The sequence below is a fragment of the Coptis chinensis genome, chromosome 9 (genome assembly GCF_015680905.1).
Source record: "Coptis chinensis isolate HL-2020 chromosome 9, ASM1568090v1, whole genome shotgun sequence".
Classification (NCBI taxonomy): Eukaryota; Viridiplantae; Streptophyta; class Magnoliopsida; order Ranunculales; family Ranunculaceae; genus Coptis; species Coptis chinensis.
The window spans coordinates 37,797,764-37,869,852 of record NC_141464.1 but is presented as its reverse complement, the minus strand read 5'-3'; the positions used below and the strand labels follow the sequence as shown (position 1 = coordinate 37,869,852).

At 37.8% G+C, this 72,089-nt stretch overlaps 1 protein-coding gene and 1 long non-coding RNA gene across 2 annotated transcripts; both read left to right on the top strand.

The window, feature by feature from the left end:
- Positions 1–30,471: 30,471 nt before the first annotated feature.
- On the top strand, positions 30,472–32,974 carry LOC147475862 (uncharacterized). The gene is made up of 3 exons (XR_015209531.1): positions 30,472–30,587; positions 31,754–31,873; positions 32,679–32,974. It is a non-coding gene; the product is annotated as an uncharacterized LOC147475862 (long non-coding RNA).
- A 19,880-nt stretch (positions 32,975–52,854) lies between these two features.
- Positions 52,855–62,899, top strand: LOC147475861 (protein STRUBBELIG-RECEPTOR FAMILY 3-like). The gene is made up of 16 exons (XM_086582654.1): positions 52,855–52,989; positions 53,192–53,337; positions 53,446–53,575; positions 53,667–53,738; positions 53,854–53,919; positions 54,088–54,159; positions 54,306–54,377; positions 54,457–54,522; positions 54,690–54,755; positions 55,594–55,976; positions 56,636–57,033; positions 57,740–58,008; positions 58,832–58,970; positions 60,623–60,756; positions 60,841–60,997; positions 62,404–62,899. Exons 2-16 carry the CDS (start codon positions 53,244–53,246, stop codon positions 62,488–62,490), a joined length of 2,205 nt encoding a protein of 734 aa, XP_086438780.1. The 5' UTR covers positions 52,855–52,989; positions 53,192–53,243; the 3' UTR covers positions 62,491–62,899.
- The last annotated feature ends 9,190 nt before the right edge of the window (positions 62,900–72,089 follow it).

Below are 72,089 nucleotides of genomic sequence, written 5' to 3'. Positions count from 1 at the left end.
TGGTGTGGTTATTGTGGTTTCTATAGTTGTTTTGATATGTTGATTAGGGATTAGAATTATTTAGTCCCTTCAGGTTGATTTACTTGCTTTTCACTGTTTATTAGGTCATATGACTTCCAGTATGGACTCTATGGTTTGATCGTCGTTGGACAACATGTATGCGAGGAAGTTCAGTAAGAACTCACTAGTACAATCTGATTTTCTTATAGTCCTTTTTCTATTGGTTCATCGTATATGTATGCATCACATCTTAGAAGATATAAAGAAACTTAGGTGACTAGCTTAAATGCATCTTGGCCAGTTTAAATAAAACTGATGAACCAAAAGAAAAGTAATGAACCAACACAAAAAGGACTTGCGTAAAAGTAAAATGAAAGAGAAAATTAGACTATAATAGTGCACCCTATATTGTTAATGGTCGTCAGGGAAGAATTGTTTATTGTCTTTTAGGTAATGGGCATCGATCCCATCAGAATATGTTGTTGCTAGTATTCTTTAAGCATATAAAAGATATTTTGAAAGGAATAGCATTAGATTATACGTAGCAGTAATGGTAGTTAAAGGTTTTTTAAAGTTGGAACCTAAGCAACAAAACTGAATTAGTTCTTCCTTTAGTTTAGGTTTTCAACGATTCAAGTTGCATAGATTAGCAAGCAACAGGAAGGTTAAGTTTCAGGTTCAAATGCACCAAGCACTACATCTGACCCATTGTAAGAGCAAGTGATAAACTAGGCATATAACATTTACAAAAGAAAATTACCAAATAACAAAAGCAACGCAAAAAACTTATTTGATGATAGAAATTCAGGACGTAGTTTTGTGTCGGTACTTCTCCGTGTTGTTAAGTATCGAATAATATAAATTGGAGAGTGTAACTGTAGGAATATGGAATACCAGGTTGGCTCTATATTGGAATGCTCGACTGTTATGATCTTTGATTTAATTGATTAGAACATTTACTTTTATTTCTTTTCATCGTTTCAATTTATTGCTAGTGTCTTTTTGGACATCTTGGACATACGTCTTCTAGGTCCCTTGACTATAGGTCCTTAGTGTGGAGGAGAGTAGGTTGCCTGAGTACAAGTCGTTGGTGTGTAGGTTGCATAAGTGTGTTAGGGGAGATCTGTGGATGATGACACATGTTGTGTGGGATTGGTAATTGGTATTATCTCCTTACAATTATGAAATCAATATTATCAAGCAATTTAAATTTGTATTAGAATTTCAGTTCATTACTAATATGGCCTACGGATAGTATGGATATTGGAATCAATGATTCAAATATGTCCTAAAATCAGTCGCTTATATAGTAACTTAACAAAATAACAGTGTAGTTGGGGTACATTGACGCCCCTCGCGGGCAATGCCGGACTTGACCTTGCTTTGAAATGAACAGTTGACTCAAGCGTTTAACCTCTTGAAGAGTTGTTATATAGCTACGTTTTAGCTTTACTTAAAAAAGTAAAGGACATTTATTAGCTAAATGTGTCGTGCTTTAAACACTAGACATATCATTCCTTTTATGTTGTTAAAATATGGTGATGTCTGAGTTTATTTGGCTAATCATTGTGTCAAATTTTGAGAGTTATGGTACTAATGTGGTTCCCTATATAAGGTTATATACCACTTGTTGACCAAGAAAATGTGTGTCATTCTACAAGCCTTCTAAAAGAAAGAGAGTTACTCGAGTAGAGCTAAACAGGAGAATTAGACTCAAAGAAAAGCTGAAGACAGAAACAGAAGCAAAGAAGATAGAAAAACTATATAAAGAGATCGACAGGTACCATTGTTCGAATCTCGAAAGATAAAGCTTTGTTTGAAAATTGTACTTATGTTTCTCTTGATGTTATTCTTATAGCTTACCAGATATCTTAGAAGAAATAGCCAAGGATGACGAGGAGAAGTAAAAAAGACATGTCAGACGTGCTATAACTAAGCAAGGAAAGCTTAAATCCGGTCCACCTCGCTTGGGGAGACAAAAGTAATTATCGTTTAACTTTTCTAAATTCCCCATATTTTGGTTGCCTTATTTTTTTGCTTGTGTTGACTGTACTTAGTTTATCTATGTGAATATCTAGATGAGAAGAACTATTGGGATATGGAGAGGAAAAACCATTTTCAAGTCTTACAAAAAATGTTCAGTTAATCATTCAACTCTTGCATGTTTGTGTTATTTGCCGTGTTGATAACTATTCTTAGTTTTTTTTTTTTTTTTTTTTTTTGACTTATGGAGCCAATACACTGGAAATAATAATGGGGCACTAGAGCACAGACGTAATGAACTTTTGCCTAAGGCAAATTAGATATATACAAATTCAGTTATGCATTTTCTTTTCATTGTACAATAATGATAGTCCTCTATGTATTTTCAAATTCCAAAAAAAAATGTATTTGTTCTAGAACTAAATGTATCAAAAGAGAGCATGTCAGCTACCTCAGAACCCCTGCATGGTTAAGCAGCAGTTTCATTATATCAATGCCATTTTTGAAGGTGGGAAGGGTTGTGCAAGATATTTTGGTGAAGAAGAATGACAATCAATGATAAGCACCCAAAACTGTAATATTAAACCCCGAGAGACATAACATTTTAGTCGATTATGTGTTTAATAATCATGTAATAATTATATTTTCGCATTACTTTGCAGGGATTCCGCAATTAAAATAAATATAGTGATAAAACATGCATCGAAAGCGGGAATCTGGGGAATAATTGAAGTTTCCCACTCGACCCCCGTGAAACCCAACAAAGCCTGACTAAAGCCAAAGTTTCCAAAAGAATAGAACCAGTGCGGAACGGGCCCACATATAAAGAAGCGACAGAAACTTTGAAGCTCAAATCGGATAAATCTAGATGCCGACGTTGGCTAGTGAAGCTCGCCAATCTGTGAATACGGGAATATTTGGAATTCCCCTCAATCCCCCGCGGAAGCCCAACAAAGCCCGACTAGAGCCGGGTTTCTAAAAGAACAAAAACCGCGTAACGGGCCCACATATAAAGAAGCGAGTAAAACTTAGAAGCTCAAATCGGATAAATCTAGGTGCCGGCGTTGGCTAGTTCTGCCATATAGCGACGGCTTAATTTTAACTCTAAAAAAGGCAAAAAAAGTCGTTTCAATGGGACACTTAAGTGGACACACTCTCGCGGGCCCGAAAGGCATGATGAGTCAAGATAGGCGGGTGGCAAAGGATGGTTTCAAATTGATACCACCTAGCAAGAGAGAAGATATCGCAATAATTCAAATTGGTTTGGTTTGAATTGACATAAGCTAAAACAAAACCTTAAATCAACAAAAGGACAAAAATTAAAACAATTGAAAACAAAGTTTTGTTTCGAACCATTCAATTAGCATAAAAACAAAATCTTAAATATTCACGGATCACTCTTATATCAGCCTATATATATGAAGGGGTCGCCTTCATTAGAACGCCTTCAGCATATTAATGTTTTAGCTACGCTTAGTTTTTTTTCTTCAGTACTTACATTCCGCCATTTCCATTTCAACAGCTTAAATATTGTAAGTTATTTTACCCTTAATAACAGTCATTTCTTTTCTAGTTTAATTTCGTCCCGCATGATTTATTTACTTAATGTATACAACAAGTTTTATTATTCCTTCTATGATGATGAGCTAATCCCGTGGGGAGGGTTATCTTCTAGTGTGAAAATCCGGATTGATTTCGTTAATATTCTAGAATCACTACTTAGGAATTAGGCATAGAATTAACATCCGGTCCCAAAATGATCGGAGACCGCATAAAGACAATCGGCCGATGCTCGGATGATTCTCGGTAGCGACTTCTGCAGTGTCGACCGACTCTCCAATTTCGGTGATGTGAAATCGAGCGAGGAGCTGAAATAATATACCGGAGATGAGGTATTATTGAAACTCCTTATGCTAGTGAAATCACCTAGAGATGTGGGCATGCACTAGGGATCAATACTTCCGACGCGTCTCAAACGGAGACTAACTAGAGATGTAGTGATTTGGTATTAAAAACTGTTGAAAAATGATTCTTGCATGAGCATGATTAACTCTCTCCCTGTTTCTCTAATTTTGTTTACCTACATTTAATAGTAATTTACATTACCGATTAATTTAATTAAAACCAACTAAAAAGAAACCTAAAACCCTACTCACTAAAAAGTTAAAATTCGGTTGTGAACCTATCCGAGCCCTAAGGTTTGGACGATCCCTTACTCGACCTATCCTACCAATCCTATGTGAGTAAGGTAACTTGACTAAAACGTCATGACTATATGGATGTTGGAGTTTGGACTTTGGACTTGGGTCTTTGGACTTAGGACTTTGGATTTGTGACCTCGGACTTAAGAAAATAAGTGGCGAAAACCAAATAAGCGTGTGTAAAGAGCATTTATCAAATCAGCAGAAGGACTGGACTTAACGTAATAACCGGAATACATCCATAAAACCCCTCCCTTTACCTCCTCATCTTTTTAATTTTCATTGCACAATATTAACGAAGTTACGGAATAGTTTACCTCAACTTTTTCTACTAACAAAAATATCGCGGAACCAAGTTTGTTTATTTTCATTAGCACGATCTAAGTACTCGGTAGGAATTTGAAATCTTGAATGCATAAAAGAGTCTCGGATTCAGACTGAATTAGTAGCATCTTGATAAACCCGAGTATCAACACTCCGGTTTCGTGTCTGTGCCAACTCTTTTGGGCTCTTTGGTCCTTTTACTAGTAAGCATAAGCTTCGGGAGTAGTCGATCGCTATCACGAGGAATCGCGGGACGCCGTGTTTCAAACTCTTAAACTCCTCAAACTTTGTCGAGGATATTATTTGCTATAACCTTTTTTTACCTCGATATTTATATGTTGGCATGAGAACTCGTGCATGTAAAGGTGGTTCGTCATCACATATTCACGTAACACAATTAATATGATTGAATATATTTTGATATACGCGTGGCGTCAAACCACCGCTTAGAATATTTTTGTATGTGTATGTTACATCAATTCACGCATTACGGTATTCAATTGCATGAGTTCGTTCTCGACATCCCCTAGCTCACGTTATAACTTACAAATAGTTGCAAGCATTATAAGTAATATAGATTTGCATGGGTAGACTTTTCACAGTAAACTAGTATATGTTAGTTAGTTTCTATTTTGGCATCTATCATTTTTAATTGCATATTTCTCGTAATCACGTCTCCATAATACACTAATTAATCATTAGATTAAAATAATAAAAAATAATAAAAAATAAAAAATAAAAATCATAGTAATTAAAAATTTCATCTAAATCATCTTAATAACACCCCATAATACACCATCATAAATCATCATCCTATTCCATCGATTGCCTAGAAACTTGAAAAAAAAATTGAGGTTGCCTAATTAAGGAACGTGCTAGCATAACAACCTCCCTCAATTCTCTCGGTGACACGCTCTTTGGAATATTCACATATTATCCTAGCTTCCCCGCCGAAAGTTAGCAAACATTTCGAGGAAGGCGTTGCTTCAACTCCCCTCCTTCCTAAATTCTAAAACCTCCGGTCATTATTCATTCCTTATGAGCCTTAAATTAAAATTTATATTTGTATGAGACTACGGTCCGGTAAACATAAGGAATTAGAACTTACATATCATCGCCGAAAATACAAGAAACAACTGTTTTATGTTATCTCCTAGACATAGTCCCTCCTCCGTAAATCAACCTCGTCCAAACATCTGCGCCATTATCTCCTTTAAATATGGCTAAGGAAAATCTCACATCGAGAAACCCCTTTCGATTTCTATATTGCATTTTACAGGAAGGACACGCTTCCTCGCATTAAACTCGACGCGATTGTAGGTGATTTTAAGTATTCGCCAAACATTTTCGGTTTGTTACCCATTTTACCATGGGTTAGACCATGAAAAACCGCATAATCATCTTCGCCGGATGCAACAAGTAGTCACCACTTTCCGCCATCCCGACCGCTACCAACGAACAAGTCTTGCTTAGGTTGTTTCCCCTTCACCTTTAGCCGATAAAAGCGGTTTGGCTTCGCCCGGACAAGCGCCGCAATCCATTGACACATGGGCCAAACTTGTTCAAGCATTCATGATAAAGTTTTATACTCGTAAGAAAACTACGAAATGCTTCAAAAGATTCAATTTTCGCCGGGACCCCCGGTGAATCCTTTTCGTAAACGTGGGAGCGGATTTATCGATCTACTTTCGAATGTCCCCATCATCAACTCGACACCGGCCAGATTAGTCCGTTTCATTCTTTAATGGTCTCTCCGACCATCAAAAGAAAACATTAGATATCATGAACGGCGGTTGTTTCATGGACAAGGGCTTGCCATCGAAGCATACACTTTTTGAGAAACAGCCTCATGAAGCACCCATTGGGGGAAACACCGATTCTTCTAGATCTTCTAAAGACACTCCTACCAAAGTTAGGTCTATGTTCGAGGTCAAACCCGATCAGGAATTAAAACTCTAATCGAGTCCCTAAACAAAAAGGTTGATGCTCTTTCGGTACAAGTAAATGAACAAAACCCAAACGGTCATGGCCGCCAACGTTTCCCCCATGCCCTCTTTGTTTAAGTCCCCGAAGCACGATTCTTATTGTCCTTTGGTATACGAGTATCCTCCCCAACCTTCTGAAGAGGCTTGTGCTTTCAACTTCCCTAATGCACCTTGGCGACAACATTCGAATTTAGCTTGGGCACCCCCTGTCCAACAACAAGCTCCTTCAGGTGGCAACAACGTTCCTATACGACCACCCGCGAACTACAATTCCTATCGTCAAGGAAATCCTCCACAATTTCAGCAAGAGCAAAGTAATTTTCCCAACAACGCAAATATGGGGTACCAAAACAACCGCAACCTTGTTCCCAGTAACCAAGGATATGGCTACCAAAATCAACCCGTGAATAATAACCGTGAACTAGTTCCTGCTGCTCATTTGGTACAATCCACAACCGATAAAACGGCTGAAGCTTTCCTGACATACATGAATCAACAGAATCAAATCCTAGCTTCTATCCAGTCTCTTCAAATTGTTAGCTCGGGATAAAAGTCAAAAGGGCGTGTTCCCTGGCCAAGCAGTTCCAAACCCTAAGCCTACAAACACTGCCTTTGAACTCAACAATGCACCAGGACCTAGTAATCCAAGCCAGGGTGAGGTAAATGCCATCACCACTCTTCGTTCTGGCCGAACCATCGACAATAATATACGTATGCCAGACGAGGAATCGACGGAAGTCACGACTGACGTCCTTCCAACTCCTACCTCACAACCTATAACGAACGAAGTTGTACCTTCAAAATCTACACCTACTGACCAACCTCTTTTTGTGTGTCAGATGTGGTATGGTCGTTGAACAAAAGAGAAGCGTATCAAAACCTAATTATCCCTCAATAAGTAAAGGATGAGTAGGGTATCGTTCCACTTTTAAGTGTATGCTATGTGAAGAACAGGACTAAAAAGGGGGTTTGAGGGATTAAAAACTAATATTGTAGAGATTGTAGATTCTAATGCTAAACTAAGCTAAATTAACTAAACTATTGAGAATTTATAAGAGAGAGAATTCAAGAGATTAGAATCCACCAATACTTTTAATCTATGACCTTCTACTTCATGGTTGTTCTTACAAGTAGACTACAATTAGGCAATCGAGCGAGTGCCGATGCCCTTTTGGATGAAACATCGTTAACAATTAACTCTACTTAAGGTTGTTCTTATGTTTATGCTATTAATATATTCTTTCTTTTTATGTAAGCTCAGGCAGCCATTCAATGTATTACCAAGAGCAACATCAAGGAGTACTTCCTAATAGGGCAGCCATTCAATGAATCACCACTTAAGGCAAACACAAAGAATACTTCCAAGGCACCACTCTCTGCGAGCTACCCTTCTAAGGCAACACAAAGAATACTTCCCTAACTCTAAAGAATTACACTACTAGAAGAAAAGTAAAGAACACTAGCATGATATTAATATTGCAAAACATAAACCCTATTCTATACTTCCATCCCCTGGTGTGGGCAATGGAACTAATAACTACAAACATAAAGAACTAACCTCGATTGAAGAACACCATGAACCGGAAGAATCATTAAACCTTAAGATCGGCTTCATCTTCTCCCTTGAAGGAGAAGATTAGCCTTCCATAAAGAAGGAAGAACAAGAAGAAGAAGAGTTGAAGAACATAAGACTAGAAAGACTAATTTATTAAGACTCAGCTAGTTAAAACCGATCTTTTATTATTAATCTCTCTCTGCCTCAAGTTCTGGAGACAAGAATATAAGTGAATTGGCCAATTACATGAGGCACTTAGGTCCTCTATTTATAGGGGTTACAATGAGTTCTAGAAGCATTCCAAACCGTCATTTGTTTCCTAATACAAATAGGTTTCTTTTTTCGAGTCCGACTTCGCCTTCAAACCCGGAGAAGGAATTGGCTACAAGAAGTTGATTCATGCGTCCCGACGCATTATCAATGCGCCCCGTGACTTAATCAATGCGTCTCGACGCTCGACCTCTATCCCAGACGCAGTCAATGCATCCGGAAGCTCGATCCATGCGTCCTGCATTTATAAGCTTCCATTTTCTCTCTTCGCTTCTATCCTTCTATCCTCTTTGCGGGCTTTGGTCCAAGCAACGAATCCTTTGGCCTTGGGCTTCCAAATAGACTTTAAAATAGGTCCAAGTCGATATTTAATAGCTCCAATTCTTTGACCTTCTCCATGATTGTCCACGGACCTCCCATGTGATCATTAATGCTCAATTGCTTCGCTTTTACCCCATTTTCTCTAATATTCTACAAAACTCTCTTTTTCACTGTAGAATCTTAAAACACAACTTATAAATACTATTAGTCCACTAAGATGGCTAAACAAGAGGCATAATCGAGGGTTAAATAGCACTTTTGAGCACTTATCACAACTCCCAACTAGCCTTTTTTGCTAGTTTCTTAGCAAATAAGATAAAAATAGATAAGTGATCAAAATCATATCCTAATAACAAAAAATAAAATCTTAACTCACGCTTTTCCATATACCAAGTTTTATAGGCTTGACATCCCTATGGGTGTTTTGAATCTTTCTCAGATGCCCATAGTGCATCTTGGAGTCTAAGACCGATCTTTCCTAGATGGATTCTTTGTTTTCCGAATACTCTTGATTTCCCTATTCAAACTTCGCTTGACCATTAGTCCGAGGATGATATGGTAAAGCTAGCTTGTGAATTACTCCATACTTTGCCATAAGATTCCCAAATACACGGTTCTGAAGTGAGAACCGTTATCACCGATGATGGCTCTCGGTGTTCCAAATCTTGGTAGAATGTTTTTCTTCGAAAGTCCACGGCGACTTTATGATCGGGCGGTCTTCGTAGGGAACTGCTTCAATCCATTTTGAAACATAGTCCACAACAAGTAGAATGTAGGTGTAACCAAAAGAAGGAGGAAATGGTCCCATGAAATCTATACCCCATACATCAAAGATTTCGAGATAAGGATCGGTTGTTGAGGCCACTCGAACCTTTTCGAGGTTTTACCTTAAAATTGGCATCTCGGACATGCTTTGCAATAAATATTTGCATCTTTAAAAAGAGTAGGCCAATAGAATCCAGCTTGTAATACCTCGCCTCTGCAATACGCGGGCCAAAGTGTCCTCCATGAAATTTGATCATGACGTAGAATGATAGAATGGATTCTCGTTCCAATTCTGATGCATCTTGAATAATTTGATCGAACACTTCTTGAATAAGTATGGATCATCCCAAAAATAATATCGGCCTTTGAGTAGAATAAATCTTTTTCTTGCTTGCTCCAATGTGATGGTACCTTGTCGGTCACAAGATAATTTGCAATGTGGCTGTACCATGGCACTTCGATATATCGGAACAACCTGTTCATCGGGAAAAGTCTCACGATTTGTAAATTGTCTTCCGTATTCTCCACTAGCAATCTAGAAAGGTGATCAGAATGACATTCTCGTTCCTTTCTTATCAATTATCTCCAAATCAAATTCTTGTAAAAGTAGTATCCATCGGATCAATCTTATTTGGCATCCCGCTTAGCGAGTAAATGACGCATAAAGGCAAAGATGGTCGATATAGACAATCACCTTTGAACCTATCGGATATTTAGCCGAATTTGTCAAGAGAATAGGCGGCGGCTAAGAGTTCCTTCTCAGTGGTAGAATAATTAATCTGAGCTCCATTTAGAGTCTTGCTAGCATAGTAGATTGCATATGGCACTTTCTTGTCTCTTTGTCCTAGAACGGCTCCTATTGCATAATCAGATGCATCACACATGATTTCAAATGGCTGGCTCCAATCGGGCGCACGAATGATTGGTGCTGAAGTTAGTGCTTCCTTTAACTTCATAAAAGCTTCAACACATGATGTATCAAAATCAAAGACAATATCTTTCCCTAACGGATGTGGATAACCGGTCTTGCAATTCTGTTGAAATCTTTGATAAATTGACGGTAGAATCCCGCGTGACCTAGGAAGGCACGGATATCTTTGACAGTTCTTGGTTTGGGTAGATCCTTTATAATATCAATCTTCGCTCGATCTACTAGAATTCCTTCCTTTGAAACTTGGTGACCTAGCACTATCCCTTCCTTTACCATGAAGTGACACTTTTCCCGGTTCAGAACTAAGTTGGTATCACAACAACGTTTAAGGACTAAGGAGAGATGGTGTAGGCAATCCTCAAAAGATGATCCAAAACTGAAAAATCGTCCATAAAAACTTCCATGTATTTCTCCACCATGTCGCCAAAAATACTCATCATGCATCACTGAAAAGTGGTAGGTGCATTGCATAGACTAAAAAGGCATACGACGGTAGGCTTAATGTTCGAATGGACATGTGAATGTGGTCTTCTCTTGGTCCTCGGGGTGAATATGGATTTGAAAATATCCCGAGTAACCATCAAGGAAGCAGTAGTAAGCTTGTCCAAATTAATCTTTCTAACATCCGATCGATAAATGGCAATGGAAAATGGTCTTTCCTCGATCGCTATTCACTTCACATGTAATCGATGCAAACTCTCCATCCGGTCGAATCACGGTTGGAATCAACTCATTGTTCTCGTTCTCGATCACGTGGTTTCGGACTTCTTTGGCACAACTTGAACTGGACTAACCCATTGACTATCGAAATAGGGTAGATAATCGGCGTCAAGGAGTTTAACGACCTCTTCTCTAACTACTTCCTTCATTTTGGATTAAGCCTCCTCGTGGTTGCTTAGAAGTCTTGGAATCCTCTCCGGATGAATCCTATGTTGAACTATCATAGGGTGATCCCCTTGATATCATCAATTGTCCAACCTATAGCTGACTTGTGTTCCTTTAAAAGTGTTACTAACACGGATTCTGCTCCCGCATTAAAATCGATGCAATGACTCTTGGGTAGGTTCCCAAATCTCCCAAGAAAACATACTTGAGTGTAGGCGGTAAAGGCTTCAATTCTAGCTTAGGTGGCTCCTTCTTAAGCTCTTTGGGGTGGTCCATCAAGCATAGGTGATCCAAGCTTTTCTTTGAACTTGATGTCATCCATGACGGTGATGAATCAAAATCGCATTGATTGACTCAACACTAAGTTCCTCACAATCTGAGTCCGTCGAGCTTTCAATAACTCATCGCAGGGGATATGAATGAGTCGATAATCCCGTCTAACGCTTCAATCATGCATACCTCTCGTTCACGCGACATACTTCCGTGGTTCTTCGTAACATATGGAAAACATTGGTCTCGACTTTCATATTACCAAAGGATAACGTCATATTACCGCGTTCGACGGTTGATGAGTGCATTTGCGGTGGCCAAGAATGGTGCGCCTAGAATGATTGGTATCCGCCTACCGGATGTAGGTTACGTGGTCGAAAGTATTATGAAATCAACCGGATAATAGAAGTCTTCGATCTTGACTATGACGTCTTCAATTAGTCCTCTAGGTATCTTCATCGATCTATCCGCCAACCGTAAAGTAACATCGGTCGGTTTTAGATCTTTCAAGCCCAACTTCATATAGGCGAAATATGGTAGAAGAAGATTCATCGCGGCACCCAAATCTAGTAAAGCTTGTTCCTCCAAAGAATCTCCACCTCGCATGTAGCAGTTGGACTTCCGGGATCTTTCCGGTTTCCACAACCGATAGATTACGTAGGTGCGATGAACATCTTTGAGTGATAAAAGCTTCTTTTCGAATGTTGGTCTTCTTCTTTACTAGATCTTTCAAGAACTTGGCATACGAGGGAACTTGCTTGATGGCGGTCAGAAATGGGATATTAATCTGTAAATTCTGAAATACATCGCAAATCTCCTTATACTGGTCATCTCTTCTGGTATTCACTAGTTTGAAGGAAACGGTACGGATTGATTCTTGATATTGGTTCTCTTTCTTTCGGCTTTGATTGGCTTGGTAACAAATAGTGGAGGAGGTGGAGTCACTCGTGATGGCTTCTTCTTACTTACTTCCACAGTAGTTCCTTGACTTCTCTCAACAAGTACATTTTAGTGGGTGGTACAACACTAGATATATCCGGGATGTTAGAACTGGGTGGGATGGTGGGGACATGAGTTACCTTAGGCTCCTCCTGAATCTTTTTCTGGTTCATAGACAATCTTGTTATCAACTTTCTTGCCCGACCTCGGGGGTGGTGACAAAGATTAACTTGTTCATGAGTAATCTCGGGTTGTCCACCTTTCAGGACACCTCTTCCTTTTTTGGATTTGGCTCTACCGGGCTTGGTAATGCTCCTTTTGATCTCTCTGTCAAGGGCAAACGATCGCCTATCGGCCTTGAATGACACTAAAGTTATTCTCCAACTTTCGGTTCTTTGATTTGTCCGTTTTATTTCATTGACGATGGTGGTGATAGCTTCTTCCGGTGTGGGATAACCGCTTTGCTTTTTCGGGCGTAGGGGCAATATATCCACTCATAAGATCTGGTACTAACTCTGTTTTGTGTTGGCTTGGTATTTGCCGGTTCGGTATTTGTTGATTTACGTATGGTTCTTTGGCGGGTTTGGAACCGATAATCGGGTTATTCGAACCGATTTGGTGATTTTGGAATCACGGAGGAAAATTCCTCGATTTGTATTTTGTGGCTTCCAATAATTCGTCCCTCGATTGAACTAGTTATTTCTTCCTAAAGAGTTGATACTACATGCTTCTCTCGCAGATTAGTATCCAGATAATCTGAACACTCTTGATTGGTGTGGCCTTCATCGGAACATAGCTCACAAATGGTATAACAAGGCTTGGATGGCCGAGGTTTAGCTTGGAAATTGTTTGGTTTTGGAGGATTCATGGAGAACCGATCAAACTTCTTGTTCAGATTTTCAAGTCCCTGTTGATAGGTTTTGCCATAATTGATAGCATTGCTTGATTTGGGTCTTCTTGAATTTGGTTGCCAAATTTCTTGGCACCCCTCCACTCTAGCTACGCCCCCGTTGCTAGTACTCCATTGTTGAAGTGTCTTCACTAAATTCTCGAGAAAGTTGTAAGCTTCCTCTCCATCCAATGATGTAAACTTACCTTGATGCATTGATTGTATCATCCGCTTGTTCATAGTAGAAAGTCCTCGAAAGAAAAAATGAGCCGGTGTGCTTTTATCATAACCATGATGTGGACATGAGACTAGCAGATTATTGAATTTCTCCCGGCTTTGATGATATTCTTGACCACCTTCCCTTTGAAATTGCGATGATGGCTTGCTGCGTGACAGATGCATCTTCGGGGTGGGTAGAACTTGTTCATAAACTTTGTTCCTAACTTCTCAGGTTGTTGATTGAATTGATCGTATTTGTGCGCTTAACCATTCGGATGCTTTACCTTCGAGGGAGAGTGGAAAAAGAATTAACTTGATACTCTCATCCTTGATATTACGGTTCTTGAAAGTTCGAGGATCGATAGAAATTTGTTCATGTGAACATAAAATGAACAACATTATGCGAACCATTGAACTTTGGAAGCATAGAGATTACCGATGCTCTAAGTTCAAATTGATTAGCTTCGTCTCGGAAAAACAATATTCTTTGGGTGGGTCTCCAATAATTGGCTTAATAGAAATCGCCATTTCTTCTTCTTCCTCTGTTGTGCTTGCATGGGTGGGATAGCTTCGGATTATTGGTGTCCAAAACACCTCCATCATTCAAGCTATGCGGCCATTGTATTAATCTCGTCTAGTATTCTTGTGAGTCGGTTGTTAAACCTTGTCCTTTGTTGTGTTCTTACTAGACGATGATATGGACGACGGGCATACACTAGAAAATTCTACGAAAAAATAACAAAAACTATCCTACTATGCAACTATTCTAAATTATACTAGAATGTAAAACTACTTTTCTTCAACTGGGTTGGGCTTTGCGTAGCTAGTATCTCGCTCGTTGTCTAAAGTCGTCTCTTCTAGGGTTATGGTGAATCACTTGGATTGCTTAAGTACCAACGCCCACGCACGATAGTCCGTTTGTCAAGATTCAGACAAGAAACACTAGAGTCTGATATTTCGCTGTGTTGGCTTACAACTTCAATTGTTGAAAAGATCCTAAATGCAATTATACTAGAAAGCAATAAAACTAAATTATGATGTAACTATACTAAGAAAGCAATAAAAAGAATGAAGATTTGACTAACCTGGATGGTAGATCTTGTCTTCGAGATGTCCTTCAAGCTTCTTTCTTTCTTAAAAGGATGGATGATGCGGCTAAAATTACCTCAATATCCAAAATTCTAATCTTGAAAGAAAACGTTAAACATAAACAACTTAAAACGGCAGCGACGCCATTTGACCAACCTCTTTTTGTGTGTCAGATGTGGTATGGTCGTTGAACAAAAGAGAAGCGTATCAAAACCTAATTATCCCTCAATAAGTAAAGGATGAGTAGGGTATCGTTCCACTTTTAAGTGTATGCTATGTGAAGAACAGGACTGGAAAGGGGGTTTGAGGGATTAAAAACTAATATTGTAGAAATTGTAGATTCTAATGCTAAACTAAGCTAAATTAACTAAACTATTGAGAATTTATAAGAGAGAGAATTCAAGAGATTAGAATCCACCAATACTTTTAATCTATGACCTTCTACTTCATGGTTGTTCTTACAAGTAGACTACAATTAGGCAATCGAGCGAGTGCCGATGCCCTTTTGGATGAAACATCGTTAACAATTAACTATACTTAAGGTTGTTCTTATGTTTATGCTATTAATATCTTCTTTCCTTTTATGTAAGCTCAGGCAGCCATTCAATGTATTACCAAGAGCAACATCAAGGAGTACTTCCTAATAGGGCAGCCATTCAATGAATCACCACTTAAGGCAAACACAAAGAATACTTCCCCTAGGCACCCACTCACCCCCGAGCTACCCCTTCTAAGGCAACACAAAGAATACTTCCCTAACTCTAAAGAATTACACTACTAGAAGAAAAGTAAAGAACACTAGCATGATATTAATATTGCAAAACATAAACCCTATTCTATACTTCCATCCCCTGGTGTGGGCAATGGAACTAATAACTACAAACATAAAGAACTAACCCGATCAAGAAGAACACCATGAACCAGAAGAATCATTAAACCTAAGCATCGGCTTCATCTTCTCCCTTTGAAGGAGAAGATTAGCCTTCCATAAAGAAGGAAGAACAAGAAGAAGAAGAGTTGAAGAACATAAGACTAGAAAGACTAATTTATTAAGACTTCGCCTAGTTAAAACCGATCTTTTATTATTAATCTCTCTGCCTCAAGTTAAGGAGACAAGAATATAAGTGAATTGGCCAATTACATGAGGCACTTAGGTCCTCTATTTATAGGGGTTACAATGAGTTCTAGAAGCATTCCAAACCGTCATTTGTTTCCTAATACAAATAGGTTTTTTTCGTGAGTCCGACTTCGTCTTCAAACCGAGAAGGAATTGGCTACATTAATCGATTCATGCGTCCAACGCATTATCCATCGTCCCCAGACTTAATCAATGCGCCGGGACTTTCGACCCATCGTCCCGTGACGCAATCAATGCGTCGGACGCTCGATCCATCGCGCCGGGCACGATAAGCCGATTTTCTCTTCTTCGCTTCTATCCTTCTATCCTCTTTTGCGGGCTTTGGTCCAAGCAACGAATCCTTTGGCCTTGGGCTTCCAAATAGACTTTAAAATAGGTCCAAGTCGCATATTTAATAGCTCCAATTCCTTGGCCTTCTCCATGATTGTCCACGGACCTCCCATGTGATCATTAATGCTCCGAATTGCTTCGTTTTACCCCATTTTCTCTAATATTCTACAAAACTCTCTTTTTTCAACCAGAATCTTAAAACACAACTTATAAACACTATTAGTCCACTAAGATGGCTAAACAAGAGGCATAATCGAGGTTTAAATAGCACTTTTTGAGCACTTATCACCTACGTCCCTAGGAAAAGATACCACTGATCCTTATACGCGATTCCGTCCAAAAGCTCCGTTCCCTGCCCATTTGGTAAAGAACAAACATGACGAACATTTTGATGAGATCCGTGAAACCTTCAAAAATTTGACCATAAACTTACCTTTCCTAGATACGCTAAAGCATTTGCCCAAGCATGCCAAGTTTTTGAAGGACATGTGCACCACCAAACGACGCATTTAATGTACCTCAAAAAGCGTTCCTCATCGAAAGCGGTTTCCCTCGATTACCACTACCAATGGTGTGGTAAAGTACAAGGACCCGTGTCGATAACTGTACCATGCGTTGGGCGACAAATTATACCGCTATCGCACTTTTAGACCTAGGTGCCATTGTTAACCTACTTCCCTACTACTTATTTAAGCAGTTAGGTCTTCATGAATTGAAACCTACTAATATGACTCTGCAACTCGCGGATCGCTCCATCAAGTACCCAAAAGGCATAGTAGAGAACGTTATAGTAAAGGTCCAAGATTTTACTACCGGTTGACTTTGTCATTCTAGATCTTTGAAGTAGCTCGTGACTCCATCCCTATCATCTTGGGACGTCCTTTTCTTGCAACTGCCAACGCTCTCATAAATTGTCGGGACGGTTCAATGACATTGTCTTTCGGAAACCTTTCTGTCGAACTCAACGTGTTCAAATTAATGAAACAGTTTCCAGATCCTATAATGGAGGGCGAGATTAGCTTGGTTGATAGTCTGGAACATGATTATTTCACAAACTCTTTTCCCCCAGATGAGATACACCAATTTCTTTCTTTTGATAATCCGGAGTTTGACGATGACTCGTACATAAGGGATGCCCATGCATTATTAGAGTCGCATACCACTATTGACCCTAATGCTTCGTGCAAACTAATTCAGAAAAACCGGATTCGCTCTTTTCCATTGAAGAGATGATCCCTCACGAATCCTTGATCCCCAATCCCCCAACTCCGGATTTAAAACCTCTACCCCTTGATTTGAAGTACGTGCATCTCGATCCCGATGGTAGTCACCCTATAATAATTTCTGCTCACTTGACTACAGACGAAAAGACACGTTTGATTCATGTCATTCGTGAACACCGCTCCGCTATCGGATGGTCCTTGGATAATATCAAGGGGATAGACCCTAGCATATGCACGCATCGTATACATCTTGATGACGGCACAAAGACATCGCGAGAACCACAACGCCGCCTTAATCCCGCCATGAAGGAAGTAGTGAGAGAGGAAGTTTTACATTTACTTGATGTGGGTATCATATACCCTATCTCAGATAGTGACTGGGTTAGTCCTGTCCATGTTGTTCCCAAAAAGTCCGGCATTCAAGTTGTACAAAATGAAAATGGTGAGTGCATCTCCACTCGCATTCCTTTGAAATGGAGAATTTGCATTGACTATCGCAAACTTAATGCCAGAACCTGTAAAGATCACTTCCCTCTCCCATTTATTGACCAGATGCTAGAACGTTTAGCCAGTCATGCTTACTACTGTTTTCTTGATGGCTATTCCGGATACTTCCAAAATTGTCATCGATCCCGCCGATCAAGAAAAGACAACTTTCACATGTCCCTTTGGAACCTTTGCATACGCATCGAATGCCTTTTGGTCTTTGTAATGCCCCGTGCACTTTCCAATATTGCATGCTTCACATTTTTAGTGATATGGTGGAGCGTTATATGGAAGTCTTCATGGACGACTTTTCCATTTACGGAAATTCCTTTAACGATTGTTTATCCAACCTTTCTAAAGTATTAGCGCGTTGCGAAGAGAAAAATCTGGTACTCAATTGGGAGAAGTGTCATTTCATGGTTACCAAAGGACTTGTTCTAGGTCATATTGTTTCAAAAGACGGGATAGAGGTCGATAAAGCTAAAATTGTTAAAATTTCTTCGCTACCTTTCCCACGCACGGTTCATTGATATCCGTGCCTTTTAGGCCACCGGGTTTTGAGGAGATTCATTCAGGATTTTTCTAAAGTTGTTCGACCCTTAACCAATCTCCTACTTAAGGATGCGGTATTCGACTTCAATTTCAATTGCAAACAAGCTTTTGATACTCTAAAAACCGCTCTGACTACCGCTCCTATCATTCAACCCCCTGATTGGTCTCAACCATTTGAACTGATGTGTGACGCTAGCGACTTTGCTATTGGTGCCGTGCTAGGCCAACGACGCGGACGACAAACCCGTTGTCATTTTACGCTTAGTAAAACTCTTAACGACGCTCAACGTAATTATACCACAACTGAGAAAGAGTTCCTAGCTGTTGTCTATGCTTTGGATAAGTTTCGCTCATACCTAGTTGGAACATCGACCATCGTATATACTGACCATGCCGCAATTCGGTACTTACTCGCGAAAAAGGACGCAAAACAACGATTGTTCCGCTAGATCCTTCTCTTACAAGAATTCACCCTGGAAATCAAAGACAAGAAAGGAACCGAAAATGTCGTAGCCGACCATTTATCAAAAATTTGGTTGGTGACATCGATAGTGATTCGGAAGCTATCGGTGATTCCTTCCTGCATCGAATACTTGTACTCTATTTTCTCATCTCCATGGTAATGCGGATATCGTTAACTACCTAGATTCTCGAGGAAGTCCCCTCCTTTTGGTCACGCCCCGATCATAAAAGTTCTTATCCACTGTAAAATATTATTTCTGGGATGAACCCTACCTCTTTAAGTATTGTTCCGACCAACTCATTCGTCGCTGCATTCCCGACTTGGAACATACCGACTTATTATCCTTTTGCCATGAACAATCTTGCGGAGGTCATTTCAATGGAAAGAAAACTGCGGCCAAGGTGTTACAATGTGGTTTTTACTGGCCTACCCTTTTTCGCGATGCACACGAACATTGCGTAGCTTGCATTCGTTGTCAACACCTAGGTCGAATTACCAAACGAAATATGATGCCCCTAAATCCTATCTTAATTGTGGAAATTTTTTATGTTTGGGGCATTGATTTTATGGGACCCTTCTCTATTTCTCAAGGTTTTCTATACATTTTAGTCATTTTGTAGACTATGTGTCCAAATGGATTGAGGCACTTTCGATGTCGCTCAAATGACCATAAGACTGGCCGTGAGATTTGTAAAAGAAAACATTTTTCTCGTTTTTTGGTGTTCCCAAAGCTATCATCGATGATGGGGTACACATTTTGTAACAAAATTTTTGGGTTTTAATGAAGAAATATGGAGTTACTCACAAGATTGCTACTCCATACCACCCACAAACAAAGTGGCCAAGTGGAAGTCTCCAACAGGAGATAAAGTCTATTATGGAGAAAACTGTCAACCCTCAAGGAAGGATGGTCTCTCAAAACTTATCGGATGCCTTGTGGGCATACCGAACAAACATTTAAGATACCTATAGGGATGTCTCCTTACCGCATTGTTTTGGAAAACCTTGTCATCTGCTAGTTGAACTTGAGCATCGTGCCTTTTGGGCCATCAAAAGCCTCAATTAAAATATCATCGAGGCAGGCGAGAAGCGAAAAATGTAATTAAATGAGTGGAGGAGATTCGAGTGATGCTTATGATCTCGAAATCCTACAAAGCTAATATGAAAAGAGTGCACGACAAGCATTTTGCGTAAGGATTTCAAAATTGGCCAAAAAGTTTTCTTGTACAACTCCGTGATTACACATCTTTCCCCGGTAAATTGAAAACACGATGGTCCGGTCCTTTCATTGTGTCGGTGTGGAAACATTATGGGGCAATCTTTTGCTTAATCCAAAAGATAACAAATGAATTTCAAGTCAATGGACAACGCCTAAAAACATTACTACCTAATTACGCTCACCGGATGTTGAGCGGACTCTTTCTTGAATCCAAGATATACGCACTAGATGTTTCATTTGGCGTACTCAATCTTGTTTCTATAGAGGGTACGCCATTTTGGTAGCCGGGCCATCTTCTATCTTATGATCTCCAAAGTTCTTTTGAAGTGTGTGGTTGCAAGCCGGAACCTTAGTCCACTAAAACTCTTTTACGAGGCGAGTATAAATGTCTTCTACAACACGAGCAAACGTGCTTTTCGGTAAACGATGGGTACCTAAAACTTCACCTCCTTCCTTCTCTTCCCTTTTCTACTCTCTACCTCGCGAACTTCAGCTAATCATTTGGTATAAGTCTCACTCATCACGAATAGGAAATGGTCGTAGTTCTTTTGCTTGTAAACGACGTGCGCGAAGGATGGGCTGGTGTATGCATTGCCAAACACCCTTCTGTCTAGGCCCGGAATTCCTATCCGATACTAGCCGGTTTAAGGTATACTTTTGTCTAACACTACCGCTTGCGGGATAATCTTCGCCGCCGTTTTTCTCCCACGGGTTGGGGGATTCGCCTTGAGAATCGACGTTAAAAGACTTCGATTCGTCTTAAGAATCGGCGTTAAAAACTTCGATTCATCTTGAGGATCGGCGTTAAAAGACTCACCTTGTAAATATGTTTATATTGTTGCCTTTTCCCTTTGCATTAAGTTTTGCACATGGGATTCGTGTCAAACCCTCGGATGTTGCATACTTGGAACACAAACGGGCAATGGATTCCACTAGACCAACCCTAGAATTGGTTACTTTGAGTCCCTTGGGGTGGTTTGAGGATAGCCGTATGTAATAAGGGGGCAATTTTATTAGGATCAGAAGCGACGGACGGTCCGGGATGGTACCGTCCCCGCCCTAACCCCATAATACATAGAGGTGAAGCCGCGGTCCGGCTGGATTGGGTTAAAGCCCCCGGATCCGACATGACAGTTGTCTATGATTTAAGATGGTGACTCCCCTGGACATCCAGTGTTTTTCACGTATATCTCCCTTGTATGTAAATAAAACCTTTACACTCTCCTTTTCTAGTAAAAAAAAAAAAAAAAAAATTGTGACTTTCAAGAATGACTCAAACAATTGGATAAAATTTTTCGTGCCGATCGTTTCGATATCTCATTCGTCCAATTCGGAGTCCAAACGAGTCATGGGTACGCATTTAGATTTTTAGGTTTAAATCAGGTTTTAGGCTTGATTTGGGCTTCGAGAAAATTTTTGGCCCAACCAAAATATCGATTTCTCGGTCCATTTAAACCCAAAAAACCCGATAACACGCGTCACAAATACACGATTCGTCTTCCTAAAAAACCGGATCTTGCCCCCTCTCAAATTAGTCTCGCACGAGACAGGCCCACACTAAAACCAGGTCTTGCGCGAGACCCTCACAGCTCCGATCAAGATTTCCTTCCGTCAGATCATCACAATTCTCCCTTTCATCAGTAATCAATAGCCATCCCTCTCTACTAACTGAAGCAATGGCCGGAAAAAGCAGCGGATTTGTGTTGAAATTTTTTTGGGAATTTGTTTGAAAAGCGGGATGTTTGCTCCATTCTTTGATCACGAAATTCACTCTAGAGGATGGGAGAGTTTGTTATATGCCAATGGAGGGCTTTATTCTAAGGATTTGGTGATGAAATTCTACGACAATGGAAGCTTTAATGGCGACCATTTTTGGGTCACCGTCGAGGGTGTGCGCCCACAAAGTCACACCGGTGTTGCTTTCTCGGGATCACGGGCATTCCATCGGGTCGACCGTCGCATCGACTTCGAAGAAGCAGTCCATGTACCCCACGGACTTACGACCTAATGCTCAACACGCTTAATCGGGGGAGAGTACAACATCGACGGAAATGCGCGCCATATCGGCGCTCGGTCGCGACGGAACTAGCTAGCGATGACTCAATGGTCGGACCGAAGCGTCATTGGCACCTCGAAGCCTTCCGACATCAACAAGACCTTCCTCCACCTTCTCTCCGGATCCTCCAGAGGCGAAAAGGGTAACTTCTGCATCGTTACCTTTCTTTTTGATATTATCACACATGCCACTCTTAGGTCAGCCCCTTTGTCGCCGTTCTAGTAACGCAAGTCATGATTAATCTGGGATTTCTCATGCGCCACCCCACTACTCCCTATACCACAATATGAGAATATTTGGTCTTTAAAAAATGCATACAAGACCCTTGGGAACCCACAAACACCTAGGGCTGCCGAAAGCACGCTTAGCGTAGGATCCTCTCACCCACCATACTTTGATGAGATCGCCATGAGTAAGATCACCCAACCCATAGAGGCCATATGTGCTGTGAGCGAATGGTCCGAGAGACATGTACACTTTCGGTGTATCGATGAGACGTACCTTTGGGCGAAGTTAAGGACAAATATGACCACTTTCGCCACGAAGTCGATGATGACGGCATGGGCGAATTCCAGCAGGAAATGAGAGCCTCCTCCATGACTGCATTTTCAGATTAATATGCTTACTCTTTCCGAACCGGGCCATTGAATGTTCATGGCGAGCCAAAGATCGATTCAGCTCGGTGATGGATACTCTTGGTGATATCCAGAGCGGTTAGCCTCCACGGGGAGCTCGTCTGCGCGCGACGTCGCCGCAAGACTCCCGGTTCTTCTTCAAGAGCCCCCGAGGATTCTCTACAGCACGAGGAGGATCATCAAGAGCTAGATTTATTTTTTCGGTCTTGTATAATATTTATATCGATATTTTATTTACGTGTTTGCATTTTCTAGCTTAATAGTAGATGGTTCCTAAATATTTCTATCTTGATATATTAGCTATATCTAATATTATAGTATATAGGTAGGAACATATATTGGTAATAATAAATTATATACATATATATAAATATATTTCACATGTCATACTTAAACAACAAACTTTAACGTAAGTAACACGTTCAGAAACCGATAATGAAAACGCATCAAAAACGGTCAGAAAACGGCAATTTTCTTTCTATAAATAAGTTCAACTCTTCCTCCATATTCACTCATTTCATATTCTTCCCTCTACACTTCTTATTCTAAAAACCGTTTTTGGATCACTCCAAGCTCAAGATTCATGGATGCACTAGAAAAGTTTGAGCAGCAGCAGATTGAATATGCTACTCAAGTCTTCATGCTCGGTTGTTTTATTATAGTCATGTTGTTCATGTGGCATATAGTTCTATCTAACATTTAGGTTTGTATTTAAGTCATTGTATTATTATGTTGTGTTTTCATACTGTTGTACGTTCTTACATCTTATTGTAATCATATATCTACAGTTTCCTTGTCTTTCTACTTACGTTAAAAAAAAAAAAAAAAAAAGGGGGCACTTGTGTCACATGCCCCAATCTTCTCATCCATACTACACCCACTTTTGCGCATATCTTAGAAGATACACGTGGCCTAACTACCCTGTGACACCTCGAAACGTATATTTTACACTTTCGGATGGGTGCCTATTTATAACAAGGATAGACACCTCAAAAATTTAACTTCCCTTTTTCCAAAATAATTTTTCACCACTCCATCTTTAATGGCCCTCACTAGAAGTTTCGTGCCTGAGCAAAATTTTATGGAAAATTTCCAAAATGGTCTTTTTCATCCTTTTTTTGACACTGAAATATTACGTCGAGGATGGTACCCTCTTTTATACCATAAGCAAACATTTTATTCCAGAGAATTGGTCTTGTTATTTTATAAAAGCGGTTATTTCCAAAACGGACAATTCTTTGTCCGTGCTAACGGATGTGAGCATGAATTGACTATGGAAATCATCTCTGAGGTACTTCAAATTCCTATTACAAACCAAGGAGTACACCTTCAGGATTCACCTTTCGATAATATCCGGCATCTGATGTTTGCAACTATCCTTCACGGCGAATACAACCGAAAAACCGTATTGTTTATCGCTGATCTTTGCAAAAGAACCAATTATCTGTGATCCAATGGGTAGCTCATAATGTCATCGGCACGTCCAAGACTTCCGAAATAACCAAACCCCTCCTCCATTTACTCTGGGTGTTGCAGACTAACTGCAATGATTTTTGCATTATTAAATTTCTCTGGAATGCGATCGCACGTGCCAGGAAAAAGGCAGCCCCTTTACCAACCATTGTGACACTTATCATGATACATTGGGGTTTTTCTAGTACTTCTCCTCACACACCTCTTCGAACAGCTAACATTCTTATCATTCACTCAGTATGTAGGAACGGATTCTGGAACCCCGACGTTGCAAAGAACCATGTCGGTGCAGGAACCAACGAAGATTGTTCCACCGACAACATCTTTCATGAAAATGCATTATGCAACGTATTTAATTCCATGGAAGGGCTTCACTTAATTCAACAAGGACTGATGACATTATTCAAACGTCAGAACATTATTATCACCAGCCTTCTTGAATTTCAAGACCTGCGGACAATAAACGAAGAGGAACAAGCACAATTCTTGCAATACCACAACCAATTCTTGGCAAATCACACTCTCATAATGGGGAACCACGCCGAGATTTACCGTGCATAAAGCAAAAATGTTGCAACAGTCATTTTGCGGACGGATTGACGGCATAGAAAATCTTATAAACGGATCCCTCCCACACAAAAGGATCCCACCGTTACTTGGGCCAATGAAACCATTTAAATTTTGCAATTTTATATTATTTATCATTTTCTTTTATTTTTTTAATTTTCGTATGGTAATTTGTTTTACTTAATTATTCTCATCATACTCTAATATTTGTTTATCCTTGTCTAAACAGTCACATTTTTTTTCACACAATGGAAGCTCCAAAGATGATTCGAACAATCTTTCCATTCATTGCTGAATTCTCCCGGCATATGGACATCTTTTCGAGACTACATCACTCAAGTTGGTTGGAACTCTCTTATTCTACACCCGTGAGCGGACATACTCCCCGGGTTTGGCAATTTATTTTTATGATAACATGGAAGATCTACCCGGTGTCCGGGGTTTCCCCTTTGAATGGGTTTACACTATTATTGGTAACACTCGACACGCTTTTTATGAGCCAACGGTGGCTATGGCTCTAGACCTTCCTCCTCTTCACCCGGATCTCCCCATTCAATACATGATAGAGAATGACCTTAATGACTATTCTAGGGAAGATTTTGTCGCCCGATATGGCGATGGCCTTGCCCACGTCAAAGAAGCGTGCGAAGGCGGCCGATGGCGGAATTCACTATTCCACTAGCCAAGATGACCATGAATGTTGGAACCGCCATGTTATTTATTCTTCGAACATCATGGGGATTGGCATTTTTCCACTGCATCAAAGTCAAGATGTAAGACATTCCATGCATTGGCCTAGTAACATACCACCTTCGACATTCTGAGAACTAGTAATTGAGAATCTTAAGAAGGGTTCGGTCTTTTCGGCAACACTATATCCCCCGATTCCATAAAGATGCGGGGATAGTGAGGACGTACTTCCCTGAGTTTGCAGCCACCTTTCAGGACTGGGTAAAGGTCGACTCTATGTGTCCAACAAACAAGATAATTCGTTCTTTGCAATTTCGGACATTGACACGCCCTGCAAGGTATCTTAAGAAAGTTCGTTCTTTCCCTGATGATGATAAAATGATAGCTCATCTAGACAATGCAAAGAAGAGGAAGTGGAGTGAAGTCTGGAAAGCTATGATAGATTGGCGGGATGCGAATGAATGTCATTTCTATAGGGACGAGGCAAGGAGGGACTATCCCCCAGTTCAAGGATGGGGCAATGTGAGTTAATGCATGTACATATTTGTTTTACGTTCTGATGTAAAATAAATAAATAACCTAACGGTGTGCTACTCTAACAGTGTGCTTCTACTTTTATGATGTATAATATATAGTGTGTTACAATAAATTTCTATGGAAGATGTCAGCTATATTTTTGCTCAAGCCTCTCAGGTAAACTCTTTCTTCCTCTTAACACTTTGAGGGACACGGTGTCCGAATTGTTTGGGGTGGTGAGAACCTTTTGCAAAAATTAGGCATGCATAGTTGTATATAGTTACTTAATGTCTAAATAAACGTATTTAGTGACAAATTCTCGCTTTTTCTTTTTATGATGAAAAATATTTAGAAATCTCACCCTAGCATCAAAATTAGGACTTGTTCTTAGAAACTTAATTTAATCATTATGCAATAGTTTTACATCTTTTCATGAGCATTCATGCACCGACTATCATTAAATGTACACAGAAGAAGTTTCGGGACCCGCGGTTAGACAACTTAATTTTCATATCCCTGTAAGAATCTAACCAAAAGCCTCAAAATGTATGATATATGAGTAATGACACAGAGGAGTAGTTCTTCCGAATAGAAGTTCACACGCCTACTTACTTGATCACTACCCAAATCCTAGGCGAGAATTTAGGCCTTCTTCTTTGGATCGATATAGCCAAAAAATTCAAGACTCAAAAAAAAATTTACCGCTAGTCGCTTAATTTGAACCTTTCATTAATCCTTTCTACTTCCAAAAAAAAAAAAATCATTACCCATCTAGTAACCACAAATAAATAAGCCTACCTAGATGATGAGTATGAGAAATAGGATGAAGTCTTGAGAAAAATGAAGAAAAACCTTGTCACAAATCAAAATCGGTTTTTGTTTCAAAAAAAAAAAAGAAAATAGAAATATGTTTCCAAAAATCAAAAGAAATATCAAGGTTAGAATTCCCCCCAAAGATCAAATCAAAAGGGAATACAAAAGCTTGAAAAATCCAAGTATGGAAACCATGTTAGAAGCAAGAAAGAAAATAAGGATTTCTCTAGTATAAATATCTCGAAGACCTTATTCTCTCATACTTATCATTTTTGAATTTTCCATTCCAGTTTCTTTTACACTACCACCTAAGCCCCATAACACCTAATAAAGACCTTTAGCTCAATTAGGAATAGGATAGTATGATAATAAGTAGTAGTTGTGACTTCTCGACCTCGGCTCCTCTGATTGTCATTGAGTATGTGAGGAAACGTGTGCCCACTGCACACTGGAGATAGCAAAGCTTGAGTGGAAAAATAAGAGAGAAATTGTGTTTCGACACATACCTATGAGAACCTACTTAAGGACGCTATCCAAAGGATCCAAAAACGGCCCTGCTCGTACATTTCATTATTAGATCACTGCATACATGCTCATACGTAGATGTTTCGATTATTGTATGTATATTAACTTGAATTTCGAAAGAATAAAATCCTTGTTTCCCTTGCTAGTGAGATGTCTAGATACCTGAGATTAATTAAGGAAACAAGCCTTTGTTCTTGAAGTCGTTGTAGATATAAATGAAGTTTGTGAGTATCTTCTCTGGAAAACTCTCACGAGGCTATAACTCGTCTACTAGGGAATTCCTAGTGGTTCAAGGCCTTGTTACATACGGTCAATGCAACCGCACTCTGCGAAATGAGATTTAGCTTAGGACAAGACATTTTTTACCACTTATCGTTTTAATGTCTCTTCTTTGCTTGAGGACAAGCAAAGTCTTTGTTTTAGGGGTGGTGTGATAAGCACCCAAAACGTAATATTAAACCCCAAGAGACATAGCATTTTGGTCGATTATGTGTTTAATAATCATGTAATAATTATATTTTCGTACTTTTGCAGGATTCCGCAATTAAAATAAATATAGTGATAAAACATGCATCGAAGTACGGGAATACGGGAATAATTGAAGTTTCCCACTCGACCCCGTGAAGCCCAACAAAGCCTGACTAAAGCCAAAGTTTCCAAAAGAACAGAACCAGTGCGGAACGGGCCCACATATAAAGAAGCAAGCAAACTTCCGAAGCTCAAATCGGATAAATCTAGATGCCGACGTTGGCTAGTGAAGCTGCCAAATCAGAATCTGGGGAATATTTGGAATTCCCACTCAATCCCGTGAAGCCCAACAAAGCCTGACTAGAGCCGAAGTTTCCAAAAGAACAAAACCAGTGCAGAACGGGCCCACATATAAAGAAGCAGGAAACTTCCGAAGCTCAAATCGGATAAATCTAGGTGCCGACGTTGGCTAGTGAAGCTACCATAGCGACCCGGGCGACGAACTTTGCACAAGGACAAAAAGTCGTAAAAACGCCAAAATCGGCGCCGCCACTGGACACACTAAGTGGACACACTCTGTGGGCCTAGAAGGCATGATGAGTCAGCATAGGCAGGTGGCAAAGGATGGTTTCAAATTGATACCACCTGGCAAGAGAGAAGACACGTACCAATTCAAACCAGGTGGTTTGAATTGACATAAGCTAAAAACAAAACCTTAAATCAACAAAATGACAAAAATTAAAAACGGTTGAAAACAAAGTTTTGTTTGAACCATTCAATTAGCATAAAACAAAATCTTAAATATTCACGGATCACTCTCTTGTATCGGCCTATATATATATGAAGGGTCGCCTTCATTAGAGCGCTTCCGACATATTAATGCTTTAGCTTCTGCTTTTTTTTTTTCTTGGTACTTACATTCCGCCATTTCCATTTCAAAGAGCCTTTTAAATCGTAAGTTATTTTTTATCTTTAATAACAGTCATTTCTTTTCTAGTTTAATTTCTGTCCTGCATTTATTTACTTAATGTATACAACAAGTTTTATTATTCCTTCTATGATGATGAGCTAATCCCCCCGGGGGAGGGTTATGCTGCTCGTGTGAAAATCCGGATTGACTCGTTAATATTCTAGAATCACTACTTAGGAATTAGGCATAGAATTAACATCCGGTCCCAAAATGACTGAGACTGTACAAAGTTGATCATTGATGCTCGGAGAGTCTCGCGGCGCGCGACCCAAAAAATGTTCGCGACGACTCTTCCAGTGTTAGACAGCTCTCCAATTCGTCCAGCTGATGTGAAATCGAGCCAGGAGCTGAAATAATATACCAGAGATGAGGTATTATTGAAACTCCTTATGCTAGTGAAATGCGACCTAGAGATGTGGGCATGCACTAGGGATCGATACTTTCGCGTCGTCTCAAAAACGAGACGAACTAGAGATGTAGTGATTTGGTAATAAAAACTGTTGAAAAATGATTCTTGCATGAGCATGATTAACTCTCTCCCTGTTTCTCTAATTTTGTTTACCTACATTTAATCGCCGTAGTAATTTACATTACCGTTAATTTAATTAAAACCAACTAAAAAGAAACCTAAAAACCCTACTCACTAAAAGTTGTAATTCCAGTTGTGAACCTATCCGAGCCCTAAGGTTTGGACGATCCCTTACTCGACCTATCCTACCAATCCTACGTGAGTAAGGTAACTTGACTAAAACGTACGACTATACGGACGTTGGAATTTGGACTTTGGACTTGGGTCTTTGGACTTCGGACTTTGGACTGTGGACCTCGAACTTAAGAAAATAAGTAACTGAAAACCAAATAAACATGTGTAAAGAGCGTTTATCAATCAACACCAGTACTATCAAGCCATATACCTGTCTTGAACGATGACTCACTTACTCAAACCTAGACTTAGTTTGTGTTATGTTTTAAAACATATTTTGCAACCTAAACATTTGGTCTCAGTACACTTGGTTTCATCTTTTTGGATACATTCAAATTTTCTTGCTCTCAGGAATATCCTACTCAGGTACAGGAATTCAACTTTTTATGGTATATCTTATACAAAAAAAACTATTCTTTGCTGTTTATTTAGTAACTTAGTCAATCTTCTACATTTTTACTCTTATTGTTTTTATTCCAAAAGCACCAATTGAATTGTATTCATGTATCTATCTTCATAAACTTTGACTCATTATGAATTGTAGTTTTAAATTGGCACTACTATATTGGTTAATGGAAATTAAATTTTCAACTAGCTTCGTGTCATTAACTTTTAAATGTCATTGGTTGTCTTTATTTCAATTTGCTATTGTTGCCAGTTACTTCGTGTTATGGTTATTTGGAAATCTACTAAAGCACAAAAAGGATGCTCTTCTAACAAACGTTGGAAATATATTTGAAAGGAATTTATGAATTTTCTAGATCTAGATATATCGATTCCATTTCAAAGTTTTATGATTATGCTATTAAGAGCTTTGAGAGTGGCATTGCTGCTCAAAATGGTAGTTCTTTTGCATAGGAGGTAGCCCCAGTGAGATTTCAATTATTATTTTGGATGGTTATGATTAGTATACTTTTATTAATATTCTTGAAAAAGATCTGTAAATATTCTTTGAAACTTATTATCAATGATAATTTGTTGATTAACCATTATTACATTGTGAATATTTCGATCCAGGAATTTGGAGTGGATTTGGAAACAAGATTTTTGCTTTATGGACCTCCTGGTTGTGGTAAAACACTTATTACCAAGCAGATAGCAAATGATGCTGGGGCTAATTTCATACATATTAAGGTCTATCTCTTTGGTTTACACAATTTAGGATACAATTTGAGGATAAAACTCAGCCATTCAACTAATGATTTAGAATCTAATGGATTGGCTATGAGTTTATGGTGTTAGTCCAAAAAGTCACATTATATGGAAGACCTTGGTAACTTCTACACCACTAAGTTTTCAGTTCTTCTTTTCTATTTGATTCAATAATGTATCATTGATGTGAATTGAAAGACTGCTGCCACTTTGGTTTCTTACATTGCTATATTTTAAGTTGAGCACTACTGTTGTTTGGTTTTTTACCATACTTACTTGGTTCCATGTTGAGGAACTTCTTATCCCAATTCATCTATTCTCATGCATGCATCTCGATCTGTCTGGGGTCAAGTGTTTTGTGCGTTACTTGCTTAACTTTTTTGCTTGGTTGCAAGCATTTTGTTCTTACTTCGCTTGCTGATCTTTTTCATCGTAAGGGCTGTCACAATAGTTCATAATTGTTTTTTTCTTTCTTTTTTGTTAGCTGTTTTTCTAAGGTTTGGTTTTCTGGATCTTGACAAAGGGTCCTTCGAGGTACTCTGTCTTACTTTTTTGCCCCTATTTAGCAACTAAATTTTAGATAGTTAATAATATCTGTTGCAATTCCATAATACAATTCAATGGATAAACTCATATATCTCAGATTATTGTGTATGGATTTTGTTTAGTTGTTTAGTTGTACTCCATAAAAATATATTCCGATTGATTTGTAATGCAAAGTCCATAGCTCCATTTTGTTTCTATATCTTTCGATTCAAACATTCTCTTTGTGAAAATTTCTTTCCATAGCACCATTCCGGTTCTATATCTTTTGAAAAAAAAATGCCCTCAAGCGTTATATGGTTGCCTTACTTTGTATTAGCAACTTGAGTGTTTTACACAAACTATACATTGTACTAGCAACCAGTACATGGTTTCTATGGTAATGTCTTACACAGGGTTATTTAAAGATTAAATGTTCCCATGGCCATGTCGTATATTGGGTTATTAAGAGACTGCTAGACCCAACGTTTCCATGTACACATTAGATATTGCAACCATATCAATAATTTGCAATAGCAATCACTTTTAAAGCATCAGATAGTTTTGTTCAAGGGGTTCCTATTTGGTACTTTTAATCATAAGAATATCAAATATACATTTTACAGGGAACTGTGAGTGAGTTATCGGTGGCATTACCTAAAGGACATGTTTATCGATTGGGTTGATGTTCACATGTCCCTCTACGTGAGTAATGGTCATCACCTTAAGAATGTGAGCATCAGCAGGTAATGCCCATTTGAACTCCTTTTCTCTTTAGAATATATGGCATGCAATATTATTGTTTATGGAGCCTAGCTTACCGTATTGGTTTAGCACTTTAGATCAACACGTTGAAATTTTAATGAGTAAAGCATATGGACTTCTAGGTCCCTTGAAAAATGGTGATTGAGTTTTTTGTCATTATTCTATTATTCTAATGTGCTCTATTTCATTCTAGGTAGTTGTTGTATTGGGTTTATTAGTGTTTGATTGTTTTATTATTTGTGAATTAATTGTTTGTTTTTGGGTGTTTGGGGATTCATGTCATTTGAGGAAACTGATAGGATTGGATGAATATATGCTGTTAATTAAAATTGAACGTTACATGTGCATGTCCTGTTAAAGAAAACTTTGGAATTAGACTTTTTGTGCAGGGAAATTCTTTATTGCATTTGTTATGAAAGGTATATCTAGATCTCAGGGAAAGTGAGTATATATCAGTTGGGAAAGAAGGGTACATACTGAACTAACAAAAAGATTTTGTACTTCTTGCTAGCATCGCGCAATGGAATTCATAATAATTTATCTATACATACGTTTTTGGTGATTATTGTGAATATTGTTGAGCACCTCATACAAAAATAACTACTAAACCATCTTCTTAAAGTTCTAGCCTTCTTAATATTGAGTTAAGAAAGAAACCTTAGCCCTAACGTGGCTAATACTTTTATAGTAGTTGTAATTATGCTATAACTCTAACTTAATTACTTTGCTTTACCAATGTAATTAATTTAATTTATTGTGCAGTGTTTCTTCTTCTTTTTTTTGTAGAGGTGTGTTGGTGCTAGCCTCTAGGCATTAGCCCAGTTTCAGCACTCGAAGTTCATTCATCCACATAGCATTCCAACTTGCAATCTAAAAATCATGTTGCGTTTATGCCCTATCCTGCCTACTTCTCCAACTGATTCATGTGACTTCTAATTCTGGATGACGAGGTTGGTTTTGCGTATATAATCAGCATGAAACACGTAAATTGTCGGATCATCAACTTTTTTTTTTTCTTTTTTCTACTTTTCTTTCATTTTGTTTCGCATCTTGGTTTTGTGAAACTCATGATAAACTTTGGCTCTTTATAACCACATGACAGATTTTGTAAGATTGTTTCAGTCGTTAGCCTGTAAACAAGTTGATCATATCTAAAAGTTTCTATACACTTTTTTTTTTGTTATCATGATGGTGTCCTTTCAATTCATAAAGTTTTAGCATGTAAATTTCAAAGGCTGTATGTATGCTTACATAATTTCAAGAAATAATTTTATAAACTAAACCTCTGTTCATAAGCTCATTAATGAGCTTTCTTTGTCAGCCTCGTGGTACACGCGTATAAATGGAATTTTATATTAGACAATTAGAGTAGGATGCCTGAATAACCAATGTGTCAAAATGGAAATTCAATCAATGTAACCAATCAAATGAAGCGAGATGGTATACTCTGTGCATGGAGGCCAAATTTGTAACTTTTCTTTCAATTATCTCAAGCCCCATCTTATGTACTGTGATAGAGTCCTAAACATGTATTAGGCAAACTACCAGGTGGAGTATGTGAGTGCATGGTTTCGAGTTTCGTTTAGTTCGCTGGAGTATGTGAGTTCATGGTTTTGAGTTTCGTTTAGTTTCGCACTTTAACAGGCTTTTATGGGACAAAATTTTAGAAGAACCGCGCCTTCTGTAGCACTGACCAATTTGACGCCCTGAGGGCGTGCACATATGCTAGTACTCTATAAATGGTGTGATGACTAATATACCTAACTAATAGGATTAAAAAAAACGTTGGTACACTCAAATGATCAAAAAATAAATATGTATACCCATTCACTAATCAAATGTATACCCAATTGAAGCTGTAACGCCCGTATTTAAAATACGTAATTATTAATTAATTAATTAATTTAATTATTTATTTAAAATTGGTTGGATTGGATTTGAGATATATGGGCCTGGTTTTTGGGCCCGAGTCTGCGTTGGGCTTGGGTTTCAAACCCAAGTATATATTCGTATTGTTCTGGAAAATAGGGTTCATAGAGAATAAAATAATAAAAATAGAGGCCGAGCTAGAAACTCGTTTGCTAGAGGGTGGAGCGCGACGATTCGGACTAGGAGGATTCGTGGAGCTGTTAAGCCAGGTGAGTAGAGTTTATCTCTCACCACTACTAAAACTATGATTTTCGTTTGTTTAGTATTTACGATTTTACTGTCGAGTGTTTTGACCAGTTTTTATAATTTTAGTTCTGTCGATATGTTTTAGATTTTAGTTGAACTGCTGAAGCTCGAAAGAGCGTTAATGGCGGCGAGCCAAAACAAGCAGTTGTTCGGTATACGGGTTGGAACTGTTTGTGGTTTATTGAACACTGTTTAGATATTAAATCTTGTTTGGGGTCGTTGGTTGATGTCGGGCTGTCGAAGCTCTGTCAAAGCTTGAAGACGTTAATGGCGTTTGATTTGGTTTGAACTTTTGGTGGTGAGGTTAGCTTTGTTAGTTTGAGGTTGGTTAGGGATGTTTGGAGGGGGCTGTTGAAGCTTGAAGGGAGCGCGTCAATGGAGGGCTGAGCCCCAAAACCTCCTCCTCCTCAGAAAAACGCCATTCTTGCGGATAATCGAGGGATTTGATTTTTGGTTTTTATTTTCATGTTTGATCTGCTATGTTGTTTTGTGGGTTGTTGATGTATGTTTGAATGTTGGAATTTGGATAGGGGCTGTTGATAGGTTGTGGCAGCCATTAATGGAGGTCGAAAACTTTGAGATCTAGGTTTGATGAAGATGAGGGATTAAGGAGGTGAGGTTTTCGGTTTTGTTAATGTTGTGGGGGTTTTTCCCCTGAACATTTTCGAGTAGATTGGGTGGAGTGATCGGAATCGGTGGTGGCCGATTTTGGTGGCTGGAGGCAAAAGAAATTTGGAGAAGATGACTGTTGGTCGGTTTGGGCTTGGGCCTAGGTCAGTTTCAGTTCTTGGGCCTTAGCTTGTTTTGTTTGGGCCAGACCTATTTGGCTTAGTCTATGGGCCAGTTCATTTGTTGTTGGGCCCGATTCTATTTTGGTTTTGTTGGGCCAGTTTTGATTAAGTTGTGGGCCAGTTTAGTTTAAGTTTTTGGGCCTAAACATTTGTTAGTTATTGGGCCGGATTAATCATTCGTTTCGGACCAGTTTAGTTTAAGTTGTGGACCAGTTTTAGTTTAAGTGTTGGGCCGGTTTCAATTAAATTCTCCAGGCCGAACCCAGTGGTGTTTTGAGCCAGTTTCTAATTTTGGTTTTTGGGCTATTCATATAACTTAAAATATATCTAATTGGGTCTTTAAATGTTTAAACTTTTGGGGCCGGGTTTTAAGGTTTGGGCTTGGCCAGTTGGGCCAGAACCATTTCCTTAGTCATGAGCCCTTGAGCTATGCACCTTTGACCTTAGCCATGAACCATGGCTACGACCCTGAACCTGTTGACCATGGAAATGACAGTTTGACTTTGACCATGATGTGTTGACTTTGACAATGATGTGTTGACTTTGACTTTGACCATGACGTGTTGACTTTGATTGTTGATCATTGACCGTTGACTTTGACCGTTGACTGTAGAATGTTGACTTTTTCCAGTTTTTCTCATATTTAAGAATATGGACAAATATAGTAATAAAATATTATCAGAAATTATATAACGTTGTTTGTCATTATCTAATTAAGATTTGACGTGAGTAGTGTGTAAAACATATATATATATATATATATATATATATATATGATTATGGGCTTTGATTGGATTTGATTTTAATTGTGCTACATTTTATGTTGTAAATTGTATGGACAAATCAAATGCTAAAATGTTGTGGAAGCTTGTATAAATTTGGTTGTCATATATCTAATTAAGATTTGACGTGGATATTGTGACACTATATAATATGTTGGGATATATATATATTAAATGCAATAGTTTTGGGAAAAATAAATGTATAAACACTCCATTATTATATATGTGAGATGCTACTATGAGGTAATATAGTATTGGTGAATATTTGCCCACGGGATTGTTGCTTAGTGTAATAATATATTGGCACGTGAAAGAATAAAAATGGTTATGAGATATATTGAGATATTTCTAATTATTGTGGCTTAGTGCAATAAGGTATTTGACCTGCATGTGATATAGTGGAATTATTATGAGTCATAAATGTATGACACCTGAATAAATTATGTAACGAAAATCCTAGAACCTAACTACCACAACTCATGTGATTTGCCCTGTGTGGGCGTATGTGATATGATTGGCCCTTGTGTAGGGTGTATATATAAGATGTTGATTGACCCATATGTTGGGCAATCGTAGCCGAATGGTGGCTTGATTATTCCGTTCGCAAAATAGAACGAGACGCACGATATTTTATGCCGAATAATGGCAGTACATAAATGTATGACACCTGAATAAATTACGTAACGAAAATCCTAGAACCTGACTACCACAACTCATGTGATTTGCCCTGTGTGGGCGTATGTGATATGATTGGTCCTTGTGTAGGGTGTATATATAAGATGTTGATTGACCCATGTGTTGGGCAATCGTAGCCGAATGGTGGCTTGATTATTCCGTTCGCAAAATAGAACGAGACGCACGATATTTTATGCCGAATAATGACAGTACTTACATAATGGCTTTCGTGTGAGGGTTACCTGGTGTGCGGCATCCCGCTTAGGGTAGTTACGCACGGAGTGGTTCATTATGTAAGGGGAGGCATGTGGATGTACATGTTCGACGTTGGGAAACGATTGTGGTAGCCAGGGAAACTAGGTAAGATATAGATACGACGTGATTTTAGGGACACGCAAAGAAAGCCTTAAATAATATAATTATGGTAATATGTTGGTTATTTGTTTAGTTAGAATCTAAGGCGCCTCGATGGAGGAACTACATGCCTTATTTATTATGCGTATAGTTTGTTGTGTGGTTAGTGGGAAGTTAAGGCGCCTCAGTGGAGGAACTACCTGCCTAGATTATTGTACTTAAGGATGTTGTATTAGTCGTTGAAAGTTAAGGTGCCTCGGTGGAGGAACTAACTGCCTTATGGATTGTGTATATATTTGTATAAGAATATGTTGTGTTTTAGAGCTACTCACACCAGCATTTTTATAATGCTGACCCGATTTGCATGTTTGCTTATCGGGTGTGTTCATTAAATGAACATAGTTGATAAGTCTTGACAGGTTTAGTGTTGAAGAAGATTGGTTCTTTGCTTGTGGTTTTGCGTTAAGCGTCGCATTTCAAGATAGGCTTTGTTTTCCTTTGAGGTGATATAGATTTTCAGTTGAGATAAGGTTATTTGCATTTTCATTTGTAAATTTTTGTAATGAAGAGGACTTTTGTTTAAGTTAAAATTTTTATTGGTTTTTAATTATCCGCATATTTAAACTGTTTATGGGTTTTTGGGAGTTGAGAGTGCGTCACACCTCGGAGATCGAAGAGTCGGGAACAAATAATGTTTTTCCGAATTCTGTCGAAATTCGGGGTGTGACAGAAACTTTCAAGAAAGTTTGCTGATCTTTTTAGCTAATTTTCTTATAATATTTATATATTTTTATTGTTACCCATGCTCCATACTTCTGCAAATCAACAAAATATAGGAATTATATACATCATTTGTATTTGGGAAGATTTTTCGATGTTCGTTAATTTTTGAAGGTTTTGAAATTTAAAGAGAGTTTTTTTTTCTAAACTCTAATACAACATCTATTTTATTTTTTATTTTTTTTAGGAAAAACAATTTTGTGATGAAAAAAGTGTTATTTAAATATCACTTTTTAAAGAAATGATTGACAACGCCTCCAACTATGAATTGTGAAAATCGAGGAATCAATTTGTTAGATTTTCAAGATTTTTCATGGTTGTTGGCGGTTAAAGGAGCTTTGTTTTGATATTTGTTAATATATTATGTGGTTTCATTCTATTTAGCCTAATATGGATTGGAATTGTAAAGTTGTTTTCTCGAGTTGGTTTCTTATAATATATATAAATATGTTTTTAGTTTTAGAGGTTAGCAATTTCAACTCCAATGAGAAAAATTATGGGTTTTCTTATATTATAACATGCAAACACTATGGAAGCTTATGTAATGTAAAAATTTTCTTGGTGGTCGAATTTTGCTTGGAAGCTAGTCTGCTTACTTGAGAGAGCTTGTTTGTAATGGCAAGTAGTTTTACCCTCGATCTATTTTCTCAAGTCTATTAAGGTTTATTTGCTTTTGATTAGAGAATATATCTTTATTTGTATATGTTATTTTATTTATTTATTTATATATATTAGGTTATTGTGATTGATGAGTGTATATATGGAATTTTACATTTCAGTATTTCATGCCTTTGTTCTTTAACTTTAATGACGTGGTGTATGAAATATTGAAATATGTGTACTGTTAGCTAACTTTTATGGGTCACGGCTAAGGATTGGTTTGAGTGGGATGATGGGTAGGTTTAGTTGGTGCCTTGGTAGACTATTTAGTTGTATCATATGATAACATGAGGATTTACCTCACTAATTTAAGGCTTTATGTCTATGTTAATAATTTTATATGCATGCTCATTGTTCAGTTTTGAGTATAATGAGTGAACAATGCGCCTATTATGTTTTGACACACTAGCTTAGCCTAGTGTTAATATGAGTTACAAGTGCATGTCAAGCTAGTCATTGGCAACTTTAATAAGACTTTTGTTATGCAATCCTGCTACAAGAACTTAGAAATATAATTGTTTCATGACACTTTGTTAATATAATGATCTATTAGTTTAACAATGATTATTTAATTGAGATATCCGTGTTTTATCAATGTTTGAGTATTTGACATAATTCATGGTCTTCCCAAACTATCCACTTCCTATTGTGTCCTATCGATCTAAGAGTTTATACTTTATATTGATAGTAGATTTTTGGTTTATTAGCATTGAAGTACTATTTTCTTGCTCTTTCACAATAAAATGAGAGATTATGTACTTGGGAATTTGTATATTGGGTTTATATGGCTATGAAAGCACTTCATGTTGAACTCATGTGACTCGAGTGATGTTATGTTGAACCTACTTTAACGAAAGTGGTCAACCATATTGAACCCATGTTGATAAATGGTTGTTGATGTTGATGTACACGACCACATTGAACCCATGCATTATTACATGGCAGTCGAACCACTGAGCACATCGCGAAGAACTTATCTTGACCTCCTGAGAATGTTTTTGTTGGAGTTCCTTGGTTGAGAGCACAAAGAGACGGCTAGAGTCTATGGATATTAGCTTATCCATTTTATGTTTCTTGATCTTTTAGAAATTTTGAAATATGTACCACTTGTTAAGATGTAACTAGTGAAATTTTGATACCTATTGGACACATATATGTATGCATGTTTAACTTGGTTTATGATGATGATGATTTCATTCTTTGAAACTCGGTACTTGGACGAGTTGCCATTAGTTGAGACACTTAAGTACCTCGCGCGTATCAAATCCTTATGTTCTAATGGCTACTTGGGATATATGCACACTAAGATAAATAGGGTGGGGTAATACGAGAAGAGAATGGAGAGAATGGGGAAACTTGAAATTCAAACAAAAATTGAAGCCAAAAAGACAACATACAAGCGGTGTGGGAATGCAATATATGTAATAAAGATGAAATTATTGGCATGGACGACTATAAGGCGCACTTGGTATCCCACGACCATTGTCACCAAGTACGGTACGTGTTTAAAATGGTGTACTTGAAAAGAACTTAGTTCATGTTTTAAACGGAACATCTCGGAAAAAAAAACGGAAAAAAAAAAAAAAAACATAAAAAAACGTGGGGCATAAAAAACGGGTTTAAAATGGTAAAACGGGTTTAAAACGTATAATACGTAAAAGAAACGGTAAAAACCGATGATAAAAAATATAATACCGATGATAAAGAATATAATATAGAAAGAGTTTGATTTTTTATAAGAGTGGAAAAAAGAATAGACACATAAAATAATAATAATAATAATAATAATAATATAAATGAAAGAAAATTCAAATACATGAAAATATCAAATTATCATTACTCTTCCAAATACAATAAGTTTTAGATTCAGTACCAAAACACGACTCTAAATAAAATACTATTAATTACCAACCATAATGGCATAATCAAATACTACAAATAAGTTAATAACTTTAAAATTTTAATTATTAATAGTCCAAAACAAAATAGAACTGTCTCAATAAGTCAATCTAACTCCCACTCTTCAAAAAGGTAAACTCCAAAACCTTTTTTTCTTCTCGCGTTTTCTTTTAGATTATTATTATAACACCCCATCTTTTTCTTTTGTTTTTCCTAATATAATAATAATAATAATAATAATAATAATAATAATAATAGGTAAAACAAAATATATGATAACTATTAGTTAAGGATAAAAGCCCCGTAGGTAAATGGATAACTTTCATCCTTGTTTTTCGGTGGGGTTTTTAAAACTAAAAAGGTGATTCTCACGTAGAGTTTTTGGGGAAAAACACAGAGAGTTTTATATAGAGAAAAAAAAAAGAGTTTTACTGACAGAAGAAAAAGAAGATTTTTTCTGTTAGCTAGCTAATAGTCGGAGCGCACTACGGATGAGTAGATATTTTACGATTTTTAGATTTCTCGTTTACTGTAGATTTTATGATAAGAGGAAAAAGGAAATATATATTTTTACTGTACATACTGTTCACACGCTGCTTTATTCAGTATTGTATGTAATTTAGTGCTAATTGCGTTTACATGTTGGACTTCGACTGAAGAACCAATCTGGTCTCTAGAAGAAAAACTAGTCCAAATACCTTGATAAATATCGAGTAATCAAGTGATTAAGAATTAATGTAAATTACTTTGTATATCTAGGTATTTAATATGCGTTTTCATGTTTTGGTTTGATTGTGATTGTGATTGTTGGATTATGAGTGATGTCGGGTTTTAGATTCGGTGGTTTACTGTTGGGTTGGATGGGTGAACTGTGGAGTTGTGTGGACTATGTGTGGTGAATGTAGATGTGATTGTTTGAGAGGAGGGGTGCTGTTGAAGCTCCGGAGGAGCGTTAATGGCGGCAAGAAATTCCATATCTAGTTTTGGTTGAAGGATTTCGAATTCAAGAATTGAGGTTCTTGCTTTTGATTAAAGTAGTAGGGGTTTTGATTTAGGTCAATTTCGGTTAGGTTGGGAGGTGAGTGGTAGGTCCGGCGAGCTTTGCAGTGGTGGAGGAAGTGTGGAAGAGATGACCTAGCATAGGATTTGGAATCGCGATTTGTTGGTATAGTTATATAGGGGTTTTCGCAAGGAACCAAACCACTGGAGTGAGGGTGGCGGACTAGTGGAGGCTGGTGGTGGTTGATTGGTGGTGGAAAGTGGGAAAGAGGAAGATGAACAGTGAGGGTTTTTGTTGTTGAGCTTGGGCCGAACTTAGTAGGTGGACTTGAGTGTTTTAACTTTTGGAATTTCATTTTGGACTTAAGTTTTATACTTTGGGCCTTAGTCTTTGGGCTTTTGGGTTAGAGGAGTTTAGGTCTGGTTAACTGCTGTTGACCTGGCTGGTTGACTGATATTGACCATTGGTAGGTTGACTTTGACTGTTGACCAGGGTTGACTTCGACCAGTTGACCCAGTTTGACTTTTAACTCGGATTATGATTTGGTCTATTAGAATAGGTCTAGGGCTATTAGCATGCTTGGCTTTAGGCTAAGACCTTTCTATATATACGTGTGTACATGTATTAACCACTATGTGATATTTCAGACTTTTATGATATACAACGTTATGACACTTAAACATCCATATAATTAATAACGCGTAAACCAAAAATACATGAAACAAGATACTCCTTCGTTCTCTGAAATAATATATGCAATAAAGTTTAATAATGCGTAAACAAATTTACCGCACCCTTTTAGAACTCTCCACGCCTCAAGTTTTGGGAAATTAGTTTTTATGACTGATGATGTCATATGCTAGGTGGGCATTTATTGAATGTGCCATAAATGGCCCGTTAGCGTTATAAATGGGTATTCATTGAATGTGCCATGAATGACCAGGGTATTCATTGAATGTGCCATGAATGTCATTGAATGTGCCATGAATGACCAGATTGTTTGGACTGCCTAGAGAAGAACTAAGGTATTCGACTTGCGGGTTAGTTGTATTCCTTGAGTGTACGGGAATGTAGGGTTGGGTATTCCTTGAATGTGGCGGGAATTACCGGGACGGGATTGAATTGCCATGAATGACCCCGTTAGTGATATGATAGCCAGGACAATTGAATGTGCCATGAATGACCCGTTAGTGATATGATAGGTATTCCTTGAATGTTGCGGGAATGACCTAAGGTATTCATTGAATGTGCCATGAATGACCTGAGTTTTATGCCAAAGAGGTTGTGAAATATGTGTACGAAAGCCCAGAGATGGCTATGATATTGTGGTATTGATTGGGAGAGAGGGCCAGAAATAAATGATGATTTGGCAAATGTGTGGAGTGCAAATCGTGGAGTAGGTACTAAAGGGTGGGTGCATAAGAAAAGAAATTGATTAATTGATAAGAGTAATTAATTTGATTATGCGAGTGTGCTTGGGCTTACATTTGAATACATATAGGATATCTACATAGGTTATTTATAATTTATAACTTTCGTTTGCAGGAGGGTAGGACTTAATAATATTTTGTGCAGGGACGCGGTCCTACCCTTATACAGAAGAGAATATCGGTAAATTTTAATTCAATTACTTAGTTATTAAAACAAATTATAATAATGAGTTAATAAAATGGGAGTCTTGCTTGAGAAGAAACTATGCCGGTTGAAATGGCGGAACTACGAGAATGATTAAATTATCATATATTTAAAGTGTTAGTTTGATAATTAAAGACTGGAAATGTTTATATGTGGTTAGTCTACTCATACCAGCAAATTCCATTTTGCTGACCTATGTTTGCTTTGTTTTGGCAACGTGGGTGTATTCTTGGGAACATAGGTAGAAGGCAGTGGAACCGCAACGTGTGATTTGGATTCTTGCCTGGAGCAGTCAGTTAGTTCTTTTATTAGGTCCGATTCTTATTGGAAGTATGTAATAACGTAGTTTCATTTTCATATGACATAAGAATAAGATATTGAAGACTTTTATTTTAGAGTTTGTTTGATGTTTTGTTTGGACGAAATATAGCTTAATAAAGTGATGGTGGAAAATTCTGAGGTTTATTTAATTTAAGTTGATTCTTTTATGATGTGGGTTTTAGGTTTTGGCATGTGTTGTATCCACCCCGTCATAGCCTGGGTTTTTAGACAATTGAACCTAGCGATGTTTGAGATATTTATATTTCAAATATTCACTTTGTAATTGTTTAGAAATTCAGGTTGTGACATTTTGGTATCAGAGCCTAGGTTAGCTTAGATTTAGAAAGTCTAAGTGATCCTCGGATGTGAAATATGGGTTATAGTGTTGAGAATTTTAGAAATATGTGAATATTAACGGGAGTTTTGTTTGAAACTGTAGATCATGGTTGAGACACATAATGGCAATACTACTGGACCTCCAGTGAATACTCCAATATAGATGTCAGGAGGACAGTTGAATCAGTTTGTTGCAGGCTATGCAGAATAACCATCCTGTTCAGGGAGATCCTTTTGCTAAGCGTAATAAGGAGTTTGGTACTCTTGGTGGGCAGCGATTTACTGGTGTTGGAAACGCGATCGCAGCAGAGTCTTGGATTCAAAGTTGTGAAAATGTATTTGAGCGTATGCAGCTTACTGAGGTTCAGAAGCAGGAGTTGGTTGCTCACTAACTTGATGACCCTGTTAGGTTTTGGTGGCGAGCTCTCACCCCTAGTCTGGACACTAGAACTTTGACTTAGGAAAACTTCACGATTAGATTTGAGAGTAAGTTCATTCGTGAGGCAGTAAAAGAGTAGTTGGCTCAACAGTTCTTTGAGTTGACTCAAGATGGGAAGTCTGTGATGGGGTATGTGACAAAGTTTAATGAGTTATCGAGGTTTGCTCCCTATCTTGTGGATACTGACAAGAAGAAAAACCAAAAGTTTATACGTGGGTTAGAGAGTTACTTGTCCAGCAAGTTGATTCCTTTTGACGGGGACACCTTTGATCGTGTGTTGGACTTGACATTGAGATATGAGGAGCAGAATGCAGCCCTAAGAGAGTCGAGGGGGAAGAAGAAGTTTGGTGAGATACCAGTTGTTGGTCCTAGGCCTTTTGAGAGCAGGCAGCCGAATAGATTTAGGCCTTATGATATTGCTCAGAGGGGTCCGTTTCAGAGACCACCATCCCAGGGGTTTCAGGGAGGATTTCATCAGCAGGGTGTACTCCGACCCTAGGGAGGATTTTGCAACAAATAGGTGGTTATAGGCCATCGGGCTGCCTGGAGGCTATAGACACCGGGGAATCGATGGCGAGGGGGTCCCCGGTTTTCACGGTTGAGCTCCTGCTCTTTGGTATCAACCAGCATCATTACTTTTACCTGCACCAGCACCAACACTTAGAGCCATAGTTCCTGTTGAAAGGGCTTGCTGGGAGTGTAAGTAGGTGGGTCATTTATCTCGTTATTGCCCTACCAAGCAGGGTAATCAGCAGAACAGAGCAGCAACACTAGTCACTCGTGCGAGAGCCTATGCAGCTATGCCAGGACATGGGAATGTTTAAGGTACCTTTAGTTCATCTCAGTTTATATTCAGAGTTTTGTTTGATTTAGGTGCTTCACATTCCTTTATATCTCGTTAGTATGTTGAGAAAGAATGTTTTAAAACTACACCTTTATCTAAACCTTTGTGTGTTGAGACACCGCTAGGAGGTTCTGTTATCTTATATGACGAGTGCAAAGGTTTTAAGTTGTATTTCTTAGATCGTGTCTTTGTGGTAGACTTGATTGTTTTGGGGTTTGAGGGTTTCCATTTCATACTTGGTATGGACTGGTTGACACGTTATCATGTTACCTTGGATTGTGCGAGGAGGGAAGTTATAATGAATACACCTAGCATGTCGAGGTTGATTCACACTTGTGTTAGTAAGGAGGACTCAGTGATGTCTAGTTTATTGTGTTCTATAGAGATACCTACAAGGGATATCAGCGATGTGGAAGTAGTGAGAGACTTCAAAGATGTTTTTCAGGAGATTCCAGGGTTGCCACCCAAGAGGGAGGTGGAGTTTCGTATAGACTTGTTACCAGGGACTGCACCAGTTTCAAAGTCGGCTTACCGGTTAACACCTAAGCTATTAGACAAAATGAAAGTGCAAGTCGAGGAATTACTCAAGAAGGGGTAAGAGTTTAAATTTTAGTGATTTTGTTTTTGGCTTAACCATATTTTTTGAGTATATGGGCTTGAATATTTTAAGGTGTGTATGACCAGGTTTATACGACCGAGCAACTCACCATGGGATGCGCCTGCTATTTTTGTTTCAAAGAAGGATGGTACTTTGAGGATGTGTATTGACTTTAGGGATTTGAACCAGGTGACTATAAAAAATAGGGTGAACTAGTATTACCCCCCCACTAGATAAGCCAATTAGGATTTCCCCCCCACTAGATGGGAAATTAGGGTCTCCCCCCTAAATACACACAAATTTTTTTTGGTCAACCCACTTTGACTTTTTTTTGTGTGTGTATTTAGGGGGGAGACCCTAATTTCCCATCTAGTGGGGTAATACTAGTTAACCCTAAAAAATAAGTATTCGCTTCCTAGGATTGATGATTTGTTGGACTAGTTGAAAGGGGCCAAGGTATTTTCAAAGTTTGATTTAAGGACTGGTTATTATCAGATGGGAGTTGAAGAGAAGAGTATTCCTTTGACTGCATTTAGAACTCGGTATGGGTTGTATGAGTTTTCTGTGATGCCTTTTGGGTTGACGAATGCACCTGCATTCTTTATGACCGATGAATCGTATTTTCGAGGGCCCTATTTGGATAAATTTGTGATTGTTTTCATTGATGACATTTTAGTGTATTCACAAAACACGTAAGAAGATAAGATGCATTTGAAGATAGTGATGCAGACGTTTAGAGAACAGAAGTTGTATGCTAAGTTTAACAAGTGCCATTTTTGGGAAGAAGAAATTCGTTTCTTGGGACATGTGGTATCTAGTGAGGGGATTGTTGTGGACCCTGAGAAGGTTGCTGCAGTGAAAGAATGGAAACAACCAACCACTGTTACAGAGATTAGGAGTTTCCTGTGGTTAGCTGGATATTATTGGAGATTTATTGAGAAGTTCTCACTTATTGCAGCTCCGTTCATGAAGTTAACTAGGAAGGATGTGAAGTTTGTGTGGACTAATAATTGTGAGAAGGCTTTCTTAGAATTGAAACAGAGGTTGACTACAACTCCAATTCTAGTAATCCCGACTAGAGGTGGAAAACTAGCGGTTTTTATAGATGCTAGTGGAACTGGTTGGTTGTGTGTTAATGCAAGACCAAAAGGTGGTGTTGTATGTTTCACGACAGTTGAAGATACACGAGAGACGTTATCCTACTCATTACTTAGAGTTAGCGGCAGTGGTTTTTGCTTTGAAGGTGTGGAGGCATTATTTATATGGTGAGAAGTTCGAGCTTTACACAGATCACAAGAGTTTGAAGTATCTTTATTCACAGAAAGAGTTGAGCATGAGACAGCAGAGATGGATGGAATTCATAAGTAGTTATGACTTCGAGATTCAGTATCACCCAGGCAAGGGAAATGTAGTTGCAGATGCACTTAGTCGATTGCCTGGTGTTTTAACCACTCTTATGGTGCAAGAGTGGAAGAGTTTAGAAACTATAGCAGCTTATGACGTCCGGACTACACCAGATACAGATGAGGGGTATATATGCAGTCTGGAGGTTAGGCTGGTGATTTTCAGTAGAGTGATTGCCATGCAGCATAGAGACCGATTTCTTTTGAGTTGGTTAGATGATCTGGTCATTGATATTTTAGATGATTGTCCGTCTGATTGGGTAGTTGATTCTGAGGGAGGTTTGAGATTTCATGGGAGATTGTGTGTACCAGATGATGCAGAGTTAAATAAGGAGATATTATATGAAGCTTATTGTTCTCGGTTTACAATTCATCCTAGAGGAACGAAGATGTACCAAGACTTGAAGAGGACCTTTTGGTGGGAAGCAATAAAAAGAGATGCCGGAGAATATATTTCTCAGTGTTTAACTTGTCAATAGGTTAAGGCAGAACATCAGAGGCCTTCTGGATTATTGCAGCCATTAGAGACACCGATGTGGAAATGGGAGCACATTTCTATGGATTTTATTGATGGCTTGCCTAAGTCTCAGAGAGGTAATGAATCTATTTGGGTTATTGTTGATTGTTTAACGAAGTCTGCTCATTTCATTCCTATTGATGTGCGTAGAAATACAGATAAGTTGGTTTCCTTGTACATTCGGGAAGTGGTCAGGTTACATGGGATTCCAGTGAGTATTGTGTCAGATCGAGATCCTTTGTTCACTTCCGAGTTCTGGAAGAGTTTTCAGCGTGCTATGGGTACTAGTTTGGCGATGAGTATTGCTTATCATCCTCAGACATGTGGACGGATGGAGAGGGTGAATCAGATATTAGAAGATATGTTACGCTATTGTGTAATGGATTTTGGTGGAGGATGGGAGGAGCATTTGCCTTTGGTGGAGTTTGCATATAATAACAGTTTCCAGTCGAGCATCGGTATGGCACCCTTTGAGGCTTTGTATGGGCGTCCATGTCGATCACCTGCTTGTTGGGCAGACGTGGGAGATCGAGTATTACTTGGGTCTGAGATAGTGAGAGAGACATCTGAACAGATTAAAGTCATTAGAGAAAGGATTAAGACAGCACAAAGTAGGCAGAAAAGTTATGCAAATTTGAAGAGGAAACAGGTTGAGTTTTTTGTAGGCAATTTTGTGTTTTTGAAGGTTTCCCCTATGAGAGGAGTTATGAGGTTTGGCATGAAAGGAAAGTTGAGTCCACGATATATTGGACCATATGAGATAGTAGCCTCCGTTGGTAGTTTGGCGTACCGTCTTGCTTTGCCGCCTAACTTAGCGATGATTCATGATGTCTTCCACGTGTCGATATTACGGAAATGTGTGAAGGATCCTACCCAGGTTGTTTAGCCAGCGGAGCTAGAGTTGAACGATGATGTAACTTTTACAGTGAGGCCTATCACGATAGTAGATAGGGATGTGAAACACCTTAGGAGGAGGATTGTAAACTTGGTAAAAGTGAAATGGAGCGAAAGGGAAAATGACGTGACTTGGGAACTTGAAGATAAGATAAGGCAGATGCATCCTGAGCTTTTCTTTGACACTCTACCTTGAATCTCGAGATGAGATCCTTTTAAGGTGTGTATATTATAACACCCCGTCTTTTTCTTTTATTTTTCCTAGTATAATAATAATAATAATAATAGGTAAAACAAAATATATGATAACTATTATTTAAGGATAAAAGCCCCGTAGGTAAATAGATAACTTTCATCCTTGTTTTTCGATAGGGTTTTTAAAACTAAAAAGGTGATTCTCACGTAGAGTTTTTGGGGAAAAAGAGTTTTATACAGAGAAAAAAAAAGAGTTTTACTGATAGAAGAAAAGAAAGATTTTTTCTGTTAGCTAGCTGATAGTCAGAGCGCACTACGGGTGAGTAGATATTTTACGGTTTTTAGATTTCTCGTTTACTGTAGATTTTATGATAAGAGGAAAAATGAAATATATAATTTTTACTGTACATACTGTTCACATGCTGCTTTATTCAGTACGGTATGTCATTTAGTGCTAATTGCGTTTACATGTTGGACTTCGATTGAAGAACCAATCTGGTCTCCGGAAAGAAAAACTGGTCCAGATACCTTGATAAAAATTGAGTAATCAAGTGATTAAGAATTAATGTACATTACTTTGTATATCTAGGTTTTTAATATGCGTTTTCGCGTTTTGGTTTGATTGTGATTGTGATTGTTGGATTATGAGTGATGTCGGGTTTTAGATTCAGTGGTTTATTGTTGGGTTGGATGGGTGAATTATGGAGTTGTGTGGACTGTGTGTAGTGAATGTAGATGTGATTATTTGAGAGGAGGGGTGCTGTTGAAGCTCCGGAGGAGCGTTAATGGCGGCGAGAAATTCCATATCTAGTTTTGGTTGAAGGATTTCGAATTCAAGAATTGAGATTCTTGCTTTTGATTTAGGTCAATTTTGGTTAGGTTGGGAGGTGAGTGGTAGTCCGGAGAGCTCTGCAGTGGTGGAGGAAGTGTGGAAGAGATGACCTAGCATAGGATTGGGAATCGCGATTTGTTGGTATAGTTATATAGGGGTTTTTGCAAGGAACCAAACCGCTGGAGTGAGGGTGGCGGACTAGTGGAGGTTGGTGGTGGTTGATTGGTGGTGGAGGCATTGGAGAGTGGGAGAGAGGAAGATGAACAGTGAGGGTTTTTGCTGTTGGGCTTGGGCCAAACTTAGTGGGTGGGCTTGAGTGTTTTAACTTTTGGAATTTCATTTTGGACTTAAGTTTTAGACTTTGGGCCTTAGTCTTTGGGCTTTTGGGTTAGAGGAGTTTAGGTCTAGTTGACTGCTGTTGACCATTGACAGGTTGACTTTGACTGTTGACCAGGGTTGAGTTTGACCAGTTGACCCAGTTTGACTTTTAACTCGGATTATGATTTGGTCTATTATGATAGGTCTAAGGCTATTAGCATGCTTGGCTTTAGGCTAAGACCTTTCTATATATACGTGTGTACGTGTATTAACTACTATGTGATATTTCAGACTTTTATGATATACAACGTTATGACACTTAGACATCCATATAATTAATAACGCGTAAACCAAAAATACATGAAACAAGATACTCCTTCGTTCACTGAAATAATATATGCAATAAAGTTTAATAATGCGTAAACAAATTTACCGCACCCATTTAGAACTCTCCACGCCTCAAGTTTTGGGAAATGAGTTTTTATGACTGATGATGTTATATGCTAGGTGGGCATTTATTGAATGTGTCATAAATGACCCATTAACGTTATAAATGGGTATTCATTGACTGAGCCATGAATGACCAGGGTATTCATTGAATGGGCCATGAATGACCATATTGTTTGGACTGCCCTAGAGAGGAAATAAGGTATTCGCCTTGCGGGTTAGTTGTATTTATTGAGTGTACGGGAATGTAGAGTTGGGGATTCCTTGAATGTGGCGGGAATGACTCAAGACATTCATTGAATGTGCCATGAATGGCCCGTTAGTGATATGATATGTATTCCTTGAATGTGGTGGGAATGACCTAAGGTATTCATTGAATGTGCCATGAATGACCTGAGTTTTATGCCCAAAGAGGCTGTGAAATATGTGTACGAAAGCCCAGAGATGGCTATGATATTGTGGTATTCGATGGGAGAGAGGCACACAGAAATGTGTGATTTGGCAAATGTGTGGAGTGCAAATCGTGGAGTAAGTACTAAAGGGTGGGTGTATAAGAAAATAAATTGATTAATTGATAAGAGGAATTAATTTGATTATGCGAGTGTGCATGAGCTTACATTTGAATACATATAGGATATCTACATAGGTTATTTAGAATTTATAACTTTCGTTTGCAGGAGGGTAGGACTTAATAATATTTTGTGTAGGGACGCGGTCCTACCTTTATACAGAAGAGGATATCAGTAAGTTTTAATTCAATTACTTAGTTATTAAAACAACTTATTATAATGAGTTAATAAAATGGGAGTCTTGCTTGAGAAGAAACTATGCCGGTTAAAATGACGGAACTACCTGTCTTCCAAGTTGAGAATGATTAAGTTATGATATATTTAAAGTGTTAGTTTGATAAGTAAAGACTGGAAATGTTTATATGTGGTTAGTCTACTCGTACAAGCAAATTAAATACCATTTTGCTGACTCATGTTTGCTTTGTTTTGGCAACGTAGGTGTGTTCTTGGGAACATAGGTGGAAGGCAGTGGAACCGCGGTGTGTGATTTGGATTCTTGCCTGGAGCAGTCAGTTAGTTCTTTTATTAGGTCCGATTCTTATTGGAAGTATGTAATAACGTAGTTTCATATTCATATGACATGAGAATAAAATATTGAAGACTTTTATTCTTAGAGTTTGTTTGATGTTTTGTTTGGACGAAATATAGCTTAATAAAGTGATGGTGAAAAATTCTGAGGTTTATTTAATTTAAGTTGATTCTTTTATAATGTGGGTTTTAGATTTTGGCATGTATTGTATCCACCCGTCATAGCCTGAGTTTTTAGACAATTGAACCTAGCGATATTTGAGATATTTATATTTCAAATATTCACTTTGTAATTGTTTAGAAATTCGGCTTGTGGCAATTATTAAAAAAAAAAAGTTTTAGGAAAGTTTTAAACTGGAGATTTTCAAAATCTCGGGTTTTAAACGTTTTTTAAGTTTAAAACGCGTTTTTTTTAAAACCTAGGTTTTAAATTGGAACAAGACGCCTTGCCAATATCTCGGGTTTTAAACGTTTTTTTTTAAAAAAAACGCCGAATTTGGTGTGCCCACGACCCTTACGGAAAAAAAAATAAAATAATAACTATGGTCAATCGGGCAATTCCTTTCTTTGATGATTCTACTAAATGTCCAAATCTATCTATATTTATAATTCGGCTTTTCCCATTTCTAAATGGGTAAATTTCTGATCCGGCCATGATAATGTTAATGTGTTTTCAATTCGGCCACAAAATGCAACTCAGCGCATTTTGTCAACAACTAATGGAATAATGTCAGCAACTTTTTGCACTGAGTTGCTGACAATGGCCGGATTAAGAATAAAATGACATTATCATGGCCGAATTTACCCTTTGGGGCACAATAATTATATCCCCATCTTCCGCCTTGTAAAGATTCCATGGAATGTTCACATTATACCTTTCACCAGACTCTTCTCCATTCCGCCAGCACAAGATAAACACTTTTCAACTTCAAGCCTATATTTTTTTAGTATTTTTTAACAAAAAAAAAATAGTTTACTAGTAGACTAAAACACCCAAACCCTTTTTTCAGAGTCTAAAGAAATCTGTGATAAAGATTATGTTGAAATGCATTTTTTTCTTGATTTGGGCTACCACGAGGATATCCCTATAGGGATGAGTGTTTCAAGACCGTTGGATCTTGGTCCGAAAATCAAAAACAAAAAGGAAGAGAGAGAATATGGGTTTGTTTTTTTGATTTTCGGACCGTTAGATCTCGGATCCAACGGTCTCGGCTGGCGTCCCTATAGGGATATCCTCGTGGTAGACGAACTCTTTTTTCTTATAAAACAACCTCCTTCCAACTATTTTCCATTAAGATTAAAATTGAAATAATCATTATTCTCGTACCAGCCAAAGGGGTGTCGAACCCGACGCCCCACAAACAATTAAAAAGTACAAAGGTAAAATGTAATAATCTATTCTCACTTGGTTGATATTTCTTCTAGACGTCTGATGGGGGGTTGTGGAGTGTGCTTTTGGTTTGGTTCTTGTTTTCTCTAGCAAACACATTATTTTAAATAAAACTAGTAAATAGAAACTGTAAATAAATTTACTTTATACTATTTTACTACACAGTTACTTATTCTAAACGTTAAATCATTCCAAACAAACCCAATCAAGTAAACCAACCGAACACAGTATATGATTATGTTAACCATAATTCATTATAATCATGAGAAATAATTTCTTTTATACTACAAAATTCCCTAACTCTAACGGTACAGAAACATTCTATATAATTTTTCCAATAACAAGTATATTCCTAAACACCTCGAACTATAATTGTATATCCCATTCCTTCTTGATTCAAAAACAAATAACACGTGGCACTTATTCACCCAAAGAACAAAATTCAAAACACTGGTCCCCTCTCCAATTGCATACGTGTCGCTTATCTATAACAACAACCACGGTATTGAGTTACAAATGTCGGACCAGTTGATCATATAAGAGTCGTAGCAACTTTTTCGAACTTTAAAAACAGCTCACTCTCCACTTTCCATTTTTGAGTATTCATCTAAAAAGAAACAAAGAATCATTCTCAGCGTCTTTTCTATATTTCACCTTCTTTCTATCAGCACTACATGTTTTAGTTTCTCTTTTATCCTTGGAAGTCTAAAAGCTGGTAACTTTTCTTTTTCCATTCTATGTATGATGAAGTTACTAGAGTGAACTGTTGAGTGATGAAAAAGAAATTGTGTTTTGATATTCTTATTTAGTTTTAAATACGAGTGGGTGTTTGTTTGGTGAAGTTATCGTGAAAAATTATTACTAAAGCGTAATTGACACATTTTTGTTTTACTTGTGTATATTGCTTTGGTATTCAGATTTGAAGACTTGCTTGTTCAATTGAACTTTCTTTTGGGGTGGGTGAAAGAAATGGTTGGCATGAAGATCCGTGATTCGTTCTTTATTACATTGCTTGTTATTTTCACGGCATCATTCTGCTATGGATTCACTGACCAAAGAGATGGTAATGCTAAATTCGATATGTATTTACTTTTATATAGCCTGAAAAGAATGAATTTGAATTTTACGAGACAATGTAGTATCAAAAGAATTTATATTTTGTTTTTTTTAGTGTTTGCGATAAATAGTTTATATGTCGCTTTGGGAAATCCACCGCTGTCTGGTTGGATTCCGAATGGAGGAGACCCGTGTTTGGAGCTGTGGGAAGGTGTACAATGTGTCAATTCAAATGTTACCGGAATGTAAGGAAATTTTTCTTATTGTACTAATGTTCGATTAGTTTTACAGAGCATTGTACCAATGTTTATTTCCGTGTTTTATTGGTTTTTCTAGAATTCTTAATGGCGCAAACTTGGGAGGAGAATTGGGTGATAATCTTGACATCTTTACTTCCATGATAGAAATGTAAGTAGTTATATAGAAACTAGTATGTCTCAACATTGTCAAGGACTGCCTATTCTCTTTAATTTGACTAATTTGACTTTCGAGTTTGTTTGAGTATTATGATCTTTTGTTGCAGAAATCTGAGCGACAACCACATTGGAGGAAGTATTCCAAGCAATCTACCACTTACCATTAGGAACTTGTATGTTTTCAATATGAACCATCTTTCTTTTGGTCGCTGTTAGATATAATGTCATCTAACACTTACCATTAGGAACTTGTATGTTTTGTTTGTGGACATGAATATACTCTTCTGTACCATCTTTATGTATGCCATGTTATGATATTTTGTTTTCTTCTCCTGTAACAGTGTCCTTTCAGCAAACCAATTTAATGGAAGTATCCCAGATTCTGTGTCCTCTCTAACTCAACTGACTGATCTGTAAGTTTGTGTCGTCCATTTATTCAGCTTGTCAGTTTAGTGCATGGACACACTGGTTGGAATAATAACTAGTGTTTCCATTTCCACTATTTATTGGTTTCACTGTGCTTATTCTGAGCAGTGGAGTGCCTTATATCTCGGTGCAGGGAGTTGTCTGGTAACAATTTAAGTGGCCAATTGCCCTCTGCTCTGGAAAATTTGTCATCTTTAATGACCTTGTGAGTAAATGTCTTCTGTAACTTTGTTTAGTTCTGCCATTGCAAATTTGATAACATCATTGGAATGATTGTTTGGCAGGCACTTGCAGGACAATCACTTATCTGGGGCGCTCGATGTTTTACAAGACCTTTCTCTGCAAGATTTGTACTATTCTTGATATAGCTCATTAATTTTATTTCTCAGTGGAAAATTTATCTTCTTAGGACAGTTCTTTTTGGTGTTAATAGTGATTCATTCATCATTTCTTTGTTTTGGCATGATTTGGTATTCTGCCTTCCAACACCTCTGACTTGAAATTTTTGTGTTCTCAGGAATATCGAGAATAACTTATTCTCAGGACCAATACCTGAGAAATTGCTAAGAATCCCCAATTTCAAGTAAGAGCGATGCAATACATACATTTGCTTATGTAGGTTTGCATTTTATAGATGATATCTGAAACTATGTTACTATATGCTCTAAAATTATGCCATTATCTGCTCACTGTAATTTTGGTATTCTGGAAGATTCCGCATTTCATTACAACTAAAAGTACTAATATTATCAGTAACATCTCCAGAATCTTTCCATTATGCTCGTGTGTGTCTATGGCTGGTAATCTTATAGAACAAGCAGTACACACTGTCATATATCGACAGAGTTGTAAAATGCATAGTATCTCAAAAACATATAGATGTGATGAATGATGATGAACCATTGGCAGATGATACTGATGAAACCTTCATGTAAAGCTATCTATATCAAAATACTGATGAAATCTTTATGTGAGGTTTAGTGATAAAGAATACCAGACGAATCAAAACCTGTTCTGTATTCTTCTCCTGAAAGTTAAGGAGATTTAGGCGTGTCATGAGGAGATTTCGATCATAAATCTAGTTGAAGCATGCACTAACTTTTCCAACTTCACAAGCTGTCATTGAAGTGTGTTCTGCATTCGAACTATTTTAATCAGCATATTTGTCACCTGTGCTTTCTTGTGTTCAGTATGGTTATTCGCCACACTGTAATTTACATAAAGCAAGAATGATAACTATATGCCTGTCCTCATTGGGGAATTTTAACAAGCTTATAATATATTATCTTCTCTGACTCCTACTAGCATGCTTCTATCATTATTCTAAATAATAGTCTTTAGGAGAAAATATTGCAGGTTCTATCTTCAGATCAGCAGTTATTTTCTTTTAACCATTAGTAAATCATAGATTTGTTGTGCAGAAAGGATGGAAATCCATTCAATACTACTACTATTCCAGTCTCACCACCAGATCAACCCGCACTCCCACCACCACCTCTTTCTGTGCACTCAGGTTCTGGAGTAAGACCTGGAATAGAGAACAATGGGCCATCAGCATCACAAGGACCAAGTACTGCAGAATCAACAAATTTTTGGAAAACAAAAAAGTTCTTCTGGGCTGCAATTGTGGCGGCATTCATGCTTATTAGTTTTGGGATTTTGTTTTTTATGTTGAGATGTTGCAAGGGAAAGCAACGGGGCGACAAATTTTCAAAAAGTCATAAAATGGGTGCATCCAACGCTCGAATGGGGAAGTCTGATGACATTGAGTCCTATGGCAATTCTCAGAATGTTACAGAGAAAGGTAATGCTGTTCTCTTTATTTTTTCTATTATGAAGCAAAGGGATCAGTCTATTGTGATAAAGATAACAGAAATACAGCTTAGAAAGTAAGTTGAGCAAACTTACTTCCATGTCAGGAACACATGCATGTCAAAAAATTGTGCTTTCCACTTCAGAACAGAATTCTCAAATATAAAACTACTCAGTTGTTCACTAAGTTTGACCAAAAGAACACTTAATACCTGTAACCAAAAAGGGAATACTGCACCATCTTACCTTTGCAGGTGAAATCGGTGATGAGGTTCAAAGAAGATTGGTACCTCCAAGTTACCCCGGGAGTTGACGAGAAAAAATGTAAAACCTTACAGAGAAAGGACAGTGGGCAATAGCATGGTCAATAGATTGCTTTAAATCCATTACATATAACTTTTTTGATTGTGAGAAAATCTTTCCAAGAGATGCTTAAAAAAAATCTTGTCTTGAGACTGCAAAAAGTGAATATAAAGCTCATTCAACAAGACACAAGTCTTTTTCCGTTTATTCATGATTTGAAAGCTACTCATTTGAGAGTTGCATGTTACCCCTTCTTTTTTTCAGTTTTTTTCTTTATTATTAGTTTAATAAATTTTAAAGGTTCTGGTTTCTCTCCTCAATATATCACCCATTTAAATTTCTCAACAGTTTCCACTGACACAGTTCTGAGGTCCAAGGATGGGTATGGAATTGCTATCCCAGAAATCGGTACAATTCCGAGTCAAAGATATAAAGTGAAGGAGGACATGATGACAAATGAAGTAAGTTCGAAAAAAGTTTGGGAACGTGAGAAGAATATGACAGGAATTGATCGAACGTTGATGCCTCCTCCCCTTGCTCCTGTTGAGAAACTTAATGTACCCCCATTTGTTCCCACTGTAATAACTTCAGGGAAACGTCACGTCAAAAGTCTGAACCGCGCAGCTTCTGTGAGGTCTTTCACTGTTGCATCACTTCAGCAATATACAGACAGCTTTTCTCAAGACAATCTCCTTGGAGGTGGCACGTTAGGCAGAGTTTATCGGGCAGAGCTCCCTGATGGAAAGGTAATATACTATTTTATTTTGGTTTTATTTTTTTGGTTTAAGTTTGAGTTTTTGGTTTTTTTTTGTCCCATTAGTTTTGGGTTTGTAGGATTTGGAACCAACTTATTTTGTGAGCTTTAGTCAATTATACTTCACTCGGAATTGGGACCTGTAATAAAATCCTACTTTTTATCTAGACATTAGTACCATCAATTTCAAAATAACGAAACATAAGATTAGCTTACATAAAAACGGCACAACGCTGCATGCATGAAGACCGTAAGTGAATCCAATACAGCAGTATATTTATTTTTTTTCTGTTTGTTTCAAGTAAGTTCCATAACAGATATTTAGAAACCCTGATTCAGAAGATTAGACACGTTTCCCAGGTTCAGTTGAGCTAAGGGATGACTCCTGTAATTCTGCCGACATGTCTTTCTTTAGAAGTGCTATAAGCTGACTATTTGGGTATCAAGTGTCTTTTTTTCAATGTCATTGTTGCAATTTGGACCCTAATTGTTTGGGTAGGTGTTTTTATCCCTTCAGGGAGTTCAGGCCTTCAGGAAAGGCACGAGGTCCTGCAAGGACAAAATTTTATTCTCAAAATGTCAACCACATTCTTTAATAAATCTCATTGCATTTGTAATATAAACTATCTATCTCTAGTCTTTTGTACATATCTGCTAATGAGTATTTGTTATTAATATGCTTGTGGGCATTTCTTCAGCCACTGGCGGTCAAGAAACTGGACAATATGACTTCCATTCTGCAGAACGATGATGAGTTTCTTCATCTGGTGGAAAGTATCTCCAAACTTCAAAATGCTAATGTTTTGGAGCTTGAAGGCTACTGTGTGGAGCATGGACAACGGTTGCTCATCTATGAATATTGTTGTAATGGAACACTGCATGATGCACTTCACTCGGACGGACTGCCTAAGAAGCTTTCCTGGAATGCCCGCATAAGAGTTGCTCTTGGAGCTGCTAGAGCTCTAGAGTAAGTTATGTATTCAGTTTACTGCTAACAGTCTCTTAATCACCTAAAAACATTGCAAATCGCTTTGTGAATTGCTTGACTTCAGTTATTAGTAGAGTACCACCTATGCTTTATATCATATCAAATTTAGTACAAGTGATCATTGAGAGCTAGAAGCAATCTGGACAGAAAAGGCAAAAGAGGAAAACAACAAACAGACATCAAGTCTTTGTGAGATCACTTGTGCAAGTCTTATTAATAACACATAGGATGAAGAGTCTATTTCTTTTATCATTATTCAAGCTTAATTAGCATTTAAACCACATGTTTTACCAAGAAAAGAGTAATGGTCATTCCCTGTAACATCTCGGCCGTGTATTAGTTCTGATCGGAACAAAAAAATTGTATTGAATTGAAGCAATTTTTGGGTGTTATAGTCCAAATATGCTTCAATTTGCTGATCCTCTAATTAAGAGTAATGTGGATCCTAAAGTTGGCCTTGGTGCTATGGTAAGCTTGCCTGATTGCGACCTAGAGCTCACAGGTTTGAATTGGGGACAGCCTCTCCGCATGTGAGGCGTACAGTGACCCTCTTCTGTCCCTCCGCTGGTGGGCGCTGCGTGTGCCATTATAGTGTTGTTATCATCATCATCATCATCATGTTGTTGTTGTTGTCTACACCTGCCCCTCCCGGACACAACACTCCTAAATTTAGCGTATCCCACTCAATCATTATTATACCTATTGTAACTTTAAGTATTATTATTGGTGTTACTATTATCATTGTTGCTTTTGATACTATTGTTGTTGTTTTTTATTTTTATTTTTCTTTTTTCTGGTCAAGGTATCTCCACGAGGTCTGTCACCCACCAATGATTCACCAGAATTTTAAGTCTGCCAATGTTCTCCTTGATGATGAGCTTGCAGTACGTGTCTCTGATTGTGGTTTGGCTCCTTTAATGTCAGCAGGTTCTGTAAATCAGGTATGTTTGCAATATCCACAGACATGAAATGGATTCATAAAATTGGCTTTTTGAGGTCCAACTTAGTGAGTTATTAGCAAATCCCTGGAGAGTTGAAGCGCACAAACAGATTAGGTCATTAGAGGTGGCAGTCATGAAGGGTGTGTAGAAAATATTGATGCAGATAGCTTAATATTTAAAAGTGGAAAGGAATGAAGATTGATGCTGTTTTTGGATCAGTAGTAAGTTAATACATGGAAAGCATCACTTAATGCGGTTGGTTTGGTAATTAATGAACATAATCGAGTCCTTTTCTTACTTATATCAGTATAATAGAAAACAATTTCCCCACCAAAGTACAGGAAGTTGCTTTCCTAATTTGAGTGAGAGCTTTTTTGGGTGTTTAGGATAGAAAACGTAGACATGGAGAGGATGAGTAGAGAAAAGGAAAAGATCACATGATCAGGATAGGAAAATTATATTTTGCTTGGAAACTGGATCTTGAAGCTAACACAACCTAAGTGGCTTACTGGGATTTTGGGACGACGTTTGCGACAGTGCTGTACTTGTGGCATATACTTGAAGCAGGAGTAGGATCGTCCCATGATGTTGGTCATCTAGGAAAGCTCCTTACTTATACACTGACATTTTGAATGATCAAACACAGCCTAAGTGGCTTATTGGGATTTGGGACGACGTTTGCGACAGTGGTGTACTTCTGGCATAGACTTGAAGCAGGATTAGGATCCTCCCATGTTGTTAGTCATCTAGGAAAGCTCCTTACATATACACTGACATGTTGAATGATCGATCTGATCTGTAGACATTTAATCCTATTGATTTCTTCACCCTGCTAAGCATTACCTTTAGCATAAAAGTTTAACTTGATGCGATATCGAAAGGTGTGTCCTTGAGTGTCTGTCGGGAATGCACCTAGCCTGGAAGGAATAAAATTTCCCACATTGATTAGGCATCATTCAAGACTTGGGTTTGTAAGTGGCTGATTGGACTCTTACTAAACGCTTAGGCCTTTTAAGTAATCTCTAGTGAGTGATGGTAGTATTGGTGGTGGGGTTAGTGGGTAGAGGACTCGTTCTAAATGTGGAGTGTAATACATAGGAGTGTGTTTCCAAGGGCTACAATGGATAGGCCACTAGCCCGAAGGTTTGAAGTTTGTGCCAGGTACATTGTTCCATCCGAGACCTGGAGCTTAGAAGGTGACAGAGTTCAGATGTTTAGTCCCACATGGGATATGTTAAGCCACACATAAAAGTATAGAAGTCTTGGGGCCTCTCCACTTATAACCAATTGGTTTTAAGTTGGATGTCGCTACAATGAATAGGCCACTAGCCCGAAGGTTTGAAGTTTGTGCCAGGTACATTATTCCATCTGAGACCTGGACCTTAGAAGGTGACAGAGTTCAGATGTTTAGTCCCACATGGGATATGTTAAGCCACACATAAAAGTATAGAAGTCTTGGGGCCTCTCCACTTATAACCAATTGGTTTTAAGTTGGATGTCCATCTTCTATAAGACTCTTCTTAGCACTGGGATAGATGTGAGTCGATGGGGCTCAATTGAGCTACAGAGTTGACTAGTTGAGCCTTCAGTCTTCACCTTTTTCTTGGTTTGGAATTCAATTTTAGTTATGATTTTCTCTGTATTTCTTGCAGATGTCAGGACAGATCTCATCTAAAGGTTATGGAGCTCCAGAGTTCGAGATGGGGACTTATTCATGTCAGAGTGATGTCTACAGCTTTGGTGTTGTAATGTTAGAACTTCTTACTGGACGAAAGGCCTTTGACAGGTGCAGAAAGCTAAATCAATTAATTCAACTATGTATTGGGTCATCCGGTTCCTGCAACTAATTTTCTTTCTTTGAAAATTGTAGTTCAAGGTCTCGAGGGGAGCAGTTTTTGGTTAGATGGGCGATTCCTCAGCTTCATGATATCGAGGCATTGTCCAGGATGGTTGATCCTTCTCTCAATGGAGCCTATCCTGCTAAATCCTTATCACGCTTTGCTGATATCATTTCTTTATGTGTTCAGGTGAGTTTGTTGTGTGATAAAACAAGGATCTTTCAGGCTTCTATCTTCTAATTTTGTGTGGATGTATGTTGTTAGATACATCCAACTAATACATTCAACATGCATCCAGTGTAGTTTGCATGCTTTTTTTGGACAAAATTTTGACGTTGCACACCCTGAAGTTGTGATAAAGGAAAAGTAGTGTGAAACTTTGAATAATCTGAACCAAATACTTTAAAGAGTTTGCTCACCTCAAGGAAAAAGTGCAGTCTCTTGTACCCATAGTTGAAGTTCCAATTCTTTTTCTCTAAATGCAGAGCATATTACAGAATTCAATATATGAACTACCATATGGGTTAGTGTGTCAGAATTGCATGATTTGGAGACGAATTCCAACATTGTTCTTAGTCACTTGGTATCCTGCCCATATAGTTTTCACTTTTACAGAACATCACCTAATTATAATCAATTGAGTGTGATTTTAAGTGAGTCTTAATTTGTTACCCAATCCACCTCGATTCCTTACCAAAAAGAATGCACCTCGGTTGGAATATTTGTACTTAATTGAAGTATCGACTGTTTACAGAAAGTTCATGATTTTGAAATAATTTAGCATAGGTCTATCACTCTATCCGTCTATGTTTCTGCAATATATCAAGGTTTACATACCATGATAATTTTTGTTCAAATTGGTTTCGTGAACTAAATTCTGCTCACCCTGGACCAAGTTTCTGGCTCCGCCACTCAGCATCTCATCATTGCTTTTGCTATATAGTTTTTCTTATTACCCATAAAACATGTTGTAGATAAAGGTGATGTGTATTAATGTTTTGGTACATCTGAGAAAAGAACACTAAAGAGAAATCCTACTATTGTAGGCATGACCGCATGATATGTTAAAAGGTAAAATGGTCAATTTAAAGTCTACGCGGCCAAGCAGGATGGTTTGCCTTGTGTTTTATACCAAAGTAATAATCTAGGCAGCCAAGCGAGATGTACCAATCACGGTATAGACTTTAAATAGCAAATACTTAGTAGACTTTACTTCTTAGGTTTTACCACTTCATATTTTCAGTTTTGGCTTTTTGGGTTGTCCTACACCATTGATCAATGAAATTGCTTGCCAAAATTGTTAAAACGAATAAGAGTCGAGAGGAATGTTATACAAATTTACTGTGGTTAGACTTAAAATAACAATTACATAGTAGAATAGTAGGCCATATGTCTTAGGTTTTGCCACTTCATCTCCAGTTTTGGCCTCTTGGGTTGTCCTACAACTTTGATCAATAAAATTGCATGCCAAAATTGTTAGTCGAGAAGATAAATATGAGTTGAGAGAATGTTATACGATATTTACTGTGTCAGACAACTTCTGTAATCGCCTGGTAAATACTGAATATGAAAGCTAATCCATGTCTTTTTTGCAGTCGGAGCCAGAATTTCGTCCCCCCATGTCTGAAATTGTTCAGAGCTTGTTACATATGATACAGAGGGAGCCTCCAATCAGGAGGTGAGGAAGTGAAAGCACCACGTGTAAACTGGTAATCTTGAAAAGAGACTTCAGATGTAAACAGGTGCAGATCTGGTTCCTCATTTAAATCGGTCATCAACTCGTATGCCCAAGTATGGATGCCAGAGAATCCCCTATACCAGTGATCTGCAGTTCATATATCCAAGCAGCTCTCATCACTCTGTCAACTAGCCTCAATGTTTTATTGGGTGACATAATTATCCTAATTCAATTGATTGTAAATCTTCGTACTTGTCATTACTTGTGTTCTACTGGTTTTCTTATCGGACCGTTTTGTCATGTCAAGTTATTGGTCATGCTCGTTTTTCGAGTTCATTATTTTCTGAATGTGTTCTAATTCATGTAACAGCAGCGCACATTAAATTATTTATTTGAATACTGTATTTCATTAACATTGGATGGTTTGTCACTTGCATAATCTGTAGTTCATTTTAATTTCAAGCTGTAGACTGCATGTCAGATGCCCATGATGCGAGAACCAGTAGAGGGACTGCGGGATTAGCCAGACTCTTGGAGTAGCAAAAGATTTCAGAGGAAGCCCAGACTCTTGGAGTAGAAAGATTTCAGAGGAAGCAACGCTTAATTTCATATCTACTGAAGCTTGGAGGAGTTCGGGTGTTGTAATAGTGATGCTTAATTTCATCACTTTTTCTCACTTTGAAGTTCATAGTGAATTAGACACTTTCGAAAGTTTCTACTGGTGTGACATGTGTTATTAACACCTGTCAATTGTCAAGTGCTTTGGAAGATACCAAAAGAGCTTCACTGTGAATGTATTGTGGTGCAGGAGAAACTTGTGGATGGTTTCAATACATGTTCCCAGAAAACAACTATGATCTTTGATTTTCAATACGTTTTTTTTCCTTACTGAATCTGGCCGGTGTCTTGTTGTTCATGTTCTTCCGTTGTTCAGATTATGGTAAACTATTTTTCCTTTCTTGTTTGATTGTCTTTGTAAATGTCCAAGATTGCGACTATGGCCACCATCTGCACTTGGTACAATGAGACTGGATACTGAAATACTGATTGAGTTCTAAATGATCATGGGACTGGACATTGAGGCATAATCAGGGACAACAATGGAGCTGTTATTTTTGCTTACACAGGAAGTGGAAGCATGCATTCGGTCATTTTTCAAGAGTTGAAAGGCATTGAACATGGTCTTAGATTCTGCATCAACATGGGGATGAAAAACATTGAAGTGCAGCGCGCTCCGATTCTCCTAGAGCTATCCAAGCTACCAATGAAATTGAGAATCCTCATTGGTACTGTGTAGACCTTCTCAATTCTATTTTGGGCACTAGCCAAGATAGCAATTTTGGCAACGCAGGGACGTATATAGGAAAGCCAACGCAGCAGCTGATTACTTGGCTCCCCTTGCTTGTAACGCAGATATTTCTTTCTCTTGTTTAAGCCCCCCCCCCCCCTTATAGATTTTAGGCTAAAGACTGCACAAGCTGATGCTTCTATGTAAGAAAGTCTTAGTTTTGTTATACAACAGGTAGGGATATGCCTAAACCCAGCTCAACTCTAAAAAAAAAAAGATTGTAAATATGGATATGAATGCGTTCAAGTCTTTTATTTTTGCACACATTCATTGTAAATATTGTAAATATGGATATATATATATATTTAAGGAACACTTAATTGGCATAGTATACAACGTACTATACATGTTTTTGCACTTTGGATACTATACAATTTTCTAGGCACTAAACTACATTGTACTATAAAAAAAAATTCAGGTTGCGACCTGGGCAAATATTCTGGCCAAAATCTGCTGGCGTGGCCAAATTTGGAGGTTTTATAATCCTACGTGGAGACATGTCCTTTTATTTATTATAAAAAACGTGTGTTGACATTTGCCACACAAGCTGAATAGCCAACAAGTTGAATGTCATTTCCCGCATTTTCCCTCTCCAACTTTTCCCTCTCTTTTGATTAGCGCCCAAAAATTGGAGATTTCATCAGAAACCCTAATTGACCAAAATTTGTTGTCTTTAAGATTAAATTGCCTAATTCACACAAACCCTAACCTATATAAAACACTAATCCATAGGAATCTAGTCCAGATTAAAGTAAGTTAATGTTTTTTATTCTTAAGTTAATGTTTTTTATATTGTTTTTTGTCATATTGTTGTCGGCTATTATACATGAATATTATACTATGATTGTTGTTATATTATTGATATATTGTTGCTAAATTACTGCAGTGGAAACAGTTGTAATTAATCTCCATCATGGGGGTTCATTTGTTACTAGTCCAGACCTTCATTACCTTGGTGGTAGGATAGAGTGCTTGGACAATATTGATCCAGATAGGTTTGGATATTTTGATTTAAAATCAATGGTGGAGGAGTTGGGGTATTATAATGTGAGTAAAATGCACTATGGTCAAGCCAGCAGTAAGGGTTATATGTTAATTTTTGATGATACTAGTATTATGAAAATGCTGCAAGAAGCTAGGGCTGGGAATAGAATTGAGGTATACATTGAACATGATGTTGAGGTGGATTCAAGTGAACAAAATGTTGTGCATGATATTGAAGTAGTTGAGTTAGAGAATGGAGAAGACATTGAGATACAAACTCGATTCTGAGTGATAAGGTTTGTATTTCGGATGATAATGAGTCGGATGAGGAAGATTTTAGGTTTGAGGATTTGCCCGAATTGTCCGATAATGATGAGGAGCTTATTGAAGTTAGGAAAATGATAGAAGAAAGAAAAAAAACGAAAAAGACTTGAAAGAATGAAATCAATTTGGGATGATGGTGATCATGAACCCGAAGTGAATGGTACCGAGTGAGCAAGCAATAAATTTGAAGGTGATGATGATGTTGAAGCAATGAACGCTAGAAATCTTGGGTGTTATGCTTGATGGATGGGCTTTATGTTGATGAAGGCAACAATGTGTTTATTAGTGATGATGAAGTTGACCATGGGGATGTTGATAGTGACTATATAGATTCAAGTGATTATGAAAGTCCGTGAATTGATGAGGATGATGGTATTAGAAAAACTAAGAAGTTTAGGTACCCTAGTTTTGATCCCAAGACGATGTATTTCATGTGCAACCAAGACTAGGGATGGTGTTTGCATCCCCTAATAAGCTCAAAGATTGTTTGAAGGATTTTTGCAGTTGCTCATGGGTACCAACTTTGGTTGAAGTTAAACAACGAGAAAAAAGAATCCTTGCATTATGTCTTTGAGGATTGCCCATTTAGACTATATGCTAGTTGGATGACAAGCAAGAGAAGCTTTCGAGATAAAGTCCTATATAGAAGAACATAAGTGTTCAAGGATATTTGATGTCCAGATTGCTAACTGTAAATGGATTGCTAGGATATATGGAGAGAAGATCTTTGAAGTATCCTAAAATGAAATTGAAGGATTTGAAAAAGAGCATATTATGCACAAGTTTAAGCTTGATGTGACATTGTGTCGATTAGTAGCAGAGCTAAAGCATAAAGTTCTAGATGCGATGGAAAATAGGTTGGTCGGGTGTATATGCAAAGTTGTGGGACTACCAATTTGAACTAAGAAGGAGTAATCCACGGGAGTACTATTGAGATAGAATTATTTCATCCTACACGTAATGAACCCTGCAGTGTTCAAGCCGCATGTATATAGGGTTTGCTGCACTTATAAATGCATGGAAGAGTGGTTGCGCACCAATTATTGGAGTTGATGGATGTTTCTTGAAGGGTAATCTGCAGGGGGAGCCACTTGGCAGCCATTGGTAGAGATGCAAACAATCAAATGTTCCCAATAGCATGGGCAGTTGTAGAAGTGGAAAACTTCGGATAGTTGGATGTGGTTTTGGATTCTTTGATGCAAGACTTGGGTTATAGTGAGGGTCGTGGTCTTGGGTTGACTATTATTAGTGACCCGACAAAAGGGTCTTGTACAAGTGATAAAAGACTATTTGCCTTTTTTTGAAACCTAAGAAATTGTGCGCACATGTATATGCCAATTTCAAGAAGACATTCCCTGGTTTACAGTATAAGTTTCTGTTTTGGAAGGCTAGCAAATGTGGGACTTCTCAAGAGTTTGAACAAAACATGGATGAAATGAAAAAGTATTCTGAGGATGCATATCACCATTGCATGGTGAAGCAAAACCCAAGAAAGTGGTCAAGAGCTTTTTTTAGCATGTTTCCTTGTTCGGATTCTGTTGACAACAACATATGCGAGACATTTAACTCAACAATAGTGGAAGCAAGGGAAAAGAACATCATAGAAATGCTTGAGGATATCAGATTGTAAGTAATGGCTAGAATGCAAAAGAAGATTGCAGCATTGGCTAACTGGAAGACTGCTTTTTGTCCTATTATAATGTAAAAGTTAGAAAAAAATAAAGAAGATCATAGGTTTTGGGCTGCACATTACAATGGAAGCAACTCATTTGAGGCCAGGAAGAACAAATATGAGGCCTTTACTGTGGATGCAACTGCTATGAGATGCAGCTGTAGAATGTGGGAAATGAATGGCATCCCATGTCCACATGCCATTTCAGTTATGTATTATCTCAATATTGATCCATTGCAGCATGTATCTAGTTGGTATAGTGTGTCAGAGTACAAGAAGATATATAGTCATGTGTTACAGCCTTTGAATGGTCAAAACATGTGGCATAGGACAAAAAGGCTTGCTATTTTGCCTCCCATAGCAAGGAGGATGCCTGGCAGACCCAAGAAGAATAGAAGGAAGGAAGGAGTAGTAGTGGGAACTGGAAGAGTGACAGAAGACAAGGCTTCTCATGCAGGAAGGGTAGGAAAATGCATTGTTCTAGATGCAATAGTGAGGAACACAACATAAGGTCATGCAAGTCTACAGACCCACCACTTAGAAAGAAACAAGTGAGTATGCATTTGTCTTTTACTTTTATAAGTTATTTTTACAAGTGGTTTTGATTGTATTTAAATATGTTAATATAATATTAGGTGAGGAAGAAGAAAGGAGAAGTGAATAATAATGTCGGTGAGGATGCAACTAATGAAGGGCCAACTAATGTAAACGGTGAGAATGCCAAGTAATGAAGGTAGGTGTACAAAAGGCAGAGGTACAAGGGATAGAGGTCAAAGAGGGGAGAGGAAGAAGGAACCGGTCCCTATAGGCTTTGGAGTATACACTAGTCCTGAAGGAGAAACTTACATCAATGTGAGTCTTCTAATATATTTAATGTATTTTTCATTTATTATATTTTGTGCATTATCTTATTCATAGTGTATTATGTGTAGACTGCTTCAAAATTGACACCCTTGAATTCAAATGAACCATCTCCAAGTAATGAAGGGCCAAGTACTTTAACAGATGAGAGTGCAACTAATCAGCAACCAAGTACAAGGGGTAGAGGTACAAGGGGTAAAGGTACAAGGGCTAGGGGTGAAAGAGGAAGAGGAAGAGGAAGCAATGAGCCAACCATTGTTCCACTTGGTGTAAACACTAATACTATTGAAAAGAGGTTTGACATCAATGTGAGTGTTTTAGTTTAGTTTTTTCAATAAATTAGTTTGAGTGCATTGGCTTATTCATTGTGCATGATGTAGATCGCTTCAAGATTAGTTTGTTCCACTTGCACCAAGAGTAACTGTGTCAATGGGTGATGGAGTACACATATTACCTCCAACTGGAAGAAAATATTTTCATGTAAGTTATTACTTTATTCATTTAAGTGTCTGCAATTTAAAATTTAGTTTAGTTTATGTCTTTATTCTTTAGTTTAGTTTGGTAAGCTTTTATTAATTATGCTTTATTTCTTATATATCCACCACAAGAAAGGAGAGTTGTACAAAGGAAGACTTCAAGTGCAAGTGATCAAGTTGGAAGTAGTCAAGGGTCAAATAATACACCACTTGGAACTCAGGAATCAAGTACTGCAAAGAGTACAACATAAGGCATCCCATGAATTATTTGGTAAAATTGATCTAGCTCATTTTGGTGTTTTAAGAGTGTATTAATGGTTTCAAACTTGTTGCTTTAATGAACAAGTGTCACGTTTTGTATGTTTCTCTCAAACATGGTCATGCAAAGAACAAGTGTCATATTTTGAATGTAAGAAAACAGTTTTTTTTTGGTCAAAGAGAATGATTTAATGAACATATTGAAAACTGATTTGACTAATGTCTTGTAAATATTGTTATAGTTTTAATTTTGGACTTTATAGTTGGTGATAATTAATGGTGTTTGGTATGCAATCTATAAAACCATCCTAGAGGGGTAGAGGTTGTATGCAATAGGTTTAGATTCGAAAAAACAATGCCCAAGGGTCAGATGATCCATGTTGAGGGTAAGGGAGAACCCAAAACTTTTGAAAGAGCATTGGTTGCAGTTTGGGACCTCATCAAAACAAAGGAGGGGAAGAGAGTGTTCATGGAGGTTGTTTATGAGAATGATGCCATTAATTTGAAGCCTTGTGATGATTGTGGAAGGGTGTGCATCATTGAGCTGTTGGAAGAGAGAGAGTCAAGTCGACCTAGAGAACCAAGTCCAGAAGTTCCACCTGGATTCGAACATAAGCTCAGGAAATCTCCAAGGTTACCAGCAGCAGCAGTAAATGAAGTAGCAGTGAGGGAATCAGCACCAACACCATCCAAGCAGCAAGTTCAAGAGGTTTTCCTGGGTCTTGCTGCTGCTGCAGCTTATCCTGGGTTTTGTATGAAGTCCAAGAAGTCTAAGAAGTCTAAGTCTAAGAAGTGAACTGATGTTTGATGTGTTGTTTGATGTGTTGAAGTGTTGAAGTGAACTGATGTTAGGTTTATCGAGGCAGTGTCTTGTGTCTTGTTCTTGTTTCTATGTTTTGATGTTTTTTTAGCTTGGTTGTCTTGTTCTATGTTAAATTATCAAGTCATGATATAGTGTAGTGATGTTTAATGTTTGCTTTTGCTATGTTAAATTATTAAATGCATTTTTCATTACATACATACAGTGACAGAAACACAGAAACTAGAGAACTCTACAATTTCATTCCATTTTCATTTTCATTCAACTCATTACATTATAAAAACCATGTTATAGAACATTACAGAAACACAGAAACCAGATAACTCTACAACTTCATTCCATTTTCATTTTCATTCAACTCATTACATTACAAAAAACCATTGTTAAAACCGAGAGATTCAACTCATTACATTACAAAAACCATGTTACAGAACATTACAGAAACACAGAAACCAGAGAACTCTATAATTTCATTCCATTTTCATTCAACTCATTACATTACAAAAACCATGTTACAGAACATTACAGAAACACAATGCACTTCACTTATTAACCAAACAAATACTTGTAAAGCAAGAATACAATGACCAAAATCAAACAAGTTTTCTTCATCTTATAATTCTGGCATTCCAAAGCTGTCACCTTTTTCTTCAACTCTGTTCTCTTCTTCTTCTCAGAGTGAACAATTACATTCAATTTTCCTTGCAACTCCACCTTTTTCATGTTAGCTTCCTCCAAACTTTCTTTCAATTCGTCAATCTCTTTGTACAAATCAATGAACCTTTGCTTTGTTGATTTTGGAACTTTGTCCTCCCAATCAAAGTAGCCACAATCGTGAGTTTTGTAATTTGTACAACCAAAAAATCTTCTTCTCAAATTTCCAACAGTCTTTGACATTACCAAAGGAGATGGCTCTCCACAAAAGCATGAATGATTCGAATTGATAGAGGTGGACGACATTTTGAACTATTCAAATTGAGAGTTAGGGTTTCAAATTGAGAGTTATGGTTTTCAAATTGAGAGTTAGGGTTTTCAAATTGAGGAAGAAGGTTAAACTTGCAATTGAGAGTTAGTGTTTCAAGTTTTCAAATTGAGGTACCAGGTCACGTGTATTTCAAAAATGCCACATGTCTAGATGGCCGGACACATGGCATAGGCCGGTGGCCACATCAGCAAAAATTGACCGGAAATACTTCCAAGTCACAAAGTGATAATTTTTTGATAGTACAATGTAGTTTAGTGCCTAGAAAATTGTATAGTATCCAAAGGGCAAAAACATGTATAGTACATTGAATGCTATGCCAATAAAGTGTTTAAGGAATAAAGGAGTACAATTAAAGTATGAGCAGCAGTTGGGCAAAGCACTCATGTCAGCAGAGCTTATGGTTCACTTTGCTAACTCATGAGCCTCTCCTTAATATTCCTCATTTGCACACTTTTTTATTTAAGAAAAAACTAAAGACTTAATTATAATATAAGAAACAGCCGGCAAGGAAATAATGAAATTGAGAGCTTTGAGTGCTTGCTCACAAAATCTTACCATCTCTCCCTCGTTGCAAATGTCTACATGTTTTTCGATTAAAGTCTTAAACCCATATTTCTTTTCACGCAGGCACTCAAGCTTTTGTTTTTTTCTTCACGCTAATCGACACTCTAAGTTCAACTCTACTCTAATTTCTGATCGCAGCATTAGTTATTAGTTATAGTGTAAATATTCATTTTCCTTCCTGAAACAGGGGAGATTACAGGGTACCCTCTTCAGCAACTTCATTTGATTTAATTTGCTCAACTTTAGTCGTTTGGTTGATTGAAAGGTACCCGACTACTCGACCAAACTATTTGCATGCCGATGTATCGCATAGTTGCATAGCCGTTGGTAGCATCTTATTTTGATCTATGATTATCGTAAAAAAATAATCTCATAATACCACGTTGAATAGTGTAAGGGTTTTGTTAAATGTTCTAATTTCTTATCTATTCCTTAATGGAAGTAAGATTTAGGAAGTGGGACTAGAATTTTATTATAATAAACATAGTAGTCTCTAGGGATGAGACATGTAAGTTTTTGGTTGTTAATACAGATTCAACAACAACTTCATTTGATTTAATTTACTCAACTTTAGTCGTTTGATTGGTGGATTGAAAGGTGCCCAACCAATCGGCCAAACTATTTGCATGTCGATGATTATCGTTCAGTTGCATAGTCGTTGGTATAGTAGCATCTTATTTTGATCTATGATTATCGTAAACAATAATCTCATAATACCATGTTAAATAGTGTAAGGGTTTTGTCAAATGTTATGATTTCTTATCTATTCTTTAATGGAATGGAAGTAAGATTTAGGAAGTGGGAGTAGAATTTCATTATAGTCTTTAGGGATGAGACATGTAAGTTCTTGGTTGTTAATACCGATTCAATACACCCTCAAGGTATAAGCTGGTAAACTCTAGCTACGTACCTTCGTTCTTTTGTTACCACAAGAAATAGTTTGCAGTATCTTAAAGTTTTTTTTTTTCTCTTTTTCAGGATGTTATGTACATTTATTTGTAGCCATTGTATAAGTTGGGATGTATAGACTATAGTCATGGACTTATAGAGGTTGAACATGAATGGGTTTGATATTTTGTATTAAAAGATGAAAAATGTTTATAACTAATATGGGTTTTCTGATCATTTGAGAATAATTTTGATGCTTTGTGTTTAGACTCTCGAAAAAATGGTTCTCAATGTAGATAATACAGTTTAAGGAGCTTTTGTTGAGCTCTATCATACATTGTGAATATTTGTGATTAATGTGTGCGACCTAATTTATGTTTACTTTGAAAATTGGTGGTGCTTAAGAAGCAGGGTATACTCAAT

Bases quoted from the DNA above. Each gene is read 5' to 3' on its own strand.
- LOC147475861 (XM_086582654.1), top strand. From the start codon at position 53,244: ATGGTTGGCATGAAGATCCGTGATTCGTTCTTTATTACATTGCTTGTT. The intron at 55,977-56,635 runs GTAATGCTGTTC...ATTTCTCAACAG, and splicing joins TCAGAATGTTACAGAGAAAG to TTTCCACTGACACAGTTCTG. The intron at 57,034-57,739 runs GTAATATACTAT...GCATTTCTTCAG, and splicing joins CAGAGCTCCCTGATGGAAAG to CCACTGGCGGTCAAGAAACT.